The following is a 51730-nucleotide window of genomic DNA, read 5'->3' as shown; positions in this document are numbered from 1 at the left end:
TTAGGATTTTAAATAGCCCAGCTGGAATTCCATTACCTCCACTAGCTTTGTTCTTAGAAATGCTTCCTAAGGCCCAGTTGACTTCACTCTCCAGGATGTCTAGCTCTAGGTGAATGACCATACCCTCATGATTATCTGGATCATTGAGATCTTTTTTGTACAGTTCTTCTGTGTATTCTTGCTACCTATTAGTCTCTTCTGCTTCTTTTAGGTCTTTACTGTCTCTATCCTTCATCATGCCCATCCTTGCATGAAATATTCCCTTGATATCTCCAATTTTCTTGCAGAGATCTCTAGTCTTTCCCATACTATTGTTTTCCTCTATTTATTTGCACTGTTCATTGAAGAAGGGCTTCTTATCTCTCTTTGCTATTCTCTGGAACTCTGCATTCAGTTGAGTGTATCTTTCCCTTTCATTTCTCTTCTTTCCTCAGCTATTTGTAAAACTTCCTCAGACAACTGCTTTACCTTCTTGCATTTGTGTTTCTTTGGGATGGTTTTGATCACTGTCTCCTATACAATGCTACCAACCTCTGTCCATAATTCTTCAGGCACTCTATCAGATCTAATCCCTTGAATCTATTTGTCACCTCCATTGTATGATCATAAGGGATTTAATTCAGGTCATACCTGAATGGCCTGGTGGTTTTCCCTACTTTCTTCAGTTGAAGCCTGAATTTAGCAATAAGGAGTTCATGATCTGAGCCACAGTCACCTCCAGGTCTTGTTTTTCGCTGACCTGTATATAGCTTCTCCATCTTTGGCTGCAAAGAATATAATCAATCTGATTTTGGTATTGACTGTCTGATGATGCCCACGTGTAGAGTTGTCTCTTGTGTTGATGGAAGAGAGTGTTTGCTATGACTAGTGGGTTCTCTTGACAAAACTCTGTTAGCTTTGCCTTCCTTCATTTTGTACTCCAAGGCCAAACTTGCCTGTTACTCCAGGTTATCTCTTGACTTCCTACTTTTCCATTCGAATCCCGTATGAGGAAAAGGATGTCTTTCTTTGGTGTTAGTTCTATCAGGTCTTATAGGTCATCATAGAGCTGGTCAACTTCAGCTTCTTCAGTATCAGTGGTTGGGGCATACATAGACTTGGATTACTGCAATGTTGAATGGTTTGCCCTAGAAACAAACTGAAATCATTCTGTCATTTTTGAGATTGCCTGCAGGTAACGCATTTCGACTCTTTTGTTGACTATGAGGGCTACTATGGGATTCTTGCCCACAATAGTAGATATAATGGTCATCAGGATTAAATTCTCCCATTCTCGTCCATTTTAGTTCACTGATTTTTAAGATGTCGATGTTCATTCTTGCCATCCTGCTTGATCACGTACAACTTACCTTGATTTGTGAGCCTAACATTCCAGGTTCCTATGCCATATTGTTCTGTACAGCATAGGACTTTACTTTCACCACCAGACACATCCACAGCTGAGCATCGTTTCTGCTTTGGCTCTGCTGGTCCATTCTTTCTGGAGCTATTCATAATTGCCCTCTGTTCTTCCTCAATAGCATAGCAGACACCTTCCAACCTGGGGGTCTTGCCTTCTGATGTCACATCCTTTTGGCTTTTCATATGTTCATGGGGTTCTTGCAGCAAGCATATTGAACTAGTTTGCCATTCTCTCCTTCAGTGGACCACTTTTTGTCAGAACTCTTCACTATGACGCATCCATCTGGGTGGTCCTGCACGACATGCCTCATAGCTTCATTGAGTTATACAAGCCTCTTCACTGAGACAAGGCAGTGATCCATGAAGGAGAGTGGAACAGTAGAGAACACAAAAAGCACTAGCGAGTTCCACAAATTTTGGAAGATAGGAAGTGGAGAAGTAGTGATTGCCCAAGACTACTGCAGGAATTTATATCCGAAGCTGCAGAAGAGGAACCATTCAGAAATGGGCTAACTCCCCCTGAAGACTCCAAGGAAATTCAGGCCATATATCCTTTAAAAATACTTAGTCACTTAAAAAAACCCACAACCTATATTCTGACATTCCTTTTCTTATCCTATTTCCTGCATTATTTTCTCCTTAGCATTTAGCTTTATCTTACCTGTATAGCCCATGGGGTCGCAAAGAGTCGGACTCAGCTGAGTGACTTTCACTCACTCATTGCCATATATTTTACTTATCTATCATTTGTATTATATATGTCTACCAACTAGAATATAAATCCTAAAAGGAGAGAAATTTTTGTCTGTTTTGTTACAGCTGCTTTGTTCACAGCTGGCATATATCAGACACTCAATATTTATAGGATGGATGGAAGGATGAATAGCAAAGCACATTACAAGGAGTTATGGGATTAACTTGGGGGATATCTGTTAATATTAGAGTTAGATATTTTAGGTCCATTGCCCTAGTCCATGCATTTAGGTGATTCCTCCCCACTGCTTCCATGAAACTACATGAGATATAAATACCCCTGCATGCATTGGAGAAGGAAATGGCAACCCACTCCAGTGTTCTTGCCTGGAGAATCCCAGGAATGGGGGAGCCTGGTGGGCTGCCGTCTATGGGGTTGCACAGAGTCGGACACGACTGAAGTGACTTAGCAGCAGCAGCAGCCCCTAAATAGGGGTTTCCCAGGTGGCAGTAGTGGTAAAGAATCCACCTGCCAATGCAGGAGACATAAGATTGATCCCTGGGTTGCGAAGATCCCTTAGAGGAGGGCATGGCAACACACTGTAGTATTCTTGCCTGGAGAATCCCATGGATAGATGAGGTTGGTGGGCAACAGTCCTTAGGTTTGCAAAGAGTTGGAGAAGACTGAGCGACTGAGTACCCACACATGCCCCTAAATAGATTGGAGAAACCAAGTGGTCCAGAGAAAAGACCTCCACCTCTTAATACTAGGAAATTCCTCAGTGAAAATGCTAGTTCATCTTCTAATCATACTACTGTAGAACCCAGGAATGAGTCCTGCCCATGCTGAAAAACTTCAATCAGCGTTAACAATTTTTAAAAACAGCTTTATTGAGTATAACTGATTTGCAATAAACTGCATGTATTTAAAACATATAATGTGATTAACTTTTTCATGGGGAACCATTACCATAACCAAAATAACAAACATTTCTATCACTCCCCAAACTTTCCATGTAACACATTCTTTTGTAATCCATGCCTTCTTCAACTCCTGAACACAAGCAATGATGATCTGCTTCCTGTCAGTAGAAATTAATTTGCATTTTCTCAAATTTTAGAAAAATAGAATCATGCAGTATATACTCTTTTTTCATCTGGCTTCTTTTACTCAACAGAAGGATTTTGAGATTCACTCATGTTATTTCATGTATTGATAGTTCATTTCTTTTTACTGCTGAGTAGTATTCCATGGACGGAAAAGACAATGGCACCCCACTCCAGTGCTCTTGCCTGGAAAATCCCATGGATGGAGAACCCTGGTGGGCTGTAGTCCATGAGGTCTCTAAGAGTCAGACAGGACTGAGCGACTTCACTTTCACTTTTCACTTTCATGCATTGGAGAAGGAAATGGCAACCCACTCCAGTGTTCTTGCCTGGAGAATCCCAGGGACAGGGGAGCCTGGTGGGCTGCCGTCTATGGCGTCGCACAGAGTCGGACACGACTGAAGTGACTTAGCATCGGCAGCAGTATTCCATGGAATGGATATACTGTTGATAGGTTGTTCCCAGATTTTCACTATTACAAATAAAGCATCTATGAACATTTGTGTACAAGTCTTCATAATTTAGCTATATTGGGAATGTGGGAGAAGAGGAAGAGTGGAGGGTGGTGTTACAAGAGAATTAAATCCTTCACCACCATAACAGAACATTAGTGAATACTGTTTACAATTGTTAGATCAAAAAATAGCTGTGTAAAGATATTGGATTATTTAAAGATAAGTAGATATTTATAGTGCTAGAAGAATTTTGAAAGTGGTTGCCTCTGGGAAATAGAACTGGGGGTTGAAATAGAAATTAGGTGTTTTTTTATTAAAAGCTTTGTGAAGCTCTTTGGCATATTTAACCAAATACAGGCATTATTTGGATGAATATAAAAGCTAATAATAATTTTTAAAAGTAAGGATTAGCCAGATGAGGAAGATAACAGAAAACAACACAGGTACATTGTAAATGCTAAATTGCCATACAAATATGACTGCTCATTTAATTTAAAATTAATAAATGCCATAAGTTCCTAAATAAATTTGTGTAAAATACTAACTCAATATCTAAAAATAAATTCAGTGCAAATGCTTAACAACACAACACATTTTAAATATGTAGTTTTTTGGAAGATGAAAAAGCACTGCATACTCTGCTGCTGCTGCTGCTGCTGCTGCTGCTGCTAAGTCACTTCAGTCATGTCTGACTCTGTGTGACCCCATAGATGGCAGCCCACCAGGCTTCCCCATCCCTGGGATTCTCCAAGCAAGAACACTGGAGTGGGTTGCTATTTCCTTCGTCAATGCATGAAAGTGAAAAGTGAAAGTGAAGTCACTCAGTCCTGTCTGACTCTTAGCGACCCTATGGACTGCAGCCTACCATGCTCCTCCGTTCATGGATTTTCCAGGCAAGAGCACTGGAGTGGGGTGCCATTGCCTTCTCCGACTGCATACTCTAGAAACTAGCAATTCCACATCTAGGTGTGTATCCTGGAAAAGCACTACTTGTGTTCAAGGAGACAAGAAGGTTCATCAACTCACTATTTATCTAACAGAAAACTGAAGACAATTTAAACGATCATCGCTAAAGAAATGGGTAAATAAAAGGTGCATAACTGGGTGAAATGCTCGGGAATGAAAAAGAACGAATCAAGTGGACCTGTATCATGGCTAGGTCTTGAAGACAACGGGGAAAAAAAAAATTGCTGAGTGATATTTACGTTGCTACCTTCTATGTAAAGAAAAACAAAGCTAAAGATTTTTCTACAGATATGCTTGTATGTACTTTTACATACATCTATTTATACGTAGAATACCGGATCGAACCCGGGATTCTTTACCGTCTGAGCCACCAGGGAAGCCCCCCCAAAGAAAGTCTGCAATACTATCCACCAAATAGGTAATATTGGCTGCCTTTGCGGCTAAGAGGAAGAAACTGAATTTGGGGGTGGAAATCAGAGAGACTTTCAGTTTTTTTCAGTAATTTTCTAATCGATTCCTCCTCTTCCGCCCCCCAACTCTAGCTCCGCCTCCTGCTCCTCCTCTTCTCCGTTCTCCTAGAGAGTATTCTTATTCTACACGAGTTATAAACAAATGAAACCAAAACAACAAAACAGTTTATACTTAGAAGTGCAGTCTCCCTTCCTGTAAAACCTTATCAAGGTTAACAATTTTCAAAGAGAATGTAATTACCACTAATTTCATTGGAGACATTTGTACTCTTTATGTTGTCCAGACAATAGCAAATACCATAATGATAGACGCAGTTACTCAACAGTTAAAATCAGTTTGCATAACCCGATGAACAAGGTGGCCTCTCGCTCTCATTTGATAGGTCTGTTTACATGTCTTGTTTCAGCTCTTACACATCGTGTAGTTATGCACTCAAACAAAATAAATACAGTGTGTAAATTGCAAGTGTCATGTAAAAAAATGTAAAGCTAAACGTATGTATGAAAACAATGCAAAAGATATATGAAATTATCGTGACTACAAACTAGCATACTGATGGTTGCTGCTAAGTCACTTCAGTCGTGTCCGACTCTGTGCGACCCCATAGACGGCAGCCCACCAGGCTCCCCCGTCCCTGGGATTCTCCAGGCAAGAATATTGGAGTGGGTTGCCATTTCCTTCTCCAATGAATGGAAGTGAAAAGTGAAAGTGAAGTCGCTCAGTCGTGTCCGACCCTCAGCGACCCCATGGACCGCAGCTTTCCAGGCTCCTCCGTCCATGGGATTTTCCAGGCAAGAGTACTGGAGTGGGGTGCCATTGGTACCCAGGGACAATTCGGACACATGCCAGCCTGCTGAGGCGATAACCGCGGGCTCGTAGCCGCTCGCGCGGACAAAATCCACTGGAATAAATGAGTTCAATTAGGACTAAAAAGTCGAAGAGACACACACACACACACACACACAAAATAAATAGGAAAAAAACTGAAAAAAAAAAAGAGTAGAGAAAAAAAAAAAGAGTAGAAAGTAGAAATCTTGGACCCCCAAGTGGGCGTGTCTAGAGGTAGGACGCTTGCCAAAATAACCTTTTAGTTCCTGTGAGAGGAGTGTAATCAATCATTATTCCTTTTTCGATATTTCTCGAATTTTCACTTTTAAATAGGGGCTAATCTGGGGCATCAAAATATAGGGGTTTAGGGAATTCCTGGCCTAAACCAGTGGTTGGGACTCCGCGTTTTCACTACTGAGGATGCCGGTTCAATTCTTGGCGGGGTAACTAAGATCCCACAGGCGGCCAAAAAAAAGTATACGGTTTTAATTTTGCCACCAAGTGACTTAGTCAAAGCACATCCTCATTCGTGAAACTGGGCGTTAGAAGTTTGAAATCGGCAAACTCCCCGCTACTTTTAGATTCTCGATCAAACAGTCCCGCCTCCCGCAGGTTTGGCAAAGAAGTATTTTGGCCCTCTGGGCGCACCGTCCGCGCAGCGTCCGGAAGCAACCTAAGCTCCGCCCCCTGCGCTCCAGTCGGCGCGAAAACCCAATTGACAAGAACTCCCTCCGAAGCCCAGGGGTTGGTTCTGCGTTCGACCTGCTTTTCCCGCAGGACCCCCAGCCCCGATCACACAGGACTGGAGCTCCCGCCTCGGGGGCACCCCACGCTCACCAACCACGCCCGAGGGTTCTCGCTGCCCGCGCTTTCTTACCGCCTCTTCCCGCGTTCGACTCGGCTGAGCTGGGCCCAGCCTCTGCGACCACCCCGGGCCGTGGGCGCGGGGGAGTCCGAGGTGGACCCCGCGGCCCAGGTCCTCGCTCCTGCTGGAGTCGGCCGCCTCCATGGCCTCCCGACAAGCCGGGCAGGGCCGCTCAAGGTCCTAGGAACTGGTATTCCGGAAAGGAGGGAGCATGGTGGGGGTCCTGGCCATGGCGGCGACAGCTGCTCCCCCTCTGGTGAAGGAGTACGAGATTGAGGTGAGCTTGGATATCTCCGTTTGTGAGGAGTGATCCCAGTTTAGGATCTATGAGGGCAAAGGAGGGACCTGGTGAGGCCTCACAGAGTTGTGACATTGTGTGCAACAACTGCTGGGGTGTATCATTTCTTGAAGACGTGATAGGTCCTGACAAACGTTAGGACTGTGAGATGTTTGCGGGGACTTCAGGATGCCTAGTTAAGGACCAGATCCTGAAATGTTGAAACTGGCTGTTTTGGACTTGGTTAGTGTCATGAAGGATCCTATGGTCTAGTTTGAGTTCATGATAAGGAAGCAGATAACTTTAACATTGAAAAGAATCTTTGAGTTCTACTTGTCCACCCAAATCCATCTGCTCTGGGAATACCGATTAGATTGTCACTACAGGAGTCAAACAGAACCCTTCATTTAAAAATCACTTTCTCATTCTTCTATAGCTTAAAATACTGCAGTTAGAAGTCCCACCTTGCCATACTGTTATTCTATTGTGTTCATCAAGTTTCAGTGAAATGTACTAGCAGTTGTTATAAAGAGCTTCTAACACCATGAAGTAGTGAAGTAGCATCTTAAAGTGGATGGTTGCTATATTTTTACACCTTTTCATCTCAGGCTCGCATTCTGTCTGCCGTACGTATGCACTGTATGTATGTCCTTGAAGTGAGCCAAGATGTATAGTCACTTATGTAACTGGGACTCTTTCTGTTTAGAATTGAGTTCTGTTGTCTACTTGTTATTAGGTGTTATGCTGGTGCTTGTTTGCTAAATCAAGGCACTTGCTCTGCTTGTCTTAGGTGTGAAAAAGAACTTTTAATACTGGAATCACACAGTTCTTGCTTTTTGTTTGGGCAGTTTTCCCATCTTTTTGTTACAGTTTCTGTTTTTGCTGCCCGGCTTAGAGGGTTATTTCACAGTAATATTTACTGTTCAGTATTGGAAGGGTATATCAACTCTGTGATGAGGTGTTATTATCTGTATTCTGTGGATGAGAGATTAAGTAGTAATTAAAAGTAAGTTAAACTAGGTTGTTGTTGTTCAGTCATTAAATTGTGTCTGACTCTTTGTGGCCCCATGAATTGCAGCATGCCAGGCTTCCCTGTCCTTCACTATCTCCCTGTGTTTGCTCAAACTCACATCCATTGAGTCAGTGATGCCATCCAACCATCTAAATTAGGTTAGAAGAAGTAAATTAGAAAATTAAAAATAATTTGCTTAAGGTTCCACACTAGTAGATGACAGAACCAGCACTTGAACTTAGATCTGCCTAACTCCAGAGCCCATGGTATACCGCCTCTGATACCATTTCAGGATAGTAATACTAACAACCACTAGCATTTTCTTCTAATACATGTATCTCTTCATTTTAAGAGGTAAAATTTTAATCTGTCTGTAATTTATTTTGCCTTATATTTATCCAAAGGGTTAGAAATTGGCCCCAATAGTTTCTGTTAACTACTTCTTTGCCCAGTGACTTGAGTGCTATTGTTATCATATGCCAATTCTTAAATATCTAAGTCTTTTTCTGGTTTTCTAATCGGTTCTGTTCAGTTGCCTATTCGTGCATCAGTGCTATGCTTTAATCATGATAGCTTTATAATACATGTACATTTTCCAGAAGTATAATTTCTCGATTACTTATGTTTTTTAAAAAAAGGTTTCCTTGTTATTCTGGCAAGTTTATTCTAACAAATGAACTGAAGGAAATTAAAAATAACAAAAAGACTGATGGAGTTTTTTAATAAGGGCAAAGACTGATGGAGTTTTTTTATAAGGGCAATGAATAGTGTAGGAGTCAGGCAGTAACTGTTTTAATCAGTTCAGTTCAGTCGGTCAGTCATGTCTGACTCTGCGACCCCATGGACTGCAGCACTCCAGGTTTCCCTGTCCATCGGCAACTCCTAGAGCTTGCTCAAACCCATGTCCATCGAATCGGTGGTGCCATCCAACCACCTCATCCTCTGTTGTCCCATTCTCCTCCCGCCTTCAGTCTTTCCCAGCATCCGGGTAAAACTCCAAAGTGCTGGTGTTTTAGTTTCAGCATCAGTCCTTCCAATGAATATTCAGGACTGATTTCCTTTAGGATTGACTGGTTTGATCTCCTTGCAGTCCAAGGGACTCTCAAGAGTCTTCTCCAACACCATAGTCAAAAGCATCCATTCTTTGGCTCTCAGCTTTCTTTATAGTCCAACTCTTACATCCATACATGACTACTGGAGAAACCATAGCTTTGACTAGACAGACCTTTGTCAGCAAAGTAATGTCTTTGCTTTTTCATGTGCTGTCTAGGTTGGTCATAGCTTTTCTTCCAAGGAGCAAGCATCTTTTTTTGTTTTAACAGCATATTAAAATACTGGAAAATCTTATTTATTTGTAGTAAGTGCCCACTATAATTTTTGCTTAATTAGTAAATTTTGGAATCCTAGGCTTGTTCCCTGTGTACCTGTTTCTTCGAAATAGAATAATTTGTTTACTTTTAGCTAAAAAACCATAAAGGAAATGGAAACTATTTATAAAGTTCCTATCATGGGTCAGACTTTATGTGTTTGTATGTAACATGTTTATTGCAAATTCTGTTGGAGTGTGTGGTACTATTTGAAGGTTATTAAATGAACAGAGGCCAGCAGTAATTAATGTATTTGTACACAAATATAGTGTCCTTGAAACTTTCTATTGAAGTATACATACAGTAAAGTACACAAGTTATAATTGTGTAACTCACTGTGACATTGAGATTTGATTGTAGGTTTAAGTTTAAAGTTCTTTTTCTTCCTAATATATCATGTTTATCAAGTAAGGAAGCCTTCTTTTTTTTTAATTCCATTACATAAAATAATAAATCCATGTTTAAACTTTATAGTATTTTGCTTGAAATAAGGGCTTTTTTCTTCTTTTAAATTGATAGGCATGCAAGAAGCGAAGGAAAGACGATGACAGAACTTCTTGCAGAACAATCACAAAGTATTTATCACCCGTGGGGAAGACTGGAGACAGGGTTTTCTCTCCACCCAAATCCAATAATATTCTGGATTACTTTAGAAAGACTTCATTCACAAATGAGAAGACTCAGACAACAAAAAAGTGCAAGACAAAGCCATCCACACCATTGCCTGCTGACAGTGGCAAAGACTGTTTGGAAATGCTCTCAAATACGCAGTGTAAGAAGAGAAGAAAGAGACTAAGTTTATCTCATCGACTAAGTAGTATTAAAACTGAACATAAAACTCCAATTGAAATTAACAGTGATGAGAGCAAAGAAGACTGTAGTTTAGATAATGATTTTGTGGAAAGTACTACTTCCGCTTTACTTGACAAGAAACATGTCGAGGTACTTGCAGAAAGTATTCAAAGTCTCAAAAAGCAATCAAGCACTGTGACCTCCAGAAAAAGTTCTAAGAGAGTAAATCCTAAACATGGGCCATCAAAAAAAGATCGCAGAACACTGAGAAAAAGGAAGCACAGAGAGGTCATAGATCTATCTGAAAGCTTATCCTTAGCAGAGGAACTAAATTTCCTTAAAAAAGATGGTAACGACAGTAAACAGATAAGGCCTTCCCTAACTAATGAAATCAAAAGTACTGTAAATGATGCTGAGCCTAGAGATCAAATAACTGAAATAGTCCCATTAAAAGATAGTACAATAACTGTCTCATATGAGGAATTTTTAAAAAGTCACAAGGAAAATGAAGTGGAGCAGACACCAGACTCTACAGTGTCAATTTGTATTCCTTCTGAAACTGTTGAGGATACAGTCAGAAGTGGTTCTGTGAGTGACCTTGAAACCTATGAAATTTCTCAGCAGACCCGCTTTAAGACAGTCACTGTTCTCGCGCAAGTTCACCCTATCCCCCCAAAAAAGACAGGAAAAATACCCTCCATTTTCTTGAAACAAAAGCAGGTGGAAATGGAAAGTAGTCTTTCTGATCCTGAGAATGAACAGGCAGTTCAGAAAAGAAAATCTAACGTTGTTATACATGAGGAAGAACTAGAATTGGCGGTGTTGGAAGCTGGAAGCTCTGATGCTGTGAAACCTAAATGCACTCTAGAAGAAAGACAACAGTTTATGAAAGCATTTAGGCAGCCAGTATCAGATACACTTAAAAATGGAGTCAAAAAGTCTTCTGATAAGCAGAAAGAGCTCAATGAAAAATCTTTAAATGAGGAAGAAAGAGATAATCATTCTAAAAAAGTCATGGAAAATCCTAATATCCAAATGGTTTCAAATCCTGGCAGTTCACAGCCCCACACTGATAAAGGGAGTTTTCCTAAGAAGAAAAGTAAAACACTGAAGAAAAAGAATAAAAAAGTGTTAGAGACTGTTGGTATTCCAGCTGAAAATAGAGAGGGAAATACTCAGGAAAAAGAAACAACTCTTTCCTTTAAAGAGAAGCAAAATCAAAACAGTCTTAGAATGAGTTTAAGACAAAAGAAAACAGAACTTTTCAAAAACAGCACATTATTGAACAGTGAAAGCCTTGTTTGTGAACGTACAGCAAATGATGACCCTCTAAAGATTTCCTCTCTGTGTAATAATAAGTCTTCAAAAAAAACCAGCTTACCAGTTAAGGATAAGGTTATACAATCTAAAGCTGAGACTGAAGATAGCTTGGGAAATGTTTCTACACCCAAATCAAGCAGAAGATCTGTAAGAAGTAGCAGCACGCCTGCCACAATAATCGTTCGAGGTACTGATTCTGAAGATGCGCAAGACGATAGTCCGGTCAAAGCTTCTACTCCAAAAGCAGCCAGCTTATCAGAGAAGCATCGCTTATATACAGCGGAATTAATAACAATACCTTCTGATTCAGAGAGTCCTATTAGGTAAAAGTTCTGTTTTGTTCTCAGGTTCTGAATATTCTGTGTAAGTTATTAGATTCGAAGGAAAAGATGTCAAGCACTGGAGAGTAGTTTGGTGTTTTTTTTCCCCCTAGAACACAGCTTATTTATAAGAAAAAGAAAACAGGGTTTCAAAAATGTTGCTTATTTTCCATACTTAAAGTCATGCATGCTTTCAGAGGAATTCTGGATGTATTTTAGATGAGCTTTACACTCTTGTTTATCATAGTTGCTAATTCCTGGAGGAATATCCTTCAAATAAGAATTCTGTGCATTTAGCAAACATGAGATTAAAAATAAGTTATAGAACTTTAGGTAAACTGAGCCGTATACTGTGAGATATATACTTGCATGCTGGTTCTGGCTAATGTAAGATTTTTGAAGTGAAGTTGAGTGAAAGTTGCTCAGTCCTGTCTGTCTCTGTGACCCCATGGACTGTAGTCCATAGAATTCTCCAGGCCAGAATGCTGGTGTGAGTAGCCTTTCCCTTCTCCAGGAGATCTTCCCAACTCAGGGATCGAACCCAGGTCTCCCACATTGCAGGCGGATTCTTTACCAGCTGAGCCACAAGGGAAGCCCAAGAGTATTGGACCAGGTAGCCTACCCCTTCTCCAGGGGATCTTCCTGACCCAGGGATGGAACTGGTGTCTCCTGCATTGCAAGCAGATTCTTTACCAACTGAGCTATCAGGGAAGATATGAAAGATCTTAGGGACTAATTTTCTGGAAAACTTAGGATTTACAAAAGAAGCTTTATGTTTTCTAAGAGTTTAACATTGAGTTTGGCTTACATTTGAACCAGTAACTTGAAACTAATGGAGGGTTTGATTTTTTTTGTTTTCTACTTCAGAACTGTCTAGAAATTAGAGCTCTAGCTAGTTGTTTACTATATTTAATTGAAATTCTTAGACGTTATAATCATAAAAATATTTGTCAATATCTTTCTGGCTTGCTTTCAGAATGAAATTCACCAGAATTAGTACTCCAAAAAAATCTAAGAAAAGGTCTAAGAAATCTGAAGCTGCTGATGAAGATTTTGAAACTCAGACTAGAAAGGTAATTGAAATATTAGGGAGTCCTGTAAGTGGTATTCTGTTTTCTAAAACAACCACCACTACTTTTGGAAGTGATACGCCAAAAGAAGATTCACGTAATTCATAGACTGGTTTATGTTAACTACAACCCTTTACTATTTTTGACTATTCACTCCGTGAGTTAGCTTATTAAAAGATCAATATATCTTATTGTGAGATGAAAGCAATTGATGAAGACCGTGTAGTTTACTTAGAAAAGGTGTTCTTTTTTTTTTAATTTATTAATTTATCTATTTATTTAGGCTTGTCCAGGTCTTGGTTGCAGCATGTGCTATCTTTAGTTGGAGCGTGCAAACTCTTAGCTGTGGCATGGGAGATCTAGTTCCCCGACTAGGGGTTGAACCTCCACCCCCTGCATTGGGAGTGCAACGTTTCAGCCACTAGACCACCAGGAAAGTCCCAGAAAAGGTGTTCTTAATCACAATTATATTCCAATCATTTTCCTTAAGGCTGGTTACAGAAATAAGCATGATTGAATTTTTGTTTTATTTCTCTAGAGTAGAGGCTAAAAAGTGGGGTCTCTCAACCCTGGTACTGTTGACATTATGGGCTGGATAATTCTTTGTTGTGGGGGACTGTCTCATGCATTATGGGGTGTTTAACAGTAACCCTGGCGTCTACACATGAGATGCCAGTGGCAGTCCAACTTGCCCAGCATTGGCAACCAAAAATATCTCCAGACATTACTAAATATCCCCTGGAGGGAAAAATCACCCCCAGTTGAAAACCACTACCACTATCCTGAATGGAAAATGTGTAGGAATAGTTTAGCTGCTTTTGTAAAATAGACTGCTTATCCCCTCCCTGAGAGAATTGGATTCTCCCTTGGGTGAATAGATACAAGTGTGTGTGGGGGTCTAAAAAGCTACCAGGGTAATTCTAATGTAATTCTTGGGAGAAAGCCCTTGCCACAGAAAGTTGGTATCTCCTTTGTTTTTCTTTAACAACTGTCCTTTTTTTTTTTTTGATAGCTTATCACATTTCAGGTATTATGCTTGGTACTCGTACCATTAATCTCATGAAGTAAATATTTAGCCCTCTTTTGAAGGACAGTGGTTCCAAAGAAGGTTTTTGAGAGTTGAACATTTTTGAGAGTTGAAGTGATACACAGTGCATTTTAAGCTGGGGGCAGGGGAAGAGGGCTACCAGAAGCTGATAAATAGGAAGAAAGTAGAGAACTGTCAGGACGGAAGTTCCTGTTGTAGTAGGAGTAAGTAAGAGCTGGGAGGACAGGCAGCTCGGTCACAAAGGAGGGTATTGGAAACGACTATTTTTTGAGGTGATAGGATTATGGTTGATTTTAATTTTCTTCATTTTTCTGTTTTTCTATAAATAAGAACTTTTAAAAACTTTTATCAGAAAAATAACTTATTACGAAAAAAAAAAAATTTCAAGTAATAGTAGAACTTGCCAAAATGCACGTGTATTTTTTTCCCAAGCATTTACTAAAACAGATCTCTTTGTTAACTGGTTCAGTGATGGAGTTGTTAATTTAGATTAAGCTGGATTATTACCCTAAGGTTTATCACCAGCCTGTCAAAAATTTTGCTACCAGAACAACAGATATCTATCACTCTACTCCTGTAAGCAAATCCCTAACATTCCTAACCTCCTTATGTACTGAATACCCATGCCTGTTCTTTATTTTTTTATGCCTATTCTCTTTAACATTTTTTAAAAAACATTTTAAAAGTTTTGAAGAAATACCAAACGTTTGTTTAAAAAGCACAGTAGTATATACATATAAAAGTGAAAACTTTTTAAATTTTTTTCTCTCTTATTCTGTAAGGGTAACCCACTTTTAATAGTTACAAGTTTATTAGTCCAGACTTTTTCCTGTGCTTAAACAGATATGTCATTTTTAAAAGAGATCGTATAATGTAAACTGTTTTATAGCTTGTTTGCAATATGTTTTTAATACAAATGTAAAACCTTGTAAAACTCAAAATATGGAAAACATAATCTGGAAGATAATATTTGAATACACAGAGTGGCTTAGTACATCAGTGACAGAGCCAGACCTGCAGGGTAGACTTTGCTCTTTTCTATGCCTACTGCCCTTTCAATTTCTCTCCAGAGGATTCAGCCTAAAAGTGACTAAAAACAAAGAAAAGATGCCATGAAGATGGAAATAACCAACCATTCCAATCTATACAGACATCTTTTTTTTTTTTTTTTTTAATTTTTATATACGGTCATCTTTCTGGGTGTTTTTTAACAAATGTAATTATATTTATCTGGATAGATTTCAAGTAAACAAATGAAGGCAAACCAAGTATAATTAGACACATTTTAATTTCATTTCCATGGTAAAATGTGAATAGGCATTTTTTTGGTCCTGTATTTGGTGTGATCTGTGATTATATTTTTCCATTATGTATATATTTAGTGGATTTCAGTTTTTAGAGCACTTTCAGGCTCATAGAAGAACTGAGCTAAAGGTGCAGGTTTCCCATATACCCTATGCTGCCACACAGGCAAAGCCTCCCCCATTATCAATATCAGAATAGTGCATTTGTTATCATTGATGAACTTACATTGATACATCATTATCACCCAAGGTCCATGGTTTATTTATTTTTAAGTCTTTCCAAAAAACATTTATTTATTTATTTAGGACTTACTTTGCAAGAGCTGTGTCTAGTTGCAGCAAGTGGGGCCTACTTCTTGTTGCGGTGCCCAGCATTCTCTTGTGGGGCCCAGGCTCTAGAGCTCTGGCTTCAGCAGTTGTGGGAATGGGCTTAGTTGTTCCGTGGCATGTAGAATCTTCTTGGACCAGGGCTCGAACCCATGTCCCCTGCATTGGCAGGCAGATTCTTATCCATTCCGCCACCAAGGAAGTCCCCATAGTTTAAGTTAAGGCTTACTCTTGGTGTTGCATAATCTGTGGGTTTAGATAAATGTATACTGACATGTATCCACCATTATAATAATAGTACCATCCAGAGTAGTTTTGCTGCCTTAACAATCCTCTGTGCTCTGCCTATTCATCCCTTCCTTTTCCCCTGACAACCACCTGTCTTTTTACTGCCTCTAAAGTTTTGTCTTTTCTGTTTTTTCTATTATTAAATATAATTTGCCAGAAACCTAAATTATTATTTCACATTTGTTTTTAGGTAAGCCGTGCTTCAAAAAATGTATCAAAAGCAAAACAATTGATCGAAAAAGCAAAAGCTTTGCATATTAGTAAGTCAAAATCTACTGAAGAAGTAGTGACACCTTTAAGACGTTCGTCTAGACATCAGACGCTTCCTGAAAGATCAGAAACAGAAGTAAGTATTACAGATATTTAGTGGTATAAATTTTGTTCTCTTCTGTTTGAAATGAGAGAAGGAAACCATTATAAAATTATAAGAGAGAGTACTTGTAGGAAGCCTTGAAGTGGTAGGAAGAATATAATTTTCCATTCTTTGACTTTGGCTCTCTTTTGCCCACAGAATACAATCTGAATCCTCATCAAGTCATTCAAGACCCTTCATAGACAGAACTAGCTCCTACCTTTCCTCAAAACAACCCTCTTCCTCAAATACACACTTTGCACTCTGTCTTACTAAATTATTCATTTCTCTCCAAAGGGTACAGTTTTAACTCTTTTCAGTTTGTAGTTTCAGCTTGAAATGTGTATTAGGTACTCAGTCCTACTGGAGGAATTCCTACTTAGATTTTAAGATCTGCTAAATGCCACCATCTTCTGTTTTTTAAAAACTACAACAACAACAATTTTTTATAGAGACATATAGCTTTATTAGAGAGATATAATTTTCATATCGTATAGTTTACTGTTTAAAGTATGCAATTCAGTCATAGAGTTGTGCATCCATCACCACAGTCAATTTTAGAACATTTTAATACCTCCAAAAGAACCCCCATCGTCCTTAGCTGTCACCTCCCAATCTCCCTTCCCTCAGCCCTAGCCAAACCGTATAGGTTTGTCTGCTCTGGACATTTAATACAAATGATATATTATCACATATAATACTATATATGGTCTATTGTATCTGGCTTCTCTCATTTAGCATAATGTTTCAAAGGTTCATCCATGTTGTAGCATTAGTGTTTTCTCTCTTTTTATTGCCAAATAATACCCCATTATACAGAAATACCACGTGGTATACGGAAATACCACAACTAACGTCCATCAGTTGTTGGACGTTAAACTGTCCACTCGTAAATTAGCTCTCCCTCTGTCCCCTAAACCCTGGTTCTAACCTTGATGCCATCGCTAGAGTTTCATTTGTCCGTGTTTCAAGTGTCTGCTCTTGCCTGTACATAGTAGATACTCAGAGATATATACTGACCATATGAGTACTTCTCAAACTTCATCTAATATTTTTCTAGGATATATAGTTCTGAAAGGGGATAGCTAGAATTTTTATAGCTTGGTTGTATTGATTCTTTTTTCTGGAATATAGTTTGTTGCTTTTTTAAAAAAGAAAACTGTGATCATAGTAAATCTTCTTTTTGATCATGTGAACTTGTATGCTGTAAGCACAGGCTACTGCCATTCATATCATGTATTTTTTGTATCAAATAGTTTCTGACAGGGAGATGTATGGAATTGCTCATGTGATCTTCTTGTCTATGACTTCTAGCACTATAATCTTTTTGAAATTGTAATAACATTAACTATGTTATTAAAAATTTTTTTTCTTATTCCATCTTAGGACTCTGTAATAATAATAAGTTCAAGTCCTCCTCCTGTAAAGCATCCTGAGAAAAATCAGAAGAAACTTCAGTGTCTGAATGATGTGTTAGGAAAAAAACATAACAAGGCTCCTAAAAATGTCCCTGGTAATCAGATTTGATAATATCAATGGTGAACATTAGGAGGTTTGAGGGGGATTATTTAGTTCTGAATTTTAATTTAAATTTCTTGTCTTATAACCTTTTAATTATATTAAATATTTCTATTTTGATGAGTAAATGAGTGAAGTTATAGTGTAGTTAGTAAAGAGTTTTACAAAGAGTAAGTGAGTATATTTTAAGTGATTGCATTTCTTTGTATCTTTTTAGCCTCAGTTAACTTAGTGATTCTGAAAGCTGACTGATCATCAAAATCATCTGGGTAAATTTAAAAAAATGTTAAATTTTTAGGTCCTTTCCTAGACATTACTGACCAAGAGTCTCTAGAGGTGGGTTGTGGGAATCTGTAACTTAAAAAAAACCTCCCCAGTAAATTCTGATATTGATATTGCCAGGTTGAGAGACCAACTCATTGTATAGAAAAATTTTAGTTAAAAAAATTTTTAAAGAGTTCTGAAAGTAATTGAAGGTAAGTGGAGATGATAAGCCTTGATACTAACCTAAGTATTTATTTTTCTAAGGAAAAGTGAAAGTCGCGCCTTTATTTCTTACTAGAAAGACTCAGAAGACAGCTGATCCCGCCCTTGGTTTTGATGAAAGCAGGTCAGTCTGATACAGATTTTAAAATGCCAAAATATTCTATGGAATGTATTTTGTATTCATTTACTTTGATGAGAAAGATTTAAACTATCATATGAAGCTTTAATAAGTCCATTTTAAAAGATGACAATGTTGACATTGCTACAACTGCAATTTGAAGATCTTGATCTTTTGCAAACATTTTGTGGCCATCTGTAGACACGCTAATGGAAAAATAAATAGGCAAACCAAAAATACCAAAAAGCTGATTTATGAACCTAGTAAATATTTAAATATCCCTTATGTACCAGGCACTGTGTTTGGTACTAGAATATCAATGGAAGTAAGACACATTCCCCATCCTCTTGACTGGTAAAGAAACTGTCTGCCAATGCAGGAGACGTAAGAGACTCAGGTTTGATTCCTGGGTCAGGAATTTCCCCTAGAGAAGGAAATGGCACCCCACTCCAGTGTTCTTGCCTGGAGAATCCCATGGACAGAGGAACCTGGAAGGCTACAGTCCATAGGGTCGCAAAGATTAGGACACAACAGAGCGACTTAGCACACACACACTGTCTTCTTGAGGCTTACACTTTAGAGGAAAGACAATCTGATTAAGCATTAATTGAGCCAACAAGTGAAGAATTGGAGTTGTGCTAAGGAGAGGTACAAAGTTCTATTAAGTAGATTTGGTCTGGTTAAGAAAGGATTCACTGAGGAAATGATGCCTGAACTGAAGGATGAGCAGGAGCTCATTGGGGAGGAGCAGTGGTCCATCCAGAGGGACCATCTAGAGTCCCTGTGACTGCAAGGAGCATGGTAAATACAGGAAGTTGAAGGAATGTCCCTGTGACTTGAGCACAGTGAGCGGAGTGTGAGATTATGCTGGAGAGGTGGTACCAGCCCATGTGGGTAGGACCTTTAGGACACATGAATGGATTTTGTCACTATGCTAAGAGCAATGAGAAGCAGTCAGGGTTTTAAACATGAATGGAAACAAGCATTTGAATTTTGAAAGTTTAATCTGACTGCTGGATTAATTTGGCTGTTGTACAGAGAATGGGATGGAGGAAGGATTAGAGTAGATATAGGAGTCCTGGTGAGAGATAATGAAAGTGTGGACTCAAGTATTGGAGAGGATGTACGAAAGATTTTAGGAGTTACATTTATTTGTTTATTTTCTGCCACACCATGTGGCTTGTGGGGTTTTAGTTCCCCCACCAGGAATTGAACCTGTGCCCTTGGTAGTGAAAGCGTGAAGTCCTACCCACTGGACCACCAGGGAATTCCCTAGGAGATAAATTTAAGAACCCTTTATGATTAATTGGGCTTCCCTGATAACTCAGTTGGTAAAGACTCTGCCTGCGATGCAGGAAACGCTGGTTTGATTCCTGGATCGGGAATATCTGCTAGAGAAGGGATCGGCTACCCACTCCAGTATTCTTGGGCGTCCCTGGTGGCTCAGCTGGTAAAGAATCCACCTGCAATGCTGGAGACCTGGGTTCTAATTAATTATGATTAATTAAGAGTTGAATATGGAAAGATGACACCTAAGTTCTGATCTGGGCCAGTGGGTTGCACAATGGAAGAAGACCAGGTTTAGGGACATGAGTTCAGGTTATTTTTTCTTTTTTTTCCTGTTTCAGTTTTATTGAGGAATAATTGCCTATTGTTATATGCACATATTTTAAGCACACAGTTTTGACAAGTATGTTATAGCTGGATATTACATCTTTCTTTTACTCCCGATTGGTTTACTTTTTCTTTTTCTGTATCCCTACCACCACCAGAACAAAAGGTTGTCACTATTCTGGTTGCTGTTACCATTAGTTAGTTATTTCTGTTGCCATTGGTTATTTTTCGTCTGTTTCCGAACATCACATAAACGCTATATGTTATTTTGTGCCTCAGTGCACTTGCTTGGTACACAACATATACGCATATTTTTTAAGTCAACTTTATTCAGGTATAATATGCATATATTCATATGCACCCCTATTAAGTAAATAGTTTGAACTGTTACAAACATTCATGTAGGAGCCTGCCATGGTACGTCAACACCACTCTCTCCCCTCGGCCTTCCCATCCCCCATCCTCCTCTAGCCTGTCTCCACCGTCCTGCGTGAGTCAGGAGTCTTAGGGTTAGCAATACGTGATAAGCCAGGTGAAACTGAGACATCAATAATGAGGGCCCTATGGTTCCTACTGTTGGAAACTTAAAAGTTCTTCTATTAATTTCTAGAAATGTGGCACTGATTTTATCTGATTATACTATAAATGTATGTTAAAAAAAAAAAAAGGAAGACAAAAGACAGGAAAAAAAAACTCACCTACCATTCGAAGATAGCCTGTTAACATTTTGGTGGATGTTCTTCAATACATTTTTTTTCTGTATATACTTATTACTTAATGTTTTAACATTGACTAGACTTTCCTTTTTACGATAAGCAGAAAAAGAATTTGACCAGTTAACATCTCAGGGAGCTGATTAAATTTTTTTCACATAAAATTAAGAAATATTTATCTTATAGTGTATTTTTAAGTGTTTATAATCTTAGCTGTCCTTTTCTCACATTATTTTCTTAAAAGCCAAGATGCATCTGAAAAGTCTCAGGATTGTGATGTGCAGTTTAAAGCAAAGCGTGACTTCCTCATGAGCGGTTTGCCAGATTTGTTGAAACGACAAATTGCAAAGAAAGCTGCTGTGTTAGATGTGTACAATGCAGTGAGCTCCAGTTTCCAGAGAGTCGTTCATGTTCAGCAAAAAGACCATGGTGAGTTTATTATTATGAGATATTTTTAAACGTTAAAAGCAGCAATATGAAACTATGTAAGTGGGTTTTAGGTGAGACAAAGGTTCAGGTATAATTCTTATGTGAATTTAAAGTAGCTTTTTATCCTCTCTCTTCCTGGGAAATCCCATCAACAGAGGAGCCTGGTGGGCTACAGTCCATGGAGTCACGAAGAGTCGGACACGACTGAGCAACTAAACCAGCACTACCGCATCCTCTCTGCTGCAGCCTTGGGCTGAGAAAGGGGGTGGGGCAGGAAAGCTGAAGCCCTTAGCCCTGATGCCAGGGGAGGGCAGGCACGTGTGTAGAGCTGAAGTGAATGCTGTCCAGAGAGGCGCTGTGTTCTTGAAACCTGAGCCTGTCTGTGCACAGATCATCTTGTAAGAGTTTCTGAGAGGAACTCCATCCCTGTCTGTCCAGTCTGCAGCTCACTGTTTAAGAGAAATCTGTCTGCCTCCTTGCTGTAACAGCTTGTTCTGTTTGGTACCACACAAGTATCTTGTGAACCATCTGGAGTGGTAACAGGGAGCCGTGCTCCACTGTTCTAGCTCTCTCTACCTTCACATGTACCGCACTCTAGAGCAAGATGTTTACACAAGCCGTAGGATGGTGTTAACTTGATCTTGGTCTAATTCTCTGTGGATTCACGTGTTCTGGTAACCACAGTCTTACTTTACCTATTTAGTTTTTATAAGTACTGATGATATACAAAGCCTTCTATCTTTGCTTTGTTGTTGTTCCTGAAAAGTGTTAGTCACTTCAGTCGTGTCTGACTGTTTGTGATCCCATGGACTCTGTCCATGGAATTCAGAGGCAAGAATACTGGAATGGGTAGCCATTCCTTCTGCAGATCTTCCCAGCCCAGGGATCACCGGGGTCTCCTGCACTGCAGGCAGACTCTTTACTGTCTGAGCCACCCAGGAAGCCCCCTATTGTTGTTCCTACCTAGTGCTTTTTGTCAGGGCAAAAACAGTTATGTTCTTCTCAGCTGGCTTTGTGGTTTGGTTTGGTGTAATCCCTCTACTCATGAAATGTTCACTATGTTCTGTTCTCGTTTCTTTTTCTTTTATGTTTCTGACCTTCACGGTTTTTGAGTTTTATTTAGCCTGTCTTTTCTCTGTTGTATGGAGAAGTTCCCAGCCAGCCTTTCTAAAATATTCTACTTTCCCTTTTCTCTCAGTTCTGCTATGGCCATTCAGTGGATGAAACCTTTCTTGTTACCTTCACCAGCTCAGTTTTATAAAGCATTTTCTAATAGTATGTTCAACTATAGAAATTAGTTATACTTTTCCTTAGGATCATGCCCATGGTCAGCTAGGAACAGAATCTGGATTTCAGGATGCTAATTGCCCCTGAAATTTTTAACCTGAGTAGCAAGGTTGATTTAAAAAAATGAGAAATGTGCTAATATTTGCTTATTTTTAACAATTGGGAGGGAAGACTAGGTAATTTTTATTAATTGTGTTTGTTACAAGTGAGGATTTTGTTTCTGTGTACTCCTTTGAATTTTGATACTTTTGTGTTAACTGTGTAGTTGTTGAGTCTTTTTGTGTTTGTTGACTTGGCATTTGGTAAATGGATAAGAATATGAAGAATGAAGGTAATTAACGTTATTTTTCTGTTTTTCTTTAGGGTGCCATTTGTGGCATTTGAAACCACCCACTTGTCCTCTCTTAACTAAACTTAAAGAACTAAATACTAAAGTAATAGATCTCTCAAAATGTGTTATGGCTCTTGGTGAATTTTCAACATTGAATTCAAATTCGAAAAGTAATAATTCCACTGTTGGGGTAAGTATGAGAGCAGTCAACTTATAGGATGTTTCCTTCACATTTTTCAGAGGGAAAAAATTTTACGTGTCTACTATTGGAGCCTAAAGATCATCTCTTCCTAGAGTCCAATTTTAAAAAATAAATCCCAATTGAAATACAAATCCTTTTAAATTCTGAGAACTTTAAAAACATTTTAAGAGTTAATGATAGCCAGTTTCAAAAGAATATTAGATTGTATAGCACATTTAGGTACTTTGTCAGTCAAAATTATACTCTAATAAATGTATAAAATACAATTCGTTTAAAAAAGAACAATAAAAATATGAACTAAGTCCTTCTAAAGCTATGCAAATGCAGCTTTGCCGTCAAGGGTTGTATTTAGTGACTAAGGTTAATCCTACCCTGACGTAGACTTATAAACAGAAAATAATTGGTAGTATTCTGATTAATATTATTAGAATGTGAGTTTAATTGAACATTTGGTTTTTTATTGCAGTTTATGGGGAAAAGGAAAGATTTGACTGAAGAAGTAAGAAATCTTTTGTTGGAGGAAATTAGGTGGTCAAATCCCAGATTTCCTTTGAGGAAATACTTCTCTTTGCTTCTAAAAAAGCGAACTGAGCACCAGGTACTTTCTGAGTGTCATTGTAAACAAGGTTAGTGATAATTACTGTCATTTCCATTAACATTACAGTTTTGAAAATGCTGAGGTTAGCTATTAACTCTTGGAAGTGCTCAGCACTGAGAGAACTTTTCTTGTGGTTGACAGTGAGGTTTGTTCAACTAAAGTAAAGCATCTTATGTGATGCATTGTTGGCCTCTGCTGGCTTACAGAGTGGCCAACCCCAAAACAGCTTTAATTATGTTAAAATACTAATATTTTATTTAAGGAAAGTCTTAGATTAGGTAGTTTTTATAGCCTGTACAAAAGGCAGTCTAAATAACAAGATAGCAACTAACTTTCAGCATGCAATATTTGATTCTTGGCTTTTCATTTCATAGTAATAAGGCTATTGGATATTTTGAAGTGGTATTAAGATTATTGGGTAATAAAAATAGTTTTTTGTTGATTGGTAAGCACGTGCATTTCTATAATTTCCCAAATAGAAAGTCCACAACTTGAGCCCATTGTTAGCCGAAAAGAAACCAAAAGGAAACGAGTGGAAACGGAAAATCATAAATCCAAAAGAAGGAAACCAAATGAATATTTAGAAAGTCCAAGAAAGATAAATGGGAAACCAGAAGAACTTGACAAAAGAAACAACTCCAGTGGGATAAAGCTAGATTCTTCCAAAGGTTTGTTTCCTAAAACATCCAGGAAGAAACAAACAGCTTTGAGTACAAGGTGTAAAGTGGAAACAACAGTAGAAGATCCTGATATTCTGATAGTAGATGATGACAAAAAGTCTTCATCAGAAGTGTCCTCCATTCCAGGTAAATTAGATTCTTTTCTCCTTCTGGTCCTAGACGTTTTTTGTTTGCTTGTTTTTCTCATTTTGCCCCTCTTTTTTAATGTATGCTCATTGCACCATTCAAACAAAATAAGACGAGGAAGCCTCACTGATTAGGGTCTTACAGATAAGCCACATTTAACAGATTTCTGTTTGGCCGTTGATTTTTCTGTGCTTCCTTAAATACGTATGCCTTTTTTAAAACTTGGGATCACACTCTACCTATTATTTTACACCTGTTCCACTGATTTTTCTGACACAGTCCCATTTGGTTATCTAGCGTATCTGGAGTATTCTATTGAACTGATTAATTTATTCATGTAGAGTATGTTTTGATCATCTGTACAGCAAGTCTGTCTTTTTTTTAATTGAAGTATACTTGATGTACAACGTTGTGTTAGTTTCAGGTATGCAGCAAAGTGAATCAGTTATACATATACATATATGCGTTCTTTCTTTTAGCTTCTTTTCCCATATGGGCCATTACAGAGTATTGAGTAGTGCTGTGCTATATAGCCGACTCTTACGAGTTATCTGTTTTATATATAGTAGTGTGTATATGTCAATCCCAATCTCCCAGTTTATCCCTCCCTCCATCTGTGATTCTGCTTCTGTTTTGTAAAAATGTTCATTTGTTCCCTTTTTTTAGATTCCGCATATAAGCAATATCACATAATATTTTTCTTTCTGTGTCTGACTGACTTCACTCAGTATGACAATCCTAGATCTATCCATCTATAATTCTTTTTAAACTATATTCATCCATTGCTCCACTAAATGAACTGCAGATTCCTTTACCTGACAAATTCCATGGGCATTTTGATTTTGCATTAGTATGTAGGTTAACTTGAAGGGAACTGGTATCTTCCCAACGTTGTATTCTCTGTCAGGAGTGTAGCCTCTCTCCATTTACTCAGGCCGACCTTATAGAAGGTTCTAATGTATCTTTTTAGTGGTTAAGAAGAGGCTTTGTGAAAAGGATGCTACATTTGTCCTTTAGATGATTTCTTATAGTACAAATTATTTTTCATAATTTGCATTTCTTAAAGAAAGGCAATGCCAAAGAATGCTCAAACTACTGCACAGTTTTACTCATCTCACACGCTAGTTAAGTAATGCTTAAAGTTCTCCAAGCCAGGCTTTAGCAATACATGAACTGTGAACTTCCAGTTGTTCATGCTGGTTTTAGAAAAGGCAGAGGAACCAGAGATCAAATTGCCAACATCCACTGAATCGTTGAAAAAGCAAGAGAGTTCCAGAAAAACATCTATTTCTGTTTTATTGACTCTGCCAAAGCCTTTGACTGTGTGGATCACAAGAAACTGTGGAAAATTCTGAAAGAGATGGGAATTCCAGACCACCTGATCTGCCTCTTGAGAAACCTGTATGCAGGTCAGGAAGCAACAGTTAGAACTGGACATGGAACAACAGACTGGTTCCAAATAGGAAAAGGAGTACATCAAGGCTGTATATTGTCATCCTGCTTATTTAACTTCTATGCAGAGTACATCATGAGAAACGCTGGGCTGGAAGAAGCACAAGCTGGAATCAAGATTGCCGGGAGAAATATCAATAACCTCAGATATGCAGATGACACCACCCTTATGACAGAAAGTGAAGAAGAACTAAAGAGCCTCTTGATGAAAGTGAAAGTGGAGAGTGAAAAAGTTGGCTTAAAGCTCAACATTCAGAAAACAAAGATCATGGCATCCGGTCCCATCACTTCATGGCAAATACATGTGGAAACAGTGGCTGACTTTGTTTTTCTGGGCTCCAGAATCACTGCAGATGGTGATTGCAGCCGTGAAATTAAAAGACGCTTACTCCTTGGAAGGGAAGTTATGACCAACCTAGACAGCATATTGAAAAGCAGAGATTATTACTTTGCCAACAAAAGTCCGTCTAGTTAAGACTATGGTTTTTCCAGTGGTCATGTATGGATGTGAGAGTTGGACTATAAAGAAAGCTGAGTGCCAAAGAATTGATGCTTTTTGAACTGTGGTGTTGGAGAAGACTCTTGAGAGTCCCTTGGACTGCAAGGAGATCCAACCAGTCCATTCTAAAGGAGATCTGTCCTGGGTGTTCATTGAAAGGACTGATGTTAAAGCTGAAGCTCCAATACTTTGGCCATCTGATGCGAAGAGCTGACTCATTGGAAAATCCCTGGGAAGGATTGAGGGCAAGAGGAGAAGGGGACGACAGAGGATGAGATGGTTGGATGGCATTACCGACTCAATGGACATGGGTTTGGGTGGACTCCGGGAGTTGGTGATGGACAGGGAGGCCCGTTCTGCTGTGGTTCATGGGGTGGCAAAGAGTTGGACACGACTCAGCGACTGAACTGAACTGAGTGCTTTGAGTAACTTTTTTTTTTTCCTTTTTTTTTTTTGAGTAACATTTTTAATGTATACTTTTAAATCTTCCTCCCTGGTGGCTCAGAGGTTAAAGTGTCTGCCTGCAAAGCAGGAGACTTGGGTTCGATCCCTGGGTTGGGAAGATCCCCTGGAGAAGGAAATGGCAACCCACTCCAGTATTCTTGCCTGGAGAATCCCATGGACAGAGAAGCCTGGTGGGCTACAGTCCACGGGGTCACAAAGAGTCCTGCACGACTGAGCGACCTTACTTACTTTAAATCTTATAGTCATAAGACGTTATGGTGGTTAGCTTTTAAGGGGAACAGTTTTGATGAGAAGAATTTTCAATGTAATGTTAGGTTTTTAAAATTGCCTTTTTTGGCAGTTTATAAATATAAACATTTCTACAAATACTTATTGTTACATGAAACAATAATGTAAATGTATAAGAATATATGTTTATGTCAAGGAGCAAAATACTTCAATACATATTTTTTTCTCTAGATTCTGGAATTGAAGACATGCTTTGGACGGAAAAGTATCAACCTCAGAACTCCAGTGAACTCATAGGCAATGAACTAGCTATAAAAAAGTTACATAGGTTGGTAAAATTTATAAAGGAATTGAGAAATAGTTTATGAATCTAGTTTTACTATTTATTTATACTGAAATCTAGAAATTATGGGCTTCTCTGGTGGCTCAAGTGGTAAAGAATCTGCCTACAATGGAGGAGACTCGGGTTCGATCCCTGGGTCAGGAAGATCCCCTGGAGAAGGGAGTGGCTACCCACTCCAGTATTCTTCCCTGGAGAATCCATGGACAGAGGAGCCTGACAGGCTACTGTCCACGGGATCGCAAAGGGTCAGACACGAGTGAATGACTAACACAACGCTAGAAATTATAAAGTTATACATCACAAGGTAAAATCTTAAAAATTAAAAATCCAAAGTGAAAAGTAAATGTACCTCTTTTCTCCTGTTTCTATTCCTTACTATTAATGATGTCTTATAAAACCTTCCAGAAAAAATTAATGCATATATTTGCTCTTCCTAACAGATAGGATCATATTACTACTAACTTAGGTCATAATCCTTGTCTTCAATTCCTACCTCCAAAGAGTTCTGGAAATTGAAAGTTTATTAACTTTATTATATACAAAATATTTATTATGACCTTCCCTGGTGGCTTAGAGGTAAAGAATCTGCCTGCAGTGCAGGAGATGCGGGTTTGATCCTTGGGTCGGGAAGATCCCCTGGAGAAGGAAAAGGCAAACCACTCTAGTATTCTTGCCTGGGCAATCCCATGATTTCTGCCTTTTCCATGAACAAAGGAGCCTAGAGGGCTGCTGTCCATGGAGTCGAAAAGAGCTGGACACAACTTTAGCAACTAAACAATGACAAAAGTTCTTTATAGTCTTTATCGGTCCCAACCAGAAATACCCAGTGATTATAGATGTACTGCCACAGACCCACTAAAGATATTATGTGATATGTAGTATATGTTCCAAATTATATTTCTAATATCTGAGAAATCTTGAATTCTAAAACTCACCTTGCCCAAAGGACTTCATACAAGGAATTGGGAGCCATCATAATAAACACGTTAAGATTGGCGTTGTTCTAAGTACTTGATAGTTCTTAGCTCATTTGATCCTTAGAATGATCCTATGAGGGTAAATACTGTTCCTCAAGAAGAATGAGTCCTAGAGAGGTTGAGTTACTTGTACGAGGTCACACATCTGAAAAGTGGTGGAGCTCAATTTAAACTCATGCGGTCTAGCTCCAGATGAGAATTTAATCTTCCTACTCATAGCATGGTGATTAGACATCTTTCAAGTCATCGTCTGTTCCATTTCTGAGTTTCTCTGTACTGGTTTCTTATGTGACCATACCATAAGGTATCTTTTTCCCTACCGATGCACTTTTTTAAGTTTTTCCTTTTGGAGACTAATTTAAACAGTGTTGTAGTGAATATCCTTGCACATATAGTCTTGAGTATTTAGGCAAAATTACTTCATTTTAAAATATTCATGCCAGTTTAAAATTATTTTACTATATAGTTGATTCAAAAGCATCATGGAATTCTTAAAATGTAACAATATACCGTACCTTCCCCCAACAACCATTTTAACATATTGTCTAAAAACTACATTCTGTGACTTATTTTTATTAACATACATTTTCTTTTGATAGTTGGTTGAAAGACTGGAAAAGAAGAGCTGAATTGGAAGAAGGACAGAATTTGAAGGGAAAAAGAGACGAGAAACAGGAAGGTATTTTGAGGTTTTTTTTGCATTTCACTGAACATTTTTAGAATTAGATTAGCTAAACACTTTTGTGAGGCTTCTTATTTGATATGTTTGGTTTTCTCATTTTTGTACATTGAATTGCCAACATTTATCAGCAGGAAGTTGTGGGGTTTGGTCACCGGGTTTGGTGAGATAGAGCTGCTGCCCATCAATTGTTTTATGTGCGTTTGAATGATTTTTCAGATTCGTTGGATAGCAGAGACTTCAAAGGCAGTTCAGATGACGAAGAAGAAAATCGCCTTTGCAATACCGTTCTTATAACAGGGCCAACAGGAGTGGGGAAGACTGCTGCGGTATATGCTTGTGCCCAGGAACTTGGATTTAAGGTTAGTAACAGCTCTAGTGGGTGGATACTAATGTAATGAAATGAAAAGAAATATAAACCATTCTGCCCCTTTTCATGTATTCTTCTTCTAGATATTTGAAGTGAATGCCTCTTCTCAGCGCAGTGGTAGACAAATTCTGTCTCAGCTGAAGGAAGCTACTCAGTCTCATCAAGTAGACAAGCAAGGTGTCAACTCACAGAAACCCTGCTTTTTTAATAGCTACAATATCGGCAGGTCACCAAGTAAGTGAATTATTTTCTTCAAATCATAGCCTTTAAGAAATGAAAATTTAAGAAAAGAATTTTAATAATCAATATTTTGCCATATTTTATCTCTTCCTACTTATATATGTGCCTTTCAAATATTTGTTGGGTTTTATGTTTTAAAACAAATCTCATGACCATCACATAATTTTACTCATGTATATATATACTTTAGCTCTAACTGATAAGGACTTTTTAAAAGCATAATTGCAATATCATAACCAGACTAACAAAGTTAACCACATACCTTAATTTGATCTGATACATAGTCTGATTTCAGTTTTCTGTTGTTTCAAATGGTTCATTCAAATCAGGATTCAAACAAAGTCCACACCTTAGATTAATGTTTAAGTGTCTTTTCATCTCTCTTAATAACTCCCTCACTCTTTCTCTTCATGTTATTTGTTTGTTGAAGAACATGGGACATTGGTCATAAAATGTCTCACATTCTGGATTTGGCTGACTATATCTACATGGTATCAATTAACACATTCCTCTTCCTTGTATTTCTTATAAACTGGCAGTTAGATCTGTGGGCTTGATTAGATTCATTTCCGTTTTGGTGCTGGTATACATTCACAGACGGGGCTGTGCTTCCTGTGGTGTCATAGCAAGAGATGCATAACAACTGGTTATACCACTTTTAGTGATACTAAGATATTTTTTATTTTAAGATTATACCTCTTCCCTTGTGATGTTAAAATGTCTGATTTCTATGACATGATAGTGATATCTATGGTAATTTTTTTCAAAGCTCAAAATTTCCTCTGTTTTTTCAAACACCTATGATACACAAGAAATATAAGATGTCTGAAGGTGAGGGTATAGAAAAAGAATAGGACACAGTCATGGATATGTGCACATATACTGGTGTGTAAAGAAGATTCTGCTCTGAGTCCGTGTGATAATCACTAGTGCATGTAAAGGCTGAATTGGGGTACTTAGAGAGGAGCAAAGGGCAAGCTCTGGGATAAATACCAGGCTGCTGTCAGGCTTCTGAAAGGTGGGCATCAGCCATTTGTTTTTAACTTTGTATCCATCTTTCATATCTAGAAAAACTTATCACTTGCTTGTAGTATCATTGACTGTGGGCTAAACCAAAGTTGGACTAGAAGACATGTAATGTGCTCAGTATACACCAGTATCAGTTTTCCTCCAGCCTTTAGCTGTGGCATGTGAACGCTTAGTTGCACCCTGTGGGATCTAGTTCCCTGACCTGGGATTGAACCCAGGCCCCCTGCATTGGGAGAGTGGAGTCTTAACCACTGGATGACCAGGGAAGTGCCCCTCTAGCTTCTTTTGACCTCTAGCAGATATAGACAGAGTGAATGGAGGGATTGTGAACATTATTTACTTCCAAAATGGAAAAGAGTATCTTTTCCAAATGATTGGCTTTATCTTCTCAACTGATAGGCTAACAATACAGTAATATTTGAGTGTAAAGAGTATTTGACTATAAGAATGAAAAAGAATTTTTATATCTTTTCTTTTTAACTGGTATGAGTAGAATTATACTGTGGATAACTCAATCTTGCCATCTGTTTAATTTTTAGAATATTTGTTTTTAAGTCTAGTTTGTTTTTGGCAGAAAAATTATGCTCCCCCAAGAAGGTTGTTACATCACCAAGAAAAATTCCTCCTCCATCACCACAAAGTAGTGGACCAAAGCGAACACTTCCACCCAGAACTTTGGCAAATTATTTTAAAGTGTCTTCTAAGCCAAAAAATAATGAACAAATAGGAGCACTTCTAGAAAATAATAAAGGTAAGACACTAAATTGATAAAGAACCCTGATACATAAAAACTGGATGATATTTCATGAGTTCCTATTGTTATTTATTAAACTTCTGAAGGTACTACTTGTAGCAGTCTTGATGCTTTGTTTCAGTTTTGATAGGGGATTTCAGTTTGAGCTTATTCTGTGGAAATAGTCAATGTTCAATCAGAAGTTGATTTGAAAGAAGATAGGGTACATATATACAATGAATATTATTCATCCCACTAAGAGAAGCAAAATAGGGTCATTTGTAGAGACCTAAATGAACCTGGAGTCTCATACAGAGTGAAGTAAGTTAGAAAAACAAATATACATTAACGCGTGTATGTGGCATCTAGAAAAATGGTACTGATGAACTACTTCCAAGGCAGGAAGAGGGAGACAGACGTAGAGAAGAAACATGTGAACATAGCAGGGGAAGGGGAGGGTGGGATGAACTGTGAGACTAGGAGTGACATTCGCACACTACCATGTGTGAAATAGACAGCTAGCGGGCAGCTGCTGTGCAGCACAGAAGCTCAGCTTGGTGCTCTGTGATGACATAGAGTGGTCGGATAGAGGGTGGGGTGGGAGGGAGGTCCACGAGGGATGGGATGTATGTATACGTATAGCTCGTTCATGTCACTGTACAGCAGAAGCTAACACTACATTGTAAAGCAATTATATTCTAATAAAAAAGTTGACTTTATATAAAATATTTTATATGCAGGAATCAAAAATTCTTTTGAACAGAAACAGATCATTCAGACTAAATCTACAAACACAACGAATTCAAATGTCAAAGAGTTTGGGGCTGAGGAACCCAACAGGAAAAATGCAACATCCCTCATTCTTTTTGAGGAGGTAGGTTTACAGAGGTATACATTTGTGATATCTCCTGATAAAAGCTTATTCTAGAGGTTACTATATATTTTACTCTGACAATCTGTAAAACAGCCAAGAAAGTCAGGAATAATTGTGTCTATGACCCGGGTTTAATCCCTGAGTTGGGAAGATTCCCCTGAAGAAGAGAATGGCAATCCGCCTGGCAGGCTACAGTCCATAGGGTTGCAAAGAGTCAGGTATGACTGAGTGACTAACACTCACTCATTTCAAATTAAAGTGAATAAAACTGTCAACCATAGAAGAATTTTTCAGAAACATGATTCATGCAACTTGATTACTGTTTAGAGTTTGTAGAATTATACTGGCCCATACTTATCCAATTATATTAATAGGTGACTATTTCTTTGGTTTTAATGTTTGATAATTTATTTACTCTTTTAATAGTGTAAGACATTGTAAGCGTGGTGTGAAGTCACAGTGTTTACAAATTCATAAATTTCGTCTCTGACATATAATGTATCTACTGTGTATACATAACTGATATTCAAGTAAATGTATTGTTACTCACTATGTCAGTATCCTAATAACCATTTTATTCTTAGGTTGATGTCATTTTTGAAGAAGATGCTGGATTTTTGAATGCAATCAAAACATTCATGGCAACCACGAAAAGACCTGTAATCCTTACAACAAGTGGTAGGTAACCAGTGATTTTACAATTAATTACTTTCGGTTAAAATATTTGGGGAAAGCTTCTAATTTTGGTTAGATACGTTGCTTTAGAAGTCTGCTGGCGAATTAAATTGGTTGTTTTTTCCTAAAGAGGAGGCTTCTAGATCATTTTTATTAATCAACTAAGAATTATTCAAATTTGCAATTGATTTGCAGCCTTGAGTAGTTATAAAACTTAATATATTAACTTGCAAATACCAATGACTTTAAAAAATGGGTACTACTTTGAATTACTGTGTTGGGGTGTTAGATATTTAGGATGTCAACAACAGCCTACACAGATAAAGAAATTTATGGACAAGCCAGTGAAGGGGTTTTGGGAAGGAAAAGATCTTTCTCTTTATCTCTTCCTCTTACCTATAATTAGGTCACCAAATCTCATTTACTGGTCAGAATTTTTTATGGAACCTAACCTTTCTCCAGTTCCTTAATATTAAATTTGGCCATTCCTTAGCCCTTGATAATGTTTCCGTATGGATTAATTGCATATTTTAGCTGAAGTCAGCCATCATCAGTCTCACAGAATTGGTCCCCTTTTCTTTATAATTAGAATTTAGTTTTTAATTTTAAAATTTCATGCAATATTTTTCATTCTGTATATTGTATTATAATATTTTCAATATTTGTTATTGCAGATATTCAGAATGTCTCTACTAATGGATTTTTGTAGGAAAATGTGTTTGTGTTAGTCTCTACTTAGAAATTAATGGCCCATTTAATAGTTAATGATTGTACTCTAAAAATATCGTTAAAATCATATTAATTACAAGTGACTTGGTAGTTTAAAAGGTCAAGGTAGAAATTCAGTTCCTTAATGATTTATAATTTGTATGATGTTTTCATTACTGATGAAATATAGAATACTTTCATAGAAAACGTATGACTAGAGAAAGTACCTTAGTGGTTTTAATGTTTAAAAATATGTTTTTTCACTACAGATCCAACATTTAGTTTAATGTTTGATGGCTGCTTTGAAGAAATTAATTTTAATACTCCTTCACTGGTAAGCTTTGAATTTTTATGATCATAAATTATATATCATAATTATATAACAGGTAATTTATTATAATATTTATCTATATTTTGACTATTTAAGGTGTATGTTAACATTTTTGAGTTTTAGGAGACTTCTGATTTTTTTTTTTTTAACTTAAAGTTGTTTTTTTTTTTTTTTCAAAATTCAAATATGCAAATTTTTACTAGACTCCAGTGTTCTTTAGTTCTTTTTCATAGTAACCAGTGCTTTTTTAAGGTGAAATTTACATACAGTTAAAATTGCACTTAAGTACAAGTTGAAAAATATGAACAGAGATAAACATCCATATAACCATTATCCAGATCAAAATCACCTCATTATCCAGATCAAAATCACCTCATTATCCAGATCAAAATCACCTCAAAAAGTTCCCTTGGGCCCTTTTTAGTCAGCACTCCCCTCTCCACCAGAGATAACCACTATTCTAATGTGTATTAACTCAGATTAGTTTTGTCTGTTATGAAACTTTATGCTTTAATTTTCAAATTCTTTGTGTTTGCATACATTATAAGCTCCTCGATACAATGCTCTGTTTTTTGCTTTAGCTGATCATATATACTTTAAAGAAATTAAGGTAAAAAATCAAATTTTTGTTTACCTGTGTAATTTCATATATTCTTAATTTCTGTATGAAGATCTGAGTTTTTCCTTGGTTTTATTTCTCTTTAGCCTCAAGAACTTCATTAGCAATTCTTACAGAAGAAGTCTGCCGGCAGTGGATTATATTAGATGTCTTTCAGTTTTTCCATCATTACTTTAAACATGTCATTTCACTGTGTTTTGATCACCACTGTTTCTGTTATGTCCCAGCAGTTTGAACAGATTTTTAAAATTAATGTTTCTGCCCCATATGTAATGTGTCATTTTCTTCTAGATGCCTTCAAGATCCTCTCTTTAACTTTAGTTTTCAGCAGTTTTCTTGTGATGTTCCTAGGTATTATTTTTCTTCATATTTATCCTGCTTGTGATTCTTCATTATCTATTATCCTTAATTATATATCATTCTTCCAATTAGGGAACTTTGTAGTCTTATTTTCCCAAATTTATTTTCATTTTCTCTTTTTCCCTTCTGGGGATTTAATTAGAAGAAGGTTGGACATTTACATTGACCCCCATGTCACTGAGATGTGCTGTTTCTTCCCCAAGCCACTCCCACAATTTTTTTTTTTTCGGTTTATACTTCTGATTTGGTGATTTATATTGATTTATCTTCAAGTCTACTGACCTTTTTTTTCCTGCCATCTCAGTTTTTCCATGAGGTCCATCAACAGAAATCTTTATTCTAATATTACATTAATTTTTAGTTTTACAAGTTCTTTTTACTTCCTTTTTATGTATTCTATTTTTCTGTTGAAATTTCCTATTGTTCATTATAAGCATGTTTTCCTTAAGCATAGTTTTACTAGCTGTTTTAAAATTCTTTCTTGCTAATTCCAGCTTTGTCATCTTGTGATCAGTCTCTACTTGATTGTCTTGCCTCTGAGGTATTGGTTACTTTTCCTATTTTTTTGTCTAGTAATTTTAGATTTTTATCTTGTACTTTGTGAATGATATATTGTACATTGTGAATGTATATATATATTCTGGATTCTTTTTTGTTCCTCTGAACAAGTATTCTGTTCAGAATACTTGCTTTATTTTTTTTAACTAAAATTTTTCAGAATTTTAGTTTTAGCGGTCTGCTTTAAGACAAGCTCACGCACATGAAGTTTAAGCATCAGCCAGTGATTTGGGTTCTTTACAGCTAGGATTTCCATTTGTCTACTTTCGTGGACCTCCCCCTCACTTTCTAGCTGCTGTGAGTTTTAGCTGCCACTGTTACAGCCTGCACTCAGTCAAGAATCAATTTTCAAAGGTGTGGTGGGGATTCACCCAAGGCCATTTCATTTGTCCAAGTGTTGATTTCCCTTTCATTTTCTTCTGCCTTTAGTTATTCTCTTGTTCATTCAGATAATTAGCTTTTTATATTTTCTTAAGTTGATTATAGAACTTATAGCTATTATTTATGGCAAGGTTTGTCTTATAGTAAGTACTCTTTTGTTATTGAAAGGAGAATTCCTGGTCTGTGGGAAGAAGTCCCAGATGTGTGCAAGAATAATACATATATATAGAATAAAGTCAAAGATACCATGGGGAAAAATGTTTTTAATTGTCTTGTTTATTATAATGTAAAAATGCTAGTAGTCTTGTAATATTTGTGAACTGTGAATATAATTTTATATGTTTTAGCTTTTCAAGGTAAAAAGCTTTCCATAAACAATAAGAAGAGAATTATATTGTTTTACAAAAAATATAGCAAATTAATTGTACAAAATAAAATTTAAAAGTAAACATTATACATTTACTACTAACAAATATGTATTTAAATTTTTTCTTTTATTTCTCATTTACATACATTTATTCTTTTATGTATGCATTGACATAATTTACTAAGTCTGGTTTTCAAAAGTTATACAGTAAGTATTTTTCTTCCTGTATAGTATAGTATTCATATTTGTCATTTTAATGGCTGTAAATGTTCCATCAGGTTGTACCGTTGATCCTAAGGGATTGTCTTGAGGTTTAATAAGATTGCCTTTAGTATTCAGGTTGGAGAATGTCCCATTAAAAAAAAAAACAAGATACAGTCTTGCTGTCTCAGACTGTATACAGTTAATAAAAGCAGTATATATAGATGCTTTTAATTTGGTAACATATTTCCTTATATTTTTCAATCATTCTCAATAAGAATTAAGATGTTTTAAAATTTTAGTGAAATTTGGCTTTTTGTTAGAGTATTGATGTATTTCTGTTAACTCTGCAGTTGACCATGTTTCTTTCCTCTCTTTCTCCCTTTCTACCCCTCGCCTCCCCCTCACCCCAGCTAAATGTTGCCAGCTACCTACAGATGATCTGCTTGACTGAAAATTTCAGAACTGATGTAAAGGATTTTGTAACATTGCTAACTGCAAATACTTGTGATATCAGGAAAAGTATCCTTTACTTACAGTTCTGGATTAGAAGTGGAGGTGGATTTTTAGAAGAAAGGCCATTATCTCTTTGTCGTAAGTTACTTTGTTAGAAAGGAAATTTCTGTTATGGGATTCTATATTAAAATATATGCTGTACCAAAATATTTGAAAAATTATAAAAATTTTAAGCATTGGGGTATCGTGTCAATATTAAAATAAACATATATACATCAACTTTGTTCCTGAAAGTTTGGTAAGCATTAAATGTGGGTATTTACAATTAAACTGAATCTGAAACAAATGGTTACTTGTACATTTATAAACATATGGTTTCTTAAAAATAAATAGAATTATATTATTTAGCAGCTTCCTTTTTTCACCTATTAAAAATGTTGGTGATTTTTCCATATATAAATTATTTTTAGATGGCTGTATTGTAATTTCTCTATTAGCTTCTTTAATAGCCTATAATCCTGTCTTTCCTAAGAATTCTGTTATTTCAAAAATGCTTTATTTCTTATCAATCTTCAGTCATTGTTACCTAATTCAAGTCACAGACATTTTCTGAGGACTTACTCCATGCCAGGTCCTGTGTTTATATGAATAAGACATGGTTCTTTCCGTGAAGAAGTTCATAGTTTGTGGTTTCCATGCTCCATAGTCACAGTTCTATAGTTACAGATCTTGCTCTGGGAAATATACTAATGTTTAAATTTTAAAAAGGTGAAGTTCTGTTATATTAATCCCTTATCAGTTTTTCAATTAGTTCAGAATTTAATATGTTATTCAAGTATTTATTAATAATTCAATTTAAGCTGACAGTTTCACTATTTCTTAGAAGTAAATATGATAAATAAGATGTGAAGTGTCATATTATAAACAAAATAGTTAATAACTATCACCATATTACTGAATATAAAATGCAGTACCAAGAACTTTAACATTATTTATTTTCTTGAAGATCTTAAATGCATTTCATCCTGTCTTAAAAACACACATACATACACACAGATATACACTCAATGGAAATCAAACAGTAGAGAAATAAATAACATAAAAAGTAAAAGAGCTTCCCTGCTTCTTAAAGATAGCTACTGTTGGACCTTTATCTGTGCATATACAAATATTGCTGCCTACTTATTTAGCAGAATTACCAGCACTATGTATAGTTAAATACTTTGCTTTTCTTTTACTTGACAATTTATTGTCAGTATATAGTTCCAGCCCTCTTTTTCTCAACTGCATGCTATTCTGTAATATAAAATGGATGTAACATAATTAACCATTACCTACTAGGCAACATTTAAGTCATTTTCAGTTTCTCAGTAATTATGCAGTGATTGTCTTTTTAATTTTTCCCAATTTAAAAGGTGAAAAATGAATATCTTAATCTCATGATCATTGGTGAAATTGTAAATCTTTTTATGAGTTTATTAGATATTTGTGTGTCCTTGCACTTTTTTCAGTTGGATTGTTTGTAAGCTCACCCCACATCCTACCCCCACTAAATTTATGTAGAAATAATGTTTGTATTGTTCTCTTTGTGAATTAGATACACAGATGGAGAATAACACAATAAGGATTAGGTAGGAAAAAATGCCAAAGGATCTTGGATGTTAAATAATCGCTTGTTACGGTCTGATAAAAATATGGATACTCAGTTTTTCTTTTACTAATTTTCTAGGAGCAAATAGCAGAAATGTACCACCTGTTTGTTCTGAAGATGACCCTGATTCCAAAAATAACCCTAAAAATACAAAAAGGAATCCAACAGACCTTCCCAAATGTGACACTGGTTGTGCTGAGACCTTGTTCGGCCTTAAGAACATTTTTTCCCCATCTGAAGACTTATTTTCATTTTTGAAGGTATTTTCATTGTCTGGTTTGGAATATTTATGTTCTTTTTCATCTTCCCAACACTCACTTCTGTCTTTTGAATCTAAGGTTAATTGTAATTTACCAATAATTTTTATAGGCTTCAGATTGCTAATTTTAACACATTGTACCACTTTGACAAATGGTGCATAGGCATTGCTTTAAATATATATTATAGAATATAGAACTTAGAGATATTTCAGATTTAAAAAAGTTTCAGAATAGTAGTTTTTAAACAAATGAACTGCTAATTATTGAATTAGGGTGTATACTGACAATTAGAGAATTTAATTCTTCAATTTAACACTCCAAATTAATTTTTTAGACTCATAATACTGTTTTGATGTATTAAGGAAGTGTAAGTTAATGAAATTATGAAGGGTAGAGACTCATAACTTTGAAGATAGATAGGAATGACACTATTCATATGGGTAGAAAAATGTTCAGACTAGGTACTATTATAACATTTCTTCATTCACAATTGTTTTTCAGCACAAAATCAGAACAAAGGAAGAATGGCATAAGCTCATCCACCTTCTTACAGAATTCCAAATGCAGGATGTGGATTTCTTATATAGTAATCTTGAGTTCATTCTACCACTACCTGTTGATATCATTCCAGAAGCAGAAAACTCTTCTGTTTCATCAATAAATGTGAACACCAGTGCAGCAGCAGAAAACATGAGATGTCTTGCTGGGACACCTTTTGAAGGAGAGAAGCCTTTGAAAAAGCCACCAAAAAAGAAACATAAGAAAAAGATCGTGACTTTAGATGATAGTGACTTATTTGACAGTGAATTGGACATTTCTGATGAATGTATTCGTCTTTACTCTGCATCTTCGTCAAATTTAGAAGAAAGGAAAGCCAGAGATAAAGAAAGCAATCCACAGACAAAGAAACTAAACAAATGTCTAGAGTCAAACGTTGAATCTATTCCGCGTCCTCCTACAACACCAGCAGAAAAAAAGTGTTCTGTCCTTGTTTCTCACTGTTTAAATTCTCTCACTGAGTTCATGGACAACATGTCCTTCCTAGATGCCCTTCTGATGGATGTACGAGAACAAAGGGAGTTTGGTAAAGATGATTTTGGTTGGACAAATGGAAAGGTTAAAAGTGGACTTTGTGATGAGTTTAGTCTCGAGAGTAGTGATGGATGGACTTCTCAAAGATCTGGAGAAATAAAGGCGGCTGTAGAAGCTCTCAGCTTTACTGAATGTTCTTCTGCTATTTCAAAAGCACTGGAGAAGTCGCTGAATTCTTGCAAGAAATTAGGAAGAGATCCCACAAAAGAGCTTACTTTTTATATTTCTCAAAGACGCAACAATGTACGCTTCAGTCAGTCTGCAGCTAATTTAGAGTAAGTCTTCTGTTTACTATTTATTTTTCAATAATAAATGGTAAAAAAGGGGAAGTTATTGGTTTCTTTCTCTTACTAATTTTGAAATGCTGGGCTTTATTGATTAGGTAAGCCCATAATACTGTAGCTTGTAAGGAGACAGTTAAGGAGACCGGCCTGATTTCTGAGAAGAGAAGTAATAAGAGATTGGAGGCAGGGGGAGTAGATTTGGAAGACTCTTGGATCACAGGGAAGGGGTCTGGATTTGCTGTGCAGACAGCAGGTGACCAAGAAAGTCTTTTCAGTACGGAAGTGACTGATGTGTTGAAAATGGTACAGGAGGTTCATCTGGAATACAGTTAATCTAGTCTAGACCAGGAAATGGCAACCCACTCCAGTATTCTTGCCTGGAGAATCCCATGGACAGAGGAACCTTGCGGGCTACAGTCCATTGGGTCGCAAGAGTTGGACATGACTGAGTGACTTTCACTTCTCTAGACTAGAATCAGGGTGGAGTAGAGACCAGAAGCTGGTTGTGTTTGAGACTGTTGCATTTTTATTGGACATTAAAAATCAAAAGGTAATGTAATACTTTTAATTTACAGCAGTGCTTGGCAGAGGGTAGCAGTCATCAAAAGTGTATTTTCCAGCCGATCTCTTCTGAACCTGGGTAATAGACAAGCTAGTATAATTGAATACTTGCCAACTCTTCGAAACATCTGTAGGACTGAGAAGCTAAAGGAACAAGGAAAAAGTAAAAGAAGGTAAAGTTTGTTCTAAAAAGAACACTTGACATAGCTGTTTACAGATTGATAAATATTCTTATCTGATGGAAATATTCTTATCTGATGGAAATATTAATATTTAAATTGTATTTTTCCTTGTAATTTTGACAGATTCCTGCACTATCTTGAAGGAATTCATCTTAACATTTCAAAAGAGACTATGAACACTTTGGCAGCTGACTTCCCTTAATATTCTACATTAACGATGCCTTCTACGGAGTCTCATGTGGCTCTCAAGATAAATTTTTATATTGATGTTCATGGAAGTGTTTATTTCTCTTAATGTACATTTAAAACAGACTATTTGTATATTTTTATTAGTGTGTAAATATTTAAGATGAAAAAATTGGAGTTACAAATTATATTTATAATTATGGTAGTATTTTTTTTCTGTATTTTTTTCTATTACCTGATTTAGCTCTGTTGGAATATGTGTGTGGGCTGTTTCTAGAAGGTAGAGTTCCCTAAATATTCCTAAAGGTGCTTCAATGCCAAACTACTCTACACCTTCTCCCTTTCTCATGACCCTCAATCCACCTCTCTCCAACCAAGTATCAGCACCCTGTCAAATTGTGAATGTGAATCACCCAGGTGATGATATTTTTAAAAATCATCAATTTTACACAATCCGGAATATGAAATAGCATGGACAATAGTAAGAAAACTTCCAAAGAAAGAAATTATGTGTCATTTTTCAAAAAGTAAGTTTTTCCTGATAAATTTATTTTTAGTGTGCTGTCCAGGATATGTTACCATGTGAATCACTGAATACTGAGAAGGTGAAATCAAGATTATGAACTGTAGTTTTCATAAATCTTTTTGTAGCAACAGTACAAATGTGGTATCTTGTATATTTTGATAACTCAAATAATTTGTCTTGTACATTTTTCTTGTATTTTTACATCATTGATGTTTTATTTCATAAAGATATTAATATAAATATTCTGGATAAACTGCTGTTCATTCAAACTGTAACAAAGGATTCTACTCTAGGATTTCTACATGATAGCCATTTCCACTTAAGGTTATATTTTTGGAGAAAGTATCTATTTTTAATTATAAGATTTTAAAATATACAACATTTCATGTAAAATCATTTTTACAATCAGATAATCAGGTGTATCTGAAAATAGTTTCCTATTTCAAGTGTTTATATTATATATTAGCTTAATATTCAGTTACATTATCTGGAGAATTATGTTTTCACTTCAAAAGGTAAGGATCCTAATTTTCTACAGTTGAAAAACATAGACATATACCTGTGTACAAAATGTTTTTACCTCTTACAATATTTGTTCAATATATCTTTTCTTGTATTGCTAGTACATTGATTTAATTAAAGGCTAAAGGTAAGACTATGCAGTATTTAAATGGGCGTTCCAGATGAAATCATCTGGGTAGTATGGATATTGAATAGGTTTGGATATAGGCTCTAACAGGTTTTGTCCCTATACAAAAGAGAATACGATCTAAGGCACCTTTTTTTTTTTTTTTTTTTTTTAAGTATATGGATTTATTTTTTCTACTGAATACAAGAGTCCACTACCTGTAGAGCATTTACCAGTTAATTTGGTCTTTAGTTATTAGAAAATTCTGACAGTTCTCATCAATTGAGGAGCTAAAGTAAAATTAACTCCATAGAATTGTATTTGAATGACCAAAAATCAAGAAATGAAAGAAGCATTTTCCTCCCTAGTATGGACGCAGGGAATAGCTTTTTCTTTTTTCAGGTTTAGCATATTTTGAGGAAATACTTGCTCAGTTCTTAAAGGTGATAATACTGTAAGACTTAAGATTTACTTTTGTGATAGAAGTAACTACATTTTGATGACTTTTCAGTACTTAGCGTCTTATCCTTTAAATGTCTAACTTGAACACATTTTCACCACAGCTATTTCCAGAAATATGTGAGAAGTAGAATGCCACCCACCTGGCCTGACCAACTGAATGGCTGGTGAAGCTGTTTACGAGTACCACACAGTGGCAAACGAGGTAGTCTAGAGGAAGAATGGTTTCAGACCTATACTTGGAGGTATCTGCAACAGTTCCAGGTGGAGATGCTTCTGTATACAGTCACATAGAGCTTTACAGTGTGCATGGCTACAAGTCTGGAGTGCACATCAAAGTGCCTAGGGAGTTGGAGGCGCTGGAAGGGAGGACATTCTTGTTTGTTATAGATATCTGATTATTTGGATTTTTTTTTTCAAAGTATACTTCACTTTTAGTTTAAAGGAAAGAAAAGAGTTAATGCTTTGACATCAGGGTGACTTGGGTTCAGTATAAGTGAGATATAAGGAGGGCCTGAGTTTAAGCAAAATGGAGAGATATGGGGGAAAAAATTAAGTGCTACTTTTCTGAGAAGATGGTCTATTGAGTAAAATATTTCAAAGTTAAAAAATGAGCCTGCACAAAATTTTTAAAATGAGCCTGTTGGGCTTCCCCGATGGTCCAGTGGTTAAGACTCCATGCTTCCACCGCAAGGGGCACAGGTTTGACACCGGGTCAGGGATCAAATATCTCACATGCCACATAGTGCAGCAACGAAAAAGACAGCCTGTTAAACAAAACGTGTTTGGTGCTTAATAGATTCAGCTGATGAAGAGTGCCTTCTGAAGCCATCAAACCACATTGTACTCATAGAGCAAGAGGAGGACTCCACAAGTTGTGTTACTGATTATATTTAGCTTTATTCCCATGATAAGCACCATCCAGGAAATTCATTAGTCCTTACTTTAACAATATGATAATGATGCAAATCTTTTTGTATAGATGGCACTTGCCTTTCAAGGAAGATAACTGTTTCCCGTTTTGGATGTTTAAGGAACATCATATTTTTTAACACTTAAACTTGAAAGGCACAGGATCTCATATTTATTGATTTAGCCTCGGTTTATTATTGTATAAACCATTCAAGAGCCAAAAGTCTGACTTTAAACATCTAAATACATTCAAACTTGTGCTTTCTTCTCCGTTAACATGGATGTTCAAAACAGTTGCTTTTACAACTTAGGAGCTAATAAATATAAATTCATAGAATATTAACAGCATGTAACATATTAACCTCAGAATTTTAAGATTCAGTATTAAAAACAGCCAGTTCATAGAAGGCAATAGCTTGTAATAATGAATCATATAACTCCTCCACTCTGTTGTGTTCAGTAGATGAAAACATCTGTCTGTAGCGGACTATCTTCTCTGGTGGGAAGAATACCCGAGGCTCATCTTTCAGTACAGACTCTGAGAGGAGCTGCTTCACCACCTCTTTTCCACTAGTCCGTGTGTCCCCAATCATCAGCTCAAAATGCTTCCCCACTGCATTTCGATTCATGCTCAGCACCTGATGATGACCATCCTGGGCAAACGTTGTATTCAGTAAGGCGTACAGCATGGCTTCTGTCATATGAAAATGTAACAGCACAGGAAACAGAGACGGGTTCTGAAATGAAGGTCCTGCTTTTTCCAGAACATAGAAGTCAGCTTTAGGCATCTTTGAAATGATTGAAGAAATCTTTGGGAGGAGAAAAAGGTAAAATAAGTGAACAGAGCAACTAGGTCCGTGCATCCTAGAGCCCACGCTCTGCAACGAGAAGCCACCGCAATGAGAAGCCTGAGCACGCCAACTAGAGAGCAGCCTCTGCTCGCGCGAGCTAGAGAAAGCCCATATGCAGCAGTGAAGACCCAGTGCAGCCAAAAATTAAGAAAGAATTCACTGAGTTTTACTGTTTAGGCCTCCATCTCTGTCCCACTTCTGTTTGTTAAATATATAACTTCCATTATATTGCCACTGACAATTTTGAAGTAACTGAAAAAGACTTATGGAGGAGTAAGGATAGCCAAGTTCTTCTGGTCATGGTTCTAGCAGGAACAAGCTGAGCTGAAACAAGCCAGTTAATCCTCCTAATTACTAGTTTCTTCCTCTGTGCAATGGGCTTCATAATCCCTAAGATCTCGATTGCCTTTAAAACTGGACAAAATTGTCTTATTTACCTTTTAAAAAATTCTAGGGTAGCATACAGGGTTGGAATGACTGGCCTAGACTCAATCACCTTTGCCACTGACTAAACGAGAGATGACAAGAGTGAATGTCGACATTCTAGGAATCAGTGAACTAAAATGGACTGGAACGGGTGAATTTAACTCAGATGACGATTGTATCTACTCCTATGGACAGGAATCCCTCAGAAGAAATGGAGTAGCCATCATGGTCAACAAAAGAGTCCGTAATGCAATACTTGGATGCAATCTCAAAAATGACAGGATGATCTCTGTTGGTTTCCAAGGGAAACCATTCAATATCACGGTAATCCAAGTCTATGCCCCAACCAGTAATGCTGAAGAAGCCGAAGTTGAACAGTTCTATGAAGACCTACAAGACCTTTTAGAACTAACACCCAAAAAAGATGTCCTTTTCATTATAGGGGACTGGAATGCAAAAGTAGGAAGTCAAGAAACACCTGGAGTAACAGGCAAATTTGGCCTTGGAATATGGAATGAAGCAGGGCAAAGACTAATAGAGTTTTGCCAAGAAAATGCACTGGTCATAGCAAACACCCTCTTCCAACAACACAAGAGAAGACTCTACACATGGACATCTCCAGATGGTCAACACCGAAATCAGACTGATTATGTTCTTTGCAGCCAAAGATGGAGAAGCTCTATACAGTCAACAAAAACAAGACCGGGAGCTGACTGTGGCTCAGATCATCAACTCCTTATTACCAAATTCAGACTTAAATTGAAGAAAGTAGGGAAAACCACTAGACCATTCAGGTATGACCTAAATCAAATCCCTTATGATTATATAGTGGAAGTGAGAAATAGATTTAAGGAACTAGATTTGATAGATAGAGTGCCAGATGAACCATGGACTGAGGTTCGTGACATTGTACAGGAGACAGGGATCAAGACCATCCCCATGGAAAAGAAATGTAAAAAAGCAAAATGGCTGTCTGGGGAGGCCTTACAAATAGCTGTGAAAAGAAGAGAAGAGAAAAGCAAAGGAGAAAAGGAAAGATATAAGTATTTGAATACAGAGTTCCAAAGAATAGCAAGAAGAGATAAGAAACCCTTCCTCAGCGATCAATGCAAAGAAAGAGGAAAACAACAGGATGGGAAAGACTAGGGATCTCTTCAAGAAAATTCGAGATACCAAGGGAACATTTCATGCAAAGATGAGCTTGATAAAAGGACAGAAATGGTATGGACCTAACAGAAGCAGAAGATATTAAGAAGAGGTGGCAAGAATACACAGAAGAACTGTACAAAAAAGATCTTCATGACCAAGATAATCACAATGATGTGATCACTGACCTAGAGCCAGACATCCTGGAATGTGAAGTCAAGTGGGCCTTAGAAAGCATCACTACGAACAAAGCTAGTGGAGGTGATGGAATTCCAGTGGAGCTATTTCAAATCCTGAAAGATGATGCTGTGAAAGTGCTGCAAGCAATATGCCAGCAAATTTGGAAAACAGGACTGGAAAAGGTCAGTTTTCATTCCAATCCCAAAGAAAGGCAATGCCAAAGAATGCTCAAACTACCACACAACTGCACTCATCTCACATGCTAGTAAAGTAATGCTCAAAATTCTCCAAGCCAGGCTTCAGCAATATGTGAACCGTGAACTTCCTGATGTTCAAGCTGGTTTTAGAAAAGGCAGAGGAACCAGAGATCAAACTGCCAACATCCGCTGGATCATGGAAAAAGCAAGAGAGTTCCAGAAAAACATCTATTTCTGCATTATTGACTATGCCAAAGCCTTTGACTGTGTGGATCACAAGAAACTGTGGAAAATTCTTCAGGAGATAGGAATACCAGACCACCTGACCTGCCTCTTGAGAAACCTGTATGTAGGTCAGGAAGCAACAGTTAGAACTGGACATGGAACAACAGACTGGTTCCAAATAGGAAAAGGAGTTTGTCAAGGCTGTATATTGTCACCCTGCTTATTTAACTTATATGCAGAGTACATCATGAGAAATGCTGGGCTGGAAGAAGCACAAGCTGGAATCAAGATTGCCGGGAGAAATATCAGTAACCTCAGATATGCAGATGACACCACCCTTATGGCAGAAAGTGAAGAACTAAAGAGCCTCTTGGTGAAAGTGAAAGAGGAGAGTGAAAAAGTTGGCTTAAAACTCAACATTCAGAAAACGAAGGTCACGGCATCTGGTCCCATCACTTCATGGCAAATAGATGGGGAAACAGTGGAAACAGTGTCAGACTTTATTTTTTGGGGCTTCCAAATCACTGCAGATGGTGACTGCAGCCATGAAATTAAAAAACGCTTACTCCTTGGAAGGAAAGTTATGACCAACCTAGATAGCATATTCAAAAGCAGAGACATTACTTTGCCAACAAAGGTCCGTCCAGTCAAGGCCATGGTTTTTCCTGTGGTCATGTATGGATGTGGAGTTGGACTGTGAAGAAGGCTGAGTGCCAAAGAATTGATGCTTTTGAACTGTGGTGTTGGAGAAGACTCTCGAGAGTCCCTTGGACTGCAAGGAGATCCAACCAGTCCATTCTGAAGGAGATCAGCCCTGGGATTTCTTTGGAAGGAATGATGCTAAAGCTGAAACTCTAGTACTTTGGCTACCTCATGCGAAGAGCTGACTCATTGGAAAAGACTCTGATGCTGGGAGGGATTGGGGGCAGGAGGAGAAGGGGACGACAGCAGATGATATGGCTGGATGGCATCAGTGACTCGATGGACGTGAGTCTGAACTCTGGGAGTTGGTGATGGACAGGGAGGCCTGGCGTGCTGTGATTCGTGGGGTTGCAAAGAGTTGGACACAACTGAGCAACTGAACTGAACTGAATCACGTCAGATGACTGATTGAACCAGTTTTTACAGATATGATCAGGATGATCATTACTGCCCATCTCACCAGATTCTGAAGACTCAGATAAGACAATAAATAACTGTGTGAAGAACAAGCTTTATAAATATGGTACGGAAGTTTCTTAACATTGAGAACAGTATACTTTACCCCTGATTTTCTCAGGATCTACCTTTGATTCATAAGGTATTTCTTTAAATAAATTATTAGGTTTTTAAAAAGATCATAAGTGGGGACTTCCCTGGGGGCCCAGTGGTTAAGAATCCGCCTGCCCGTGCAGGGGACACGGTTTGATCTCTGGTCCAGGTAGGTCCCACAGGCCGTGGAGCAACGAAGCCTGTGGGCCACAACTATGGAAACGTGAGTACCTAGACCCTGTGCTCTGCAACAACAGAAGCCACTGCAACGAGAGGCCCACCCACCGCACCCAGAGAAAGACTGCACGCAGCAGTGAAGACCCAGCACAGCCAAAAAATAATAAATTTTTTAAAAATTAAACAAGCGATGGAAAACGCAATAGGAACAGGTGAGTAGTAAGTACCCAAAGAAAATCCATCCTTACTATTTTATTTCATCCCTTTTAGGACTAAAAGATTCATAAGGAGCTCCAGGCAGGTCAGGATTTGGAGATGCAAATGCCTTACCTCTTCTAAATAGACAGATGATAGGTATGATCCTTTCATCAATTGGCAATATTCGGTTTGCTGCCAATCCAGCACTGCCAATTTACGATCAAGGTGAGCCCAGGCAATTCTTCGAGTACCAGAAACAATGGATACAATACTATTAACTGCCTGAAACAAAAAAGCCTGGTTTAATTATAAGTGTGAACATTTTAACAGACAAGATTTAAGATACAAACTCAGAAATCCAAATTAGTTTATGTGATAGAAATAATATTTAGTTTATGAACTAAGAATTATTAAAGAGTAGTTATTATTAAAAGGTAACCAGCAGTAGTCAGTTTATAGACAGAACTTTTACTTGTTCTCAGCACCTAGCTCAACGCAGGTGTTCAGATATTCACATGTTGCTGGGGAATGTGCTAGATACTGGGAAACGAGGGACATGACCCTACATTATAAGAAACACCACCATACAAGTTACACTGTAGAGAGGAGAAATGGTCAGGAAGACTTGCTGGAGGACTAGGAGACTGAGTAAAATGGTAACAGGAAGTTATTTCACCCAGATGTCTGCAGATACAGGCTGACACCTCTCAGACAGTGTCCTAAAGAATGCAAGTGGCGAAAGGGCAGAGGGATGGGCAGATTTCCGCAGAAAGTAACTTCCTTTATCCTGAGAGCTACTGGGAGTCACCAAAGCATACACATTCAGGTGTAACAGATGTACATTTCAGAAAGGACAGGGACAGCTGTGAGAAAAGTGGGTGGGAGATGGCTAGACTAGGGAGAAAGATCTGTATTAGGTACCTGTTACACTACAAAGTTTTAAGAATCTTAGTCACAGTGAGAGGCACAAACAGATTAAAAGCAATAGGAGTATAATTGATATGTGGAATAAAGGAGGAAACGAAAACAGCCAGGTAACTCAACATTCCTACATAAGTCCTGCACAGACCTACTTCTCTACATCAACTATCCTATCTTCCTAAAATGCCTTTCTCTTCCTACTAGCATAGCTCTCTCTCCAGGATCCAGGCTGAGTTCTAGTAAACATTCCCCAACACACAGTTCTCTCCACTAAATTGCCAATTTACTACCTGTACATTTCATGTCTTTGAGAATAACTATAAATAGATTGTCTATGTGTGTATCCCTGGGTCCACAGGAGTAAACTATAATTGCCAGAAGAACCCTGTCTTGGTGCCCAGAATAGTACTCTGCAAAGTAGGTTGTCAAATATTTAGGCAGTAAAAGAGATGTTAAGAAAAAGAGTGTACCTTAACTCTCTCTCTTCCTATTTCTGGTTTGATGAGCTTTCTCAAGAGCCGACTTTCCTGTAACTTCTTTTTTTTCCCTCCAGTCTCTGGATTAAGAATGGAGTTACAAACTTGAATGGTGATTTTATACTGGAACAAGGGCACATTCATTAAACTCTCCAAATTCTGAAATGGTCCAAACTTTTTTCTGTGTTCTACAATATTGAAGGACTTTTTTCCACGAAGCAATTTGAAAGCTTCAAGTTCTTTATTAGATGCTGTATTCAACACATGCAAGATGGAAGCCTGCTGTTCTGAAGAAAAGAGCTTGTCAAGTGTCTTTCCAGACTCCTTTGCAGTCTCATCAGAAAAATCAATATGGGGAATGATTTTCTTTGGTGCAGTGGATTCTTTCCGACAGCAGGAATTATGTAGGGCCTGGAATAAGGATGACGCTAATGGAAGTGGAAAACATCTCCATCTCCCTAAAAGAAAATTTTAGCAAAATTTAAGTTAGACATAGTTCCTTTTAGTGTTGTGGCCTAACGAGGGCCTTTGCAAAGTGATACGGACTTTCCCATAATTTAAGAACTATCCATAAGAGATATAGGCTGATTTTTGTGGGTAACAGACTTAAATTTTACTACATACAAATCTTATGTCCAACAAGAAGCATGTATTTAAAACGATTATTTCCAACTTTTTAACGTTTTTTAAAATTTTAACCTTAGAGAAATCTTTTTGCAATTAACTGATATTTTAAACAATATTTATCTTCACTAGTTTCTTTCTCATCCAGTGGAATCAAATAAAACTAAATTTTAGAGAATTCCCTGACGCTGGAGTGGTTGGCGCTGTCACTGCCAGAGGCCAGGCGGGGAACTAAGATCCCGAAAGCCGCACAGAGCGGATAAAATAAAACTAAAATTTACCCGTTTACAAGAAATATTTTAGCTGAGTGATAAATTTAAGAGCAGTTTTTATTTTCTTTCGTACGCTTTTCACGATTTCTACCGTAAGTCTACAAAGAAGAAAACCCATACAAAGAGCAACTCTGTAAAACCAAGGGAAAGTTTTACATTGCGGCCACAGGACAATAACGCATCCAGAAGTAAGCAAGGAGCTGTCAGACACCGAACCCTCTGCCCTCTGCCCTCAGCCCAGTCCGAGGAGTCGCTCGTGGACCCTTAACCCAGGGAAAGGAATCCCAATAGTTCCGAGGCTCGGCGACCAGAACCGCCCCCTCTTCTCGGCAGGGTCTCCAAGAGGGAGACCTGGACACGGGACCTGAGAGGGTAAATACGCCAGGCGCTAAAAGCATACGGCAGATTCATCCAGTATTCCAGGCACCCTACCTCCAGCCAAGAGGAGACTAGGGACGGTCATCCTCCACGCTAAAGCACTAGGTTCCCACGGTTCAGTCTTCCCCCACGGAATTCCGGTTTCTGCGTGCTTCGCCCAAAAGCGCCCGGCCTGTCAAAGGTTCCGGCGGAAGCGGCGTTCCGGCCCGCCACTAGGGGCTTCCAGCTGGGCTGTGGGCAGTCGTTTCGTAGAGCCTCGATGCAGACTCCGCCGGCGTAGTAGTGCCAGGATCCGCAGCTCCGAGCTGCGCCGTAGGTTCGTTCCTCTGCATCCGGAAAACGGCCTTGCCCACTGTGGCCCCTGAAAGCAGCAGAGCCGAATCTCTGGGAAGAGAACGCCTGGGCCGGTTTTAGCTTGTAGTTGGCAAGATCCCTCCTTTGGGGAGCCTCCCTGGGTTTGGATCCAGGCATCTAGATTGGTGAACTCCTATCCGGGACCCTGTCTGGGGCGCAAGGAGGAGAGTCTGGCGGGGGAACGTAGGCAGGAACACACATAACCAATACCCCAGGTAGAATGGACTAACTGGGACAGGTGCGAGGTGGTGTTTCAGGAGCCCAGCAAGCTGAAGACAAGCTCCAGGAAGGGAGCCTTAGGAGGAAGTGGCTTTAGCGCTGGGCCTCAAAAGTATCCCCTGTGGAAGGGATGGATGCAGATCAGGCTGGCACCAAAAATGGTTGGTCCTGTTCCACCAGCTAA

At 37.8% G+C, this 51730-nt stretch overlaps 2 protein-coding genes across 3 annotated transcripts; one reads left to right on the top strand and one right to left on the bottom strand.

The window, feature by feature from the left end:
- The first annotated feature begins 6634 nt into the window (after positions 1-6634).
- Positions 6635-42040, top strand: ATAD5 (ATPase family AAA domain containing 5). 2 transcript variants are annotated; one of them, XM_024979989.2, is made up of 23 exons: positions 6635-7063; positions 9962-11877; positions 12851-12947; positions 16102-16257; positions 17650-17776; positions 18310-18391; positions 20957-21141; positions 22792-22949; positions 23428-23587; positions 24039-24365; positions 27241-27337; positions 28929-29008; positions 29228-29370; positions 29462-29612; positions 31222-31398; positions 32121-32254; positions 32839-32932; positions 33907-33971; positions 36868-37048; positions 38640-38821; positions 39323-40188; positions 40776-40931; positions 41064-42040. In XM_024979989.2, exons 1-23 carry the CDS (start codon positions 6998-7000, stop codon positions 41140-41142), a joined length of 5679 nt encoding a protein of 1892 aa, XP_024835757.1. In that variant the 5' UTR covers positions 6635-6997; the 3' UTR covers positions 41143-42040. The 2 variants fall into 2 exon arrangements, with proteins under 2 accessions (XP_024835757.1, NP_001421946.1); NM_001435017.1 differs by having other exon boundaries at positions 40773-40931.
- Positions 42041-43614: 1574 nt separating this feature from the next.
- Positions 43615-51109, bottom strand: TEFM (transcription elongation factor, mitochondrial). The gene is made up of 4 exons (NM_001168010.2): positions 51028-51109; positions 49694-50157; positions 48435-48584; positions 43615-44460 (listed from the first exon to the last, which is right to left on the bottom strand). The coding sequence occupies exons 1-4, from the start codon at positions 51056-51058 to the stop codon at positions 44023-44025; spliced, it is 1083 nt and encodes a 360-aa protein (NP_001161482.2). The 5' UTR covers positions 51059-51109; the 3' UTR covers positions 43615-44022.
- Between the last annotated feature and the right edge of the window lie 621 nt (positions 51110-51730).

The sequence above is a fragment of the Bos taurus genome, chromosome 19, assembly GCF_002263795.3.
Source record: "Bos taurus isolate L1 Dominette 01449 registration number 42190680 breed Hereford chromosome 19, ARS-UCD2.0, whole genome shotgun sequence".
Classification (NCBI taxonomy): domain Eukaryota; kingdom Metazoa; phylum Chordata; class Mammalia; order Artiodactyla; family Bovidae; genus Bos; species Bos taurus.
The sequence above is the reverse complement of the archived record's forward strand: the minus strand, read 5'-3'. Positions and strand labels throughout refer to the sequence as shown.

Coding starts and splice junctions, on each gene's coding strand:
- ATAD5 (NM_001435017.1), top strand. CDS start 6,998: ATGGTGGGGGTCCTGGCCATGGCGGCGACAGCTGCTCCCCCTCTGGTG. Junction 32,255..32,838: donor CCCTCATTCTTTTTGAGGAG/GTAGGTTTACAG, acceptor TTTTATTCTTAG/GTTGATGTCATTTTTGAAGA. Junction 37,049..38,639: donor AAGGCCATTATCTCTTTGTC/GTAAGTTACTTT, acceptor CTAATTTTCTAG/GAGCAAATAGCAGAAATGTA.
- TEFM (NM_001168010.2), bottom strand. CDS start 51,058: ATGACCGTCCCTAGTCTCCTCTTGGCTGGAG. Junction 50,158..51,027: donor TAGTCTCCTCTTGGCTGGAG/GTAGGGTGCCTG, acceptor ATTTTCTTTTAG/GGAGATGGAGATGTTTTCCA. Junction 44,461..48,434: donor CATCTGTCTATTTAGAAGAG/GTAAGGCATTTG, acceptor CTCCTCCCAAAG/ATTTCTTCAATCATTTCAAA.